The 71,699-nt window shown below is 38.9% G+C and overlaps 5 protein-coding genes and 1 long non-coding RNA gene across 7 annotated transcripts; 2 read left to right on the top strand and 4 right to left on the bottom strand.

The window, feature by feature from the left end:
- Positions 1-17,451: 17,451 nt before the first annotated feature.
- Positions 17,452-19,267, bottom strand: LOC121755866 (putative ankyrin repeat protein RF_0381). Its single transcript, XM_042151285.1, has 2 exons — positions 19,042-19,267; positions 17,452-18,296 (listed from the first exon to the last, which is right to left on the bottom strand). Exons 1-2 carry the CDS (start codon positions 19,188-19,190, stop codon positions 17,672-17,674), a joined length of 774 nt encoding a protein of 257 aa, XP_042007219.1. The 5' UTR covers positions 19,191-19,267; the 3' UTR covers positions 17,452-17,671.
- A 5,979-nt stretch (positions 19,268-25,246) lies between these two features.
- LOC121756566 (anamorsin homolog) lies at positions 25,247-28,471 on the top strand. Its single transcript, XM_042152135.1, has 8 exons — positions 25,247-25,398; positions 25,616-25,766; positions 26,249-26,409; positions 26,513-26,581; positions 26,775-26,934; positions 27,021-27,151; positions 27,777-27,851; positions 28,189-28,471. Exons 2-8 carry the CDS (start codon positions 25,625-25,627, stop codon positions 28,225-28,227), a joined length of 777 nt encoding a protein of 258 aa, XP_042008069.1. The 5' UTR covers positions 25,247-25,398; positions 25,616-25,624; the 3' UTR covers positions 28,228-28,471.
- A 2,380-nt stretch (positions 28,472-30,851) lies between these two features.
- LOC121755620 (probable polyamine transporter At1g31830) lies at positions 30,852-36,433 on the bottom strand. Of its 2 annotated transcripts, none has more exons than XM_042150938.1 (2): positions 36,263-36,433; positions 30,852-32,738 (listed from the first exon to the last, which is right to left on the bottom strand). In XM_042150938.1, exons 1-2 carry the CDS (start codon positions 36,389-36,391, stop codon positions 31,287-31,289), a joined length of 1,581 nt encoding a protein of 526 aa, XP_042006872.1. In that variant the 5' UTR covers positions 36,392-36,433; the 3' UTR covers positions 30,852-31,286. The 2 variants fall into 2 exon arrangements, with proteins under 2 accessions (XP_042006872.1, XP_042006873.1); XM_042150939.1 differs by lacking the exon at positions 36,263-36,433 and adding an exon at positions 33,077-33,256.
- A 4,272-nt stretch (positions 36,434-40,705) lies between these two features.
- Positions 40,706-42,040, bottom strand: LOC121755621. Its single transcript, XR_006040839.1, has 4 exons — positions 41,490-42,040; positions 41,284-41,346; positions 41,090-41,204; positions 40,706-40,921 (listed from the first exon to the last, which is right to left on the bottom strand). It is a non-coding gene; the product is annotated as an uncharacterized LOC121755621 (long non-coding RNA).
- An 8,372-nt stretch (positions 42,041-50,412) lies between these two features.
- LOC121754980 (acyl-CoA-binding protein) lies at positions 50,413-52,085 on the top strand. The gene is made up of 5 exons (XM_042150266.1): positions 50,413-50,499; positions 51,089-51,206; positions 51,350-51,412; positions 51,492-51,606; positions 51,775-52,085. The coding sequence occupies exons 1-4, from the start codon at positions 50,488-50,490 to the stop codon at positions 51,551-51,553; spliced, it is 255 nt and encodes an 84-aa protein (XP_042006200.1). The 5' UTR covers positions 50,413-50,487; the 3' UTR covers positions 51,554-51,606; positions 51,775-52,085.
- A 10,811-nt stretch (positions 52,086-62,896) lies between these two features.
- On the bottom strand, positions 62,897-66,001 carry LOC121754926. The gene is made up of 4 exons (XM_042150213.1): positions 65,220-66,001; positions 63,847-63,905; positions 63,554-63,746; positions 62,897-63,478 (listed from the first exon to the last, which is right to left on the bottom strand). The coding sequence occupies exons 1-4, from the start codon at positions 65,850-65,852 to the stop codon at positions 63,125-63,127; spliced, it is 1,239 nt and encodes a 412-aa protein (XP_042006147.1). The 5' UTR covers positions 65,853-66,001; the 3' UTR covers positions 62,897-63,124.
- Between the last annotated feature and the right edge of the window lie 5,698 nt (positions 66,002-71,699).

The raw sequence follows: 71,699 nt of genomic DNA, 5'->3' as shown, positions 1-71,699 counted from the left end.
TCTTGGAAAAAGATATTAATTAATTAAAGTCAAATAGCAGACTTAAATTAATTAATGGATATTTATATCTTAAACACGGAAAATAATAAATTAAAGAGGTAAAGCCCGGATTACTCGTAATTTGGGATTGGACAGGCAGTCAATATTATTTTACTGTAGTGGCTGATAATAATATTCTGTCAGACTTGTATTAAATTGGGGCTCAATTTAATTAGTAAAAGTCCAACAGGTTTGGCCCAAGTCCAACCTCCATGGATCCCTAATCTGGCCCAATATAACTCAATATAAAAGGAGATTAGAAAGGAGATTTATGAAGAATTAATCATAAATTTTCGTGCTCCCCTCTGGGAGTGGACGAAAAACCAGTTTTTGACAGAACTGGTATTCTATCTCTTTTCTAATCAAGTCCTTTCCAATTCGGACAAGCTTTGCCCACCCAAAGGTCAGATTCTGAGTTCGGGACACAGATTAGAAGATTCGTGGTTGAGTACGAAGAACATCACGTGGAGAAGGCGCAAGCAATCGTCGATTCTTTGGAGAATCAGATCGGTAATCCTAAACCGTAGAATATCATGAATTAGGATTTTAATTCCTTAAGCATGATTTTTGTGCGTTCTTGTATGCAATTCAATGTTTAACATGTGAATCAATTAATCCCATAATCGGTCAAATAGATCCATATGTATGATTTATTTGTGAATGCATGCCTTCCGCTGTGCAAGGGGCTCCAAACCCCAGCAGAAACTACTGGTTGTGCTTAGCAAGAACAAGGAAGCAATAGGATGGAGCCTTACAGATCTGGTAGGAATAAGCCCCGATGTCTGCATGCATCACATCAGGCTAGAAGAAGGAGCAAAAGCACTTCGAGACTCGCAAAGGAAGGTGAACCCTAACATGCGTGAGGAGATACTGAAGGAAATCTTGAAGCTACTATCGTTGGGAATTATTTATTCGGTGCCCGATAGCGAGTGGGTCAGCCCCGTCCACATGGTCCTAAAGAAGTCAGGGATCCAAGTTGTTCAAAATGAGAGGAATGAGCTGATACCAACAAGGCTAGTTACTGGTTGGCGGATGTGCATAGACTACCGCAAACTGAACGCCGCAACCAGGAAAGACCACTTCCCCCTACCGTTCATCGACCAGATGTTGGAGCGACTGGCTGGGAAGAAGTACTTTTATTTTTTAGATGGGTACAGCGGGTATTTTCAAATCTACATGGACCCTAAAGACCAGGACAAAACCACCTTCACCTGCCCATTTGGAACTTACGCGTACAGACGCATGCCATTCGGTCTGTGCAACGCTCCGGGTACATTTCAACGATGCATGATAAGCATATTTTCCGATTTGGTCGAGGAGTGTATAGAGATATTCATGGATGACTTCACAGTCTACGGAGACTCGTTCGACTCGTGCCTTCATCACTTGGACGTAGTTCTGAAGAGGTGTCAAGCAAAGAGCCTGGTCTTGAATTTTGAGAAGTGCCATTTCATGGTCACGGAAGGGATCGTCCTAGGCCATGTGGTGTCAGAGAGAGGTATCCAGGTGGATCAAGCCAAAGTGGACGTCATTTCCAAACTACCCTTCCCTACTGACCAGAAGGAGATAAGGGGTTTTTTGGGGCATGCAGGATTTTATCGACGATTTATTAAGGACTTCACCAAAATCGCCCAACCCCTTACCAGACTCCTTCAAAACGAAGTAGAATTCGTTTTTGATGGACAATGCAAAGCTGCACCGATCATCCAGGCTCCTGACTGGGACCATCCTTTCGAAGTGATCTGTGATGCCAGCGATTATGCAGTGGGAGCTGTTCTGGGTCAGAAGATCGAGGGAAAAAGGTATGTGATCTTCTATGCATCTAAAACATTGAATCAAGCTCAAAGGAATTATGACACCACTGAGAAGGAGATGCTAGCCGTGGTGTACTGATTCGAAAAGTTTCGGCAGTACTTGTTGGGATCCAAGGTCATCTTCTATACTGACCATGCGGCCATTAAGTACCTGATTACCAAGAAAGAGTCAAAACCCCGCTTAATCCGATGGGTACTCCTGTTACAAGAGTTCGATTGGGAGGTAGAAGAAAAGAAAGGGGTCGAGAATAAAGTCGCAGATCATTTGAGCAGGATAGTGCAAGATGGGAGCAGCGAGGAGGTACACGACCGATTTCCAGAGGAACACTTATGTGAAGTAATTTTTGCCGCTAGAAAAATTGATTGGGAAGAAGTGATGAAGCTTACAGGCCAGAATGAAACAGTAAAAGGGAAGGAAAAAGTAGGGCAGGAACCATGGTTGGCGGACCTAGCCAACTACCTAGTTTCAGGGGAGCTTCCAAAAGTACCAAACATCACCAAAGCTCAAAGAATGAAGATCAAGAGTGAAGCAAAATACTACTTTTGGGACGACCCATACCTTTGGAAGATAGGAGCAGATCAAGTGATAAGAAGATGCGTTCCTGACTGGGAGCAGAGGGACGTATTGACACATTGCCACTCCTTAGCATGTGAAGGGCACTTCGGTCCCAAGAAAACGGCGAGAAAAATTCTGGATAGCGGATTTTATTGGCCAACCCTCAACAAAGATGCCTATGAATTCTGTAGAAGTTGTGAGCGTTGTCAAGTGACCGGTGGGATATCTACACGAGATGAAATGCCACAAGTACCGGTTATTGTTTGTGAGCTGTTCGACATATGGGGGATGGACTTCATGGGTCCTTTTCCCTCGTCTTATGGAAACTTGTATATTTTAGTTGTAGTTGACTACGTCTCTAAGTGGGTAGAAGCCAAGGTCACAAGCACGTGTGAAGCGAAGGAGGTGGCCAAATTCCTCAAGAGCAATATCTTCAGTCGGTTCGGAGTACCAAGGGCCATCATATCTGATCAGGGAACCCACTTCTGTAACCGCACTATCAAAGTCTTGATGAAGAAGTACGGTGTGCACCACAGATTATCTAGGCCCTACCACCCGCAAGCGAACGGTCAAGCAGAGATCTCTAACCGAGAGATAAAGAAGATTCTGAAAAAAACCGTCAATCCTTCTAGGAAGGACTGGAGTGTGAGGTTAGAGGATGCTCTGTGGGCGTATCGGACAGCCTACAAAACTCCCATAGGAATGTCCCCATACACAATCATTTTTGGAAAGATGTGCCACTTACCAGTGGGGATCGAACATCGAGCATACTAGGCAGTACAACAAGTTAATGTGGATGCTAAAGCCTGTGAGGAGGAAAGGAAGCTGCAGCTACAGGAGTGAGAAGAGCTTAGATTGGAATCGTTTGATTCCGCCATGTGGTATAAGAAGAGAACTAAATTGTGGCACGACAAGAATCTAAGGACCAAAGACCTCCATGTTGGCTAGAAAGTACTACTCTTCCAGTCAAGATTGAAGCTAATGCCTGGGAAGCTCAAGTCGAAGTGGACAGGACCGTATGTCATAACCGCACTCCGTTCTAATGGAGCAGTGGAGATTTCACGGAGTCTTCCTAACTCTGAACCTTTTATCGTAAATGGACATAGGCTGAAAGTGTTTAGGGATAATAGTGAGGTGGGTGTAGTGGATGAGATTCCACTACAACCACATACTAAGGTTGCATACTGACCGGTAGGATAGGAATTTGGAGTTCCACTAGGCTAGTTTCTTTTTAGCGAAGTTTGCATATACTGGCCAAGTAGAATTTCAAATTACCTAAGGGAAATGTAAATATTGTAAATACGTGGTAGTTAATTAGTTAAGTCTTTGCATGCAAGTTAAAATTTAAAATCCAAAAATATTTTCGGACCTCAAATATTAATTTGGAGTACGTACTGACCACCAGAATGCCATTTTGGTGAAACTCCCAATTTTATTTAAGTGTTCTTTTTTTTACTTTATTACTAATCTGGGAAATATAGGGGGAAAATTATTAAGGGACTAAATTTGAATTGGGTTTTGGTGCAGCTTTACAGGAGGACAGTGTCTGAGAGGGCGCGTGTGCAGAGAAAGGACAGGCGACGTCCAATCAGGGGGCAGCACTCCCAACCGTCTCCCACACGAATCGGCACAAACCTGGAAACCGCTTATAGCCGGTTACAAACCCTCAACTGCGCATTCCACTCTCATAACCAAACCGTCTCTCCCCCTTCACCTCACAAATCCTCACCTGCAATTTCTCTCTTCCGAAAATTCCCACCATTCCTCCCAGAAATCAACAACCACCTTACCACTAGAAATCACCGATTCAAGCCATGGGAAAAAAGAAATGGGCAAAGAAACAAACCAGTGAGAAACCCCCTTCAATCCGTCGGGAAGAAACCCCAGAATTGCAACCGCCAACGGAAGAACGGCCGTCGAACCGTCAACCACAGGAGCCGATTCCTCAGGTTCCGGCGATGGTTTCTCTGGACATAATGGCGGAGTTCCTCAGATAGCAGGACCCGAATAGAGACTGGGCGGCTGCGTTGGCGGGTTTTAGCCAAATCGGTGGCAAATGGAGTATGACCGGAGAAACCCCGGCAGTACCTGCATCAAAACCGATTGTGCAACCCACAGTACAACCACCCACTTTCATTCCGACTTCCTCAACAACTCCACCAGAAAGGGAATCTCCCTCGAGGACCGCACCATCGGAACCCTCGAAACCCTCCCCGACTCGCCAAGAAACTGAATCAATGGATGTTGACCCCCTTTCCGCCTATTACGACTTTGACCCAGGGGAAGGTAAAGGGAAAAGGAGCGAGGAGCAGAAAAGCCATAAGGGAGGAGATGAACCAGAGAGAACGCCGGCAGCGGAGCCCATTCCTCAAGAAATGGCAAGGAAAGAGATAGATCTGAATGAAACGGCCAGAAAGCAAGGCCTCATGACTGATGAAGAATTTGAGGCTCTTTTGGATGAGGTAAACCGGATGGAAGATGGCGCTGCCATGATGGCTGAGAGTCTGGACCTCGCATCAAGGGCAGTAGGAGAGGGTGAAGAAGCCGGTGCAGAGAACGACTCAGAGGGCCTATCCAACCAGTCAGTAGACGAGGCGGAAGAAGGGCAGACCATAGAAGATGAGCCAGAGTCAGTGACTCCCCAGCCAGAAGCAGGGGAGAGTGATGCGCACATTGAGAAGGAGGAGACAGAAGCAAGAATAGAGGTACCAGGACCAGTGGCACCTCAGGTGTCAAAACCGAAACCAGTTAAAAGGAAATTGGTGTTGAAGAGCGATCCAAGGGTAGAACGGTCGAAGCCGAAGAGGGTATTGCAAAGATGCCTAGGGAAATGGGCATCTAGCAAGGCGAAGGCAAACACAGCAACAGATCCAGTGGAGAATTTTAGGTGAAGAGGACAAGACTACTCTTACAAAACCTGGGGAGGAGTCCTCACCAGCTACTAACCTGGAGGATGCTCCGAAGGAAACCGAAGTGGTCTCACCAACGCCGAGTGACCAAGGAGAGAAGACTGTTGAGATGGATGAGGGTCTGGACCTCGCATCTGAGTCAGTAGGTCATGACGAGCCAAGAGATGATAGTACCCATATCCGTGCGGAGACCTTTCCTACTGCCCATGACAAGCCTTCAACACAAGCAGAGAAGAAATCGGAAGGAGAGGAAGACAGAGATGAGGACAGATACCAAGAAGAGAGAAAAAGGAAGGGGAAAGCCCATGTTAAAAAAAGCCAAGCAGCAAGAAGCAACGCACGGTCAACACCGGTGTCGTCATCACGGAACCAGACCAGAGAGCCCTACTGCGCCGAAGGGAGCCGAGCGACAACGAATATACCGCCAGTGAAGAGTCGGGATCCGACAGCGACATCTCCCTAGAGGATGAAGAGTATGGTGAACAGCAGCTTCCTCACAACCATCGGGAGCTAATACATCCTCCGGCGAAGAGATTGAAGTACCGGCGTTGGAAGGTGGAGCTCACTGACGAGCTAATTGCGGACATGAAGCACTTCAGCACGAAAAGCTTCAGGATGCGTTTGATGACAAGGACGACAGCAGCAAGCAATTCAAGGGCAGGAAGGTACTTTATTTCCCTTCCCTTGATTAATTAAATGACCGTGAGCCTTTCTTGTTGCATTTGCGTGCTTTGGGTTTTGATTGGCTGTTAGAGAACAAGGATCTGAGTATACCTATAAGGTTGGCGAAGGAGTTTTTCACTACCTTTAGATTTAGGTCACCACGGACTTGGATGAAGAGTCCATAACCTTTAGGGTATTCGGTAGGAAAGTGAGCATGAGCTTGATTGAATGGACAGTCAGATTGGGAATGTGTAGTTTGGAGGAAGCCATATGGCCGGAGTAGAGGAACAGGGAACGGGGAATTCCCCGCAGGCACGTCGACTTTGAAGAGGCATGGGATGAATTAACTCACCCGGCTTCGGGACAGTTTTCATCTACTATATCCCGTTCCATTCACTTCAACACCCCGATCTTGCATCCGGTACAACTCTACTTGGACTTCAACTTGTTGGGGCAGTCAAATTCAGCCGTTCGGACATCGATGACAGAACTTTACCTCCTTTGGTGCGCCAAGCGCGGGAGGAAAGTACATCTGGGTTTCTGGACAGCTTATCAGTGCCATCTCATTGCCACCCATCCCGCGAGAAATCTCTCCCTCTGCCATATCTTGGGAGCATTCGTAAGGAACAACATCACTATCTCGGAGGCCGAAGGCTTATCTCCCCTAATCATGGTGGACCCTCCTCGCCCGTTTGTTACTCCCTTTTTCGTCCGCACGAACACTGTCTATATCAGGGAAGGTGCCCCGCGTTTTTACGCGATGGGTGAGGAGGCTATCCCGGCTGGAAGAGTTGCAGCAAGCCAGAGCATGCAAGCTCAAGCGCAGAGGTAGGAGAATTTGGAGAGGGCAATGGCAGAGCTAGCAGAGGAGAACCGGCAAGCCAGGGCGGAGTTGACTCGCCTGACAAATGTGATGGAAAGTATTCTGAAGGAGTTAGCGACAGGAAAGATAGTTCAAGGAGATGGTATGAGCGGCCATGGAGGCCGGAATGATGAACCGCAGGTAACCGTGAGAGAAGGAGAAAAGCCAGAAGAGGAAGGTGACAAGGAACCGGCAGAATCTGAGGAAAACCAATCCGATACCGAGAAAGAACCACTTGCACCGAGAAAGAGGAACCAGAAGAACCACCTGCACCCAGTCCTGCCCCGCGAAGGAGCAGGAGAAACATGTGACCACCCGACTGACCAGTTAGTTTTCTTTTTCTTTTCAGTTTCGTTTTTCTTATTTTATTTGTGTTCTGTTGTTTTTTAGTTAGAGTAAATTTGTGTAGTATATGTGCAAACCCCATTCATAATACTTAGCCTATTCAATAGTCTAAGTGTGAGAAGTAAAGGGTTTGTTACTTTGGTGCATATGTTTATGTTGTTTTCTTTTCGTGTACATGTTAACTCACACTTAGCCTACTGCGTAGCCTAAGTGTGAGGAGTTTATGTATATATGTGTTTGTTTTTATTTAGCTCTGTTTAGGCTTAAAACTCTCCCACTTAGCCTATTGCATAGTCTAAGTGTGAGAAGTTTTTAGCATAAGCATGTGTTGTTCATGTTTTGGTGTGTCTGTATGTCGGCCATACTAGCCATTCCAATTTTCCACTTCACAGCCGTATCTGAGGGCAGACACTTGTGAAGTGGGAGGGGGGATACATTGGCCAGTATGACATGTATATATGTGTGATCTGTGTTAACTGTACGTGTCAGTGTTTGTCTAGGTCAAGTTTTTTTTATACGTGTTGATTGGGCTTAAAACTCAACTGCCTCGAACTGGCGGTGAGGGGAATTGAGGGAGATAAGACATGCTGGACAATGGAAACCACCCCCCTTAGTATCTCCTAGTCAGTGTAGATGATGCAAGTATGAGAGAAAAACTCATCCTTAGAGCCAAACACAAAAGCCCTCTTACTAGGAGAGTTATAAGCCTAGTGGAACCACTTTCCACCAAACTAGAAAAGGAAAGAGTGGCTGCCACATGATGCCTAGGGTAAGGTGACCGCGTGTAGCAAGACCTGAAGGCAGTAGGAAACCCCCCCAAAAAAAAACAAAAAAACACCCTTAGAACCCTTTTTTTCTAGCCATATCTACACCCATATATAACTCCCTAGCCGCTGGGACTGTGTGTGTGCGAGGCATAAGGTAAGAAGGCAACTGGCCAGAAGGACATACAAGAAGAAAACCAACTGGAGAAAGAAAACAAGAGGCAAGGAGGAAAACGACTAGGAAGAATTCCAGGTCCCAAAAAAATAAGAAGGAATAAGGGTGGCGAAGCCACATAAAGAATGTTGAAGAAAATGGTCGAAAATACTTGACCACAAAAGAAATAAGAAGGAATAAGGGTAGCGAAGCCACAAGACACTACTGACCAGTTGGAGACCAATATCAGAAAATGTCCAGCCAAAGAGAAGTAACAGCCAAAGACTCAAATGCACACAGTTCTCCCACATCAAAATAAAAGCCAAAGGCTCAAATGCACACAGTTCTCCCACATCAAAATAAAGTTGTAGTTTTGAACCTTAGAGCCTTAGGAACATCCACCCCAAACGCTACAACCCAATAACCCCGTACAAGCCTTAAGCCCTTCAGGAGTTGCACGTGAAATCTGAGTCTGAAGCATCCGTGGTTCAGCATATTGAGAGAAAACAGTCCTAACATTCCCGGTGAGGAATGAGTGACTGAGCGAATTCGGTGTTTGGCCGCGAGTTTGGGTGATCTTGACTAGCAGATATACTGACTGGAATGAAAGGGGGGCGGCAGAAGTTCAAGGCTGTCTAAGGCCGGATTTCACCTGATCCCGAGGGGAGGGATGGTTGAAATATAGCCCAATCAATGTGTTTCAGTGTTTTGTGTGTTTGTGTTTATGTGTCTTTCATGTGTTTTATTTCCGTCAAGTTTAGAGTCTAGCTTAGGATAGAGTCGGTCAGGGGTATAACCAGGCTAGAAATCGACTTATTTCTTTTTGTTCATTCTTCACGCTTGAGGACAAGCATGTGGTAAGTGTGAGCAGTTTGATAAGTCGCATTATAGGCCTTGGTTACTGGTCAGTATAATGTGCGTAATTGGATTATATCTGCAAAACAGTTGCTAAAGTGTGCAGGGAAAGGGTTCTAGTCAGTATGGAAGGGTTTCGGATAACTCAGGTGAAAAGAGCGCCAGAATGGTGCAATACTGACCAGGATGTATGCCAGAAAAGGCTCGAGATGGAGAAGAAGAATTGCTGGAAATGATCAACCACAAACAAGGGCAAAAGAGTCATTTCACGAAGAGAGTCTACCTTAAAAATCAAGGGCAGGCCTCCCTATAAAAGCAAGCCACTTGGAGAGAGAAAGAATCAACACACTCCACTCTTAGTTAGAATATTTTCTCTCGGTAGATCAGTTTCCTTCAGCATTGTCCTATATTTTCTCATTCCTCGCCACAGCCATGATCACCTGAAGTTTCCAGAAGTCCGCCGGAGATTCACCTTCCACCGTTCCAGCCAGTTCATTTTGTAGGCATAGCAGTTTCCTCGCCCGGAGTGGCAAAACAATCTTTATTTGCTTTCCTAGTTAATCTTTACTTGTTTTCCTTACGTTGGATATGTTGAAATTTCAATACTTGTTAGCTTTTGAAGTACTTCATTTAGATCCAAACGTTTTATGCAATGAAGTTGTTTTTATGCATCTATTTCTGTTTGAATCTGTTTCATTCTACCTAGGTAGCTTAGATCTAGTTGTTGCGGTAATTTCTAAGGGTTGAAAGCATGATTTCATTTGGAGTTGCTCGATCTGTGAGTGTTAGTTAAGTTGTTGTTTAGATTTAATTTCTGAAGTGATTAAGTGCGAAATCTGAGTTTACACGATTCTGCCACCTTGCATGTCGTCCAGTATGTGTAGTTCTCGATTTCGCTTGTTTAATCTTTGAATTTTAGTGAGTTCATTTGTGGATCTGAATTGTGGAGTTGTTAATCTGTAATTTCATCTATAGAATCTGAGTTTGTTTGATATTGTTTATGCTTGTTGAAGAAGACAACATCCACATCCAAGTTTGGGACCACTTTTGCTTTTTAGTTGCTTTTTGTTTTATCCTTACTTTTTCTGCTCGTACCCTACAGATTTGTCAGTCCAGTTACCTAACTACCACTTATTATCTGATATTCTGTTTAGCCTTTTATAGTACATGTCTCTGAAACACTTTGTTCCCCACTCTCACGAACACAGGCACACGTCGATCATTTTCACACCTACTAGTCAATAGAGTACCACCTTAAATTCCCGCCTAGATAGGATCTCAACCCAAAGCGTGGTAGCTAACCAACCCTTCCAGAATATCACCACAATTTCCAAAGCCCATTCATCTCTGTGGGATTCGACCCTTACCACCACTATACTAATCAGTAGAAGTGGGTTGAGGAATTTCTTTGATAGCCAGGTTCAGGCTTAGCTGGGATTTCTATCCTGATCAGTACGATACATCCTTCCTTTACACGACACTTGAAAGTGAAGCTCTATCAAGCAACCAAATTACCAGCAAAGTATTCTGATTATGAGATGGCCTATTTTGCTTTATGTGTAGTTTACTCGATTGAATTTGATGGGTCGGCTACTTATGAAGAAGCAATGAAAGGAAAGTAATGGAAGCAATGGTAAGATGCCATGAAGGAATAAATGGATTCACTGTTAAAAATGGAACTTGGATCCTTGTTGATAGGAAAGAATCTCATAAACCTATGGGATACATCGGATTTTCAAGAAGAAGGTTGAGGTATCTGAAGGAAATAAAACATGATACAAAGCACGGCTTGTTACAAAGGGATATTCACAGAAAGAAGGTGTTGATTTCAATGAGATTTTATCTCATGTTGTAAAACATACTTCTATCAGAGTGTTGTTGTCTGTGGTAGCTCATAGAGACTGAGAACTTCATCAACTCGATGTAAGCACAGTTTTAATACATGGAGATATGGAGAGCTAGAGGGGACTATTTTCATGGATCAACCAACTAGTTTCATAGTTCCTGGTCAGGAGAGCAAAGTGTGCCATTTGAAGAAAAGTCTATATGGACTAAGGCAGAGTAGCTTGCAATGGGTATAAGAGGTTTGATGATCATCTTACTTCAATTGTTTACAGTACTCTGGCAATGGGTATAATAGGTTTGATGATCATCTTAGTTCAATTGGTTACAGGAAATAACCTATGGCTGTTGTGTTTACATCAAGTCAATAGAAGGAGAGACAATTGCTTATCTGGTCTTGTACGTGGATGATATGTTGGTAGCTGCAAGAAAAATAGCTGATGTGGATTATGTGGACTAAGAGCTTAAGAGGGAGTTTGATATGAAGGATCTCGGGGAGGCTAGAAGGATTCTAGGCATGGATATAAAGAGAGACAGAGCTAAGGGTGAGTTGTGGCTCAACCAGACAGATTACTTGAGCAAAGTAGTTCAAAGATTCCAGATGCAAAGTAGTTCAAAGATTCCAGATGCAAAATTCTAAGGATGTAACTTTCCCTCTAGCCTAAAACTTCAAATATCTACTCAACAAGTCCCAAATACTGATCAAGAAAGAGCTGAAATGTAGAAAATACCATATGCAAATATTATAGGAAGCATCATGTACTCTATGATTTGTACCAAACTAAACTTGGCACATGGGATCAGTGTGACTAGCAGGTATATGAAGGAGTATGGAAGGGATCATTGGGAAACCTTGAAGTGGATCATGAGATACATTAAAGGCAGCAAGTCTACTGGAATAGTTTTCAGAGGACAGAGTGGTGAAGGAGAAGAAGCACTTTTGGGCTACTGTGATTCACATTTCTCCATAAACTTGGATACAAGGAAGTTACAAACCGAGTATATTTTCACCCTCTATTGATCAACAGTTAGTTGGAAGTCTTCGCTTTAGTCAGTGGTAGCTTTGTTCACTACCGAAGCAGAATACATTGCTCTAACATAAGCGGTAAAAGAAGGGAAGAATGGAAGTGGTTGTGGAATAGATCAAAAGGTAATAAAGGTGTTGTGCGACAACAACAGTGCAATAATGTTGGCGAAGAACCAGGTTTTTCATGAAAGGAGTAAGCATATCGACATTAGACTCTACTTCATTAGAGATGAGATAGCCAATGGAGGTGTTGAGATCGAAAAAGTGGGGACGGGGGATAATGCAACTGACGCTTAACCAAAGCTTTACCAATTTCTAAGCTCAAGCATTTCTTGAAGCTGGTAAGTGTATTGTCTACTTGAGATGGTGTAAGAATGAAGGGTTGAGAGTAGATGTTTGTTGTTGTCACTGCTGAGGTGGAGACTGTAGAGTGCAGTCGCGACATCGATGAGTGTGGAGTGAGCACATGGATGGTTCATTGGTTGGTTCGCTTGCGGTGCATGTGAGTGCGTTGCATGGGATCAAAGCATGAGTGAGTAGAATTAGTTGTATCTAATTTGGTAACGTCCATGCTATATATAAAAGGGGTCGTTGCCTCATCATGTAACTAACTTAGCAACCAATATCAGAGAGAGTGAGAGATCAGAAAAAGAAGGTGAAAGTTGTGTGATTCACTATGTGTATGTGTATCAGCTCGGAGTTGTTTTCCATTTTTTCTTTGTTCCCATCTTTGTACATCCATCAAAAGAGTGATAGTAATAAACATCTCATCCCTTCCGTGGACGTAGGAAAATTTGCCGAACCACGTAAACCGCGTGTCTTTCTTGTTTCGCTCTTGTCGATCTTTGATTAAACTCAACAACTTTGATGAAATCAACATAAACTCTTTTAGTCTAGTGTTGCATGGATACCTAACAGTTGCTGATGAGCTTGGGAAAGGTTGGGTTGGATAAGAAGCAATGAAACTCCCCTATGGGAACTACATGGCAATTAAATGTTGTTGATGTGTTTTGTTTGGTTTTTGTTATTTGTGAAACCTCTGTTTTGGTTCAGTTTTTTTGTTATTTGTGGAACCTCTTTTTTATTGAATTTAGAACAAGCTCAAGAACTTATTTTTTGTTGTTACGTGTGGAATGTAATATCATATCTATGGCTAATGCCTGCAAATCTTAGTTTATATAGATTGTTGACAAGAAGTGCATGGGCTATTGTTGACAGCAAGTGCATGAGTAATTCTCTCATAAGAGATATGATAATATGATATCAAAATCTATATATAACTCTAAAGTTGTAACTTAGCAGATAGGTACTCCAATACGAAAACATGGAATCATAGTAGTAGGACTAAACACATAGATAGAAAACAAAAAACACCATGGCTGCACAACCATAATGCAGGAGGGAAATGAAAATTTGGATTAAAAATATGAAACTGTTCATATCTCAATTGCTCAATCTAAACTAAAAGATGTAGCGCGAAAAAACAGAGTTGACAAAGCTACACAAGAACAACTAATTTTAGTTCAAAACCCCCTCTTTTTTAGAATTTCTTGTTTAATACTCTCAAAATATGTAGCTTCTTGAGGGCTCATGCTAGTAATGTCCCGACCAATAATTTGCATCTTGTAACAAGCTTGGTGGAGATCAAGTTGTTGTTGTTGATGTGTTTTAACGTTCTCTCTTATCGTTTAGCTTTTTCTCAATCAAACTTTTTCTTTTCGTTCGAAAAATTCCGAAGTAAGAATCAAACTTACGCTTCCAACAACACTTTTTTCCTTTTTTTAAGCAATCCTTTCGCACCTTTCCTTCCCATGGGCCTATCGCCGTCTTCAGGATCCAAATTTGCATCGGTGGCTGATTTTTGTCTCTTGTTTGGCAAAGTTGCTTGCCATTTGAGATCGTGAATCAAAATTTCCCAAGTAAATGACTTTCCCACCTGCCTCTTGTATTCCTTGTATATATAAATTTACCCTTCCTTATTTGTTTTGTCCACTTTGATTCAGCCGTTCGATTTGACTGTACTCCGAAAATGGAAACAACACTCTTTCTTCATTAACTCACAAAACATCACTCTCTCTTCATTAACTCACTCTATTTTATCATCTCTCTTACTTTACTCTCTCTTCATTAACTCACAAAACGCCACTACATGAAATCTCGTGCCGGAAACCAAATATTTCATATTTATTGGGACGAATGGAGTATAAAATATTAAACAATATATTTACCAAATGAGATAAAGTATTAAAAAATATATAAAATATAAAATATCCCTAAACTAATCAAATATAAATGTCGGCGCTGCTCTACATGAACCCAATATATATTTGACCAAAAAATGTTGCTTGTTCTACAGAACCTCAATCCATTAAACGAAGAAGCGAAGCACTATCCCAATCTCTCAAACACAAATCTTTTTCTCCTATCTTCTTTTCTAGATTTGTACCTATGATTTTCTTTTGCCTAATATTGAAAAGGAATTGCTTGGCTTTGGGAGTGGATTAGGTAAAATTGTGAGTCTTGTTATCTTATTATTTCAAAAAAATAGGGTTGGAATTTAATGGTATGCTGTTTCTTGTTGGTGGAATTAATTTCATACCCAACAACAAATTCCAAAGAATTTAATATATGCTCAATTTTTTTTTAGAGATTTTACTGCTTCTTTATCTCTCGCCAAGCTCAAGAACTGATTTTTCTTTTTTACTTTTTCTGAGAGGTAAAGATACCTCCTTCAAATAAAAAAAATATAATACCTTCCTATTTACTTCTCCAATTAGGGCATCAGCAGTGGGGCGCCCTAAGGCGCGCCCTATGGCGCGCCACGTCATCAGTTTTATCCTCCTACCTCCCCACCTGCAGTGGGGCGCCGCGCGCCACATCATCATTTTTTTAATATTTACAAAATCCATACGAATTTTAAAAAACTTAATAAATTAAAATACGAATTTCAAAAACTTCATTTCATTTAATAAAAATTAATACATTACAATGCGAATTAAAAAAAACAAACTCAGCGACGGCGGTTACGAGCCCACACTTCTTCAATCATATCGCTCATGAGCTGCGCATGATCCTGTTGGTTGCGCATTGAGGCCTGTCTAGATAGAACATCATTGAAGCCTAACGGTAACCCTCTATCGGGTGTCTCGGTCGACGTGCCGGACGAGCTAGATGCACGGTCATCTTCATTCCAATCGGTGATGCTTCCGCCCTCATTCTCGACTATCATGTTGTGCATGATTATGCATGCATATATGACATCGGCGATGACTTCCTTGTACAAGGAACGAGCCGGCCCTTTCACAATTGCCCACCGTGATTGGAGCACACCAAATGCCCGCTCGACATCCTTCCGCGCCGACTCCTGTTTTTGCGCAAATAAAACCCTCTTCTCACCAATTGGGCAGCTGATCGTCTTTAGGAAAACTGGCCACCGTGGGTAGATGCCATCGGCCAAGTAGTACCCCATATGGTATTGGCGTCTGTTGGCAGTGAACTCGATGGCATGGCCGTTGCCGTTACATTGCTCGGTGAAGATGGTGGACGAGTTGAGGACGTTAATGTCGTTGTTCGACCCGGCTACGCCGAAGTAAGAATGCCAGATCCAGAGTCGATGGTCAGCGACGGCTTCGAGGATCATCGTCGGGTGGCTGCCCTTGTATCCACTTGTGAATTGGCCTCTCCACGCCGTCGGACAATTCTTCCACTGCCAGTGCATACAGTCGATGCTCCCGAGCATCCCAGGAAACCCGTGCGTCGTCTCGTGCATCTGCATCAGACCCTGGCAATCCGTGGCAGTCGGCTTGCGCAAATATATGTCGCCATAGGCCTCTACTATCCCCCGACAAAAGCACTTCAGACACTCGCGGCCTGTAGAATCCCCGCAGTGGAGGTACTCGTCAAAAAGGTCCGCCGTGGTGCCGTATGCCAACTGACGAATAGCAGTCGTGCACTTTTGCAATGGTGTAAGGCCGGGTTTGCCGATGCCGTCCTCCCGAAACGTGAAGTATTCATCACGTGAAGACAATGTCCGAACAATGCTGAGAAAAAGGTACCGTGACATTCTAAACCGGCGGCGGAAAACAGTCGGGCCCCATCGTGGTTGATCGGCAAAATAGTCTTCAACCAGACGTCTGTGAGCTTCCGGGTGGTCGCTTCGGACATACGTCCTATGTCGAATAGGCCTATGGACTTGCTCAGCCGCCGCTGCCGCCGCCTCCTCCTCGCGCTGCATTGCCGCATAGCATGCCGCCATGGCCTCTTCAACGGCTGCATCTAATGCTTCTGACGTCGAACTACCGGACTCAGACGAACTAGAACTATTGGTGTCGTCGCCGAGATTCATTTTGGTTGGATGTTGAGAGAGAATATGTAAAGAGATAGTCGATATGTTCGTATGTACAAATGAATGAGAAACGAGATTTAAATAGAAAATCAAAAACGCGTGCCATCGTCCGCGTAGCCTACAGTGGGGCGGACGATGGCGCGGCCGATGGCCTATCGTCCGCGGCCATCGTCCGCGTAGGCCGCAATGGGGCAGACGATGGACATCGTCCGCGCTATACTCCGCGCCCTTAGTATAGGGCGCGATGATCGTCCGCGGCCTATGTCACGCACCCGCAATGGGGCGGACGATGGCGGGCGGGGACGATGCGCGCCATCGGGCGTGCCATCGTCCGCCCCATTGCGGATGGCCTTAAAGAATATTTTTCATTAAAAAAAGGAAAAAATTGGCAGTAACATACTAGTCATGAGTGTCACTAAAGGTCCAACAATCATGAAGGTCAAATCAAGAAAATATGATTAGTTAACGGTATCACTAAGCTACTAAATCGGTGTCACATTGTAGAGCACACTAAGTTTTGGGGAAGGATCCTGTGCTGTTTTGCAAATCACAGCACAACCTGTTGTGCATAAAACGCAGGAAATATTGAATGAAACGCAGGGATTGTAACTTATAAATTTCTCTCATTTTATTCGTTTTTCCCTCTATTTATCTTTAGGCAATTAGTAATTCAAACATCATTCTACCACACGGATCGACAATGTTTTGTGGTGCCGGCTCGGTTTCACAGTTTTCCGGCGATTTTTCACAGTTTCGGTTTGAAACCGCCCTGAACCGGCGGTTCTGGCACGATTTTGGTTCTAGAATTTTAAAACCTAAACCGACTCACGGTTTCAGTTCCATATAAATCTCACGGTTCTGGTTCGAAACCTTAATCGCTGGTTACAGTTCTACGGTTAACCGTTTCAGAACTGTAAACCTTGGGCATCTCTACTTAGATAATCAAAAAAGAAATACGATTTAACCACCTTGGACCGAGGGAGTATATTGAAGCTCTTAAAACAAATTTACATAATTTGATTAGAATAAATTCAATAGCTGACATATAAATGCTTATCCACGTGAAGCTAGCCACAAATTATGGTCCATGTATTATTGGTTGTAAATTTATTACTACTAAACAAGAGACGAGAAAATGAAAAAATTGAAACACATTTTAATAGTGTCCACATTTTTTATCGGGTGGGGAAAAAATGTTTCACATCAATATTAGTATAATAATATTATGAATTGTAATGAAATTGAAAGAATATAGCCACCCTACAGTACGATTATAAAAATGGAAAAATTGTGAAATTATAAGATTTCCATCATTTCCAAATTAAGTGCTTAGAAAGGGGAGAGTATTAAACCATTGATCTTCAACAGCAACAACAATTAGAAGCATAATTTCTAAGTTCCTCACACAACTATCTATCTATAGCACTAAAATTGGATCATAAACTACCTGATGTGGAGAAACTATAAGAAAAGATTTTCCCTCACCAAAAGGTTCGTTAATCTTCTCCTTCTTCTTCTTCCTCCTCTTCCGGCATATCATCCTCTGCTAGAAGATGGCCCAGAGCTACCTTAGTCTTCTTAGTTCCCTGTCGGTTTTCCTCGTTACTATCTCCATTTTTCCTCTTCAGACTCTCATGTTTCTCTTCTTCATTACCTTCATCTCCTTGCACAGCAGCAGTCCCTCCATCAGACCTCTCCACTGCTTCTTCAACAGAAGCAGTTTTTTTTTCATCTTTTTCATTACCACTGCTGACCACTCTTTGAGAAGAAGGCTCATATTCAAGTAACAATTTGCGGATTTCTTCACTGCTTGCAAGATCAACAGCAGTTTTTCCAGCCTTGTTCTTATTATTCTTGTTTGCACCTTTCTTGAGCAAGTAATTAACGAATTCTACGTTGGAGCCCTGAGTAGCATAGTGAAGAGCGGTCATGCCCTTCCGGTTACAAGACTTGACGGATACTCCCGATGCCAGCAGAATCTTGACAACGTCGAGATGACCCTTCTGTGCGGCAAAGTGAATTGCACCCATGTCATCCATGGCAGCAGCACCCACATCGGCCTTGTTCTTACAGAGATAGTTTACAACTTCAGAATGCCCAGCCCATGCCGCTAGGTGTAGTCTAGGTTCAACGGCATTTAAGGAAACAGAAGATCAAAAGAGTGCAGCATCAACTATAAAGTACCTTGACACATACTCCATGAACTAAATGGGGACAAGATCTTATATCCTGCTGCACTATATTACTCGTGCTCTTAGAATGATGCAATATTGATTTCTTTTTAACTCTAGACGTAACATCAGAAGCATATATGTAAGTTTTGCATGATACTATCCATTTTCTATAAACTGGGAGTAGTTAGTATCCATGAACTTTTTGAAGAACCCGTGTTCACTCAAAATCGGAATTAACTGATGATCCAATGTTCTTTTCTTTATAAACCTAGAATTCCTAAACTCTCTCAAAAAAATTGGAAATGATCATTTGTGATATTGTGTGATCATTTTTTTTTTCAGAAACTGGAGTAACACATTAGATAGAGTCTCCAATCAACACAAGTATTGCAGAATGCAGTAACATGAAGATGCCTAATTCCAGATACGAGAACAAATTAAACTAGCATTCATGTTAGTTTCAGGCTTCAGCTGTCTATCTACACCAAACACAGATTTTTTTTACAATTTCATGTTCCAATTCCAGTCAATTTTCACTACCATCAAATTTAAAATGCAGTATACTACCTAAACCCTAAGGAAAACTCTTTTAAGCTCCAATGTGAAATTAAAGCTGACTAGCATTAATAATGGCGGTGAAATTGGGGGAAAACAAAATGAAGAGAAACAGGAGTGAAAATAGATGAGGATACGGCGTACGGGAGTGCCTATCGCGAGAGTTGACAGCGAGAGGATTGGTGCTGCATATCGCCTGCACCGCCTTGAGGTCGCCCGATCGCGCAGCCGCGTGCAGCTCTTCACCACCGGAACCAGCGCTCGCCGCCGAAGGCTTTTTCCCCATGATTTCCCCTTTTCAATTGGAGATTATTCAGAGGTCTGGTTTGTGTGCTCAAGTGAAATGAGGAGCGAATTTGTAGTTTGAATCGCCATTTTATTTTGTTGATTTTATTGTTATTCAACGATTGTAATTAGGCCAGCTTATTCGGCCGGTTCCGGTTCTACCCGCTCTAGTTGACCGGGTACCTAATTGCTAATTTTCATGAATCTTGGACCCGGAACCGGAATCGGAAGGTTCCGGACGATTCCGGTTTGGAACCGGCCGGTTCCAGTTCCAAATCGGAACCGATTTGTACTGTTAATTTTAATTTATATATAATAAGTAATGGTAAGTTATTTATTATTTGCCCTAATTTTAATATAACACCACCAGATTTAGCTTAGATTCAACAAAAATCACATCATCTCCACTAAGTAATAGTAGTATGGAGAAATTTGATCCTCCCGTTAACTCACGAGTTGCCTGTGATGTCAAACCAGAGATGTGATATTTACTTCGCGTGTTTCGTTGATGAGTATGATGGTAAATAATAGAAGCCATGAATGAAGTATAATATCCAAACACATAAATTAGAAAATCATATGATCAACCCAAGCTAGATTTATGTTAAGCAATATCCAAGTAGCAAAAGAATGCATTCAGTAAAACTAAAGAATTAAAACCAACCTTGACAAATATTAATAAATAATTTACCGTTAATTACTATACTTAAATTTTAGGAAAAAATTTCAGTTTTATAAAATCTAAAATTGATATATTATTCGGTTTCGGGTAGAACCGGAACCGAAACCGAAACCGGAATTTTTAAAAATATTAAAACCGGTACCGGAACCGGCTCTCTGGTTCCCGGTTCCTCAATTACCCGGTCAATTCCGATTCCGGTTCCGGTTCCAGTTCCGGTTCCGAGTACCCGAGAACCGGAGAACCGATTAAGCTGGCCTTATTGTAATACTCATTCGACTTACAAAAGTATTGCAATATTTTTTGTTGCGCAGCAAGTCGGGTACCCGTACCCGATTTTAGCCAAATTTATTGTTCCAATACCCGCCCCGCAACATATCGGAATTATCATGAACCCGAAATTGCGGGTACCCATACCCGACACGAAATCCTAACATAAAATTTGAAAATCCTAATAGCCGACAATGTTCCTTAATTTATTTTATTAATATCTATGGTAACCTTTAAATAGATTGAGAATAAAAGTGAGGGGACACTCTATAGCTAGTTCCGATGAGTTTACACTTGTATATTCTATAAAGTACTCCCTTCGTTTCTCCTTAATAGATGCTTTTCATTTCTACACTTGTTTTGAAAAAATAATACTAGTATAAATACTCTTCTCTACGTTATTATCTCCTACTTTACTTTTTCTCCACGTTAACTCTTTATTAGTATTACTTTTTTCCAAAATGAATGCGTATATGACTATTATTATTGAACTATATTTTTTTTCTCCACTTTAACTATTTGAAACGCCTCTATTATTTATTTATATCTGCTACCCGCAAAACTCTAAAACACACTACCCGATCTAGCCTCGTTTCCCATTATTGTCGGGTAGTAGGTACCCGATACCCGACGGATAGCGGGTCAAGATGGAAATTATACATTACCCGCTGTCCCTTTTATCACCCCTAAGTTAAATTAAGTAGAAAAAAAAATATAATAGAAAATAAAGTAAGCAAGAAAATAGTAATGTATTAAAAGAATACTATCTAAACTGTTTCATAAAAATAGAAACTATTTTTTATCTATTTTTAAAAAATTGAGGAAGTATCAATTACTCACTTTCGTCCGCAAATAGGAGTCCCGTTTTTCCATTTTAGTCCGTCGACGAATAAGAGTCTCGGTTCACTTTTACCAAAAATGGTTTTAGGGTCTCACATTCCACTCACATTTCATTTAAAACTGTTGGAAATCGAGATCGGAGCAAAAACGAAATGGAACAACAAGAACACGAGGATATACGTGGTTCGGCGTAAGCCTACGTCCACGGGAGAATAACGAATCGATTTACTTCAATCACGATCAAGAACTACAATCATACAACAAGATCACACACTCAAGAACAAGCTACTCCCTCTTCGCATATGAACTCATATCACACCGAAGACTATACAAGCTAGTTCCTCACAAAGATAGTGTGTATCTCTCACTCTAGCCATAGATTGTTGTTATGATCCCTCAGCTGATTTCTTTCTCTCGTTTCTTCTCAATGAGCTATTTGGATTACGACAATATTTATAGGGAGTGTAAGATAGAGTAAGATCAGTTGGTGTAACTGATCTCCAACTGCTCCATGCAACGGCTTCTTGCTCGTTGTAATTGATCCTTCTATTGCCAACCTCTAAGTGCCTCCGTTGAACTCATTGATTCATTGGAGTGTTTGTATCAGCTCAAAATACTCTTAACAATCCTCCACCTTTTGAGATGATACAACACTTCTTTCGATCATCTTGTTCTTTGTCGATCTCATGTCCGAGTAGCGCCAATCTTGACTATTCTTGTCAGCATCCTGACTCCGAGAATCATCCCCAGATCCTCCTTTATCACTTCCTTGATCAGCCACAACGCCTCCACCGGACGATCGCCTCCACCGGACGATAAAACCTCCACCTAATTTGAATCTTCCCCGATTCAGAATTGGAGTTGCTGATCCCCAGAGATATAACACATCTCTCATGAGTGATATCTGAATTTCTGCCAAGATTATGCCACCTTCATCGCTTAGGATCGCTGCTTGGACCACTAACGAGCACGACGTCATCGACGTTGCTCTTACTCATCTTCGCATCTCTCATTGAGATCTCCAACAGACCGAGCTGCTCCTTGAGTAACTCGTCTTCAGACTTTGCATCATGCAGCAGATTGATTCTGAAGTATACTTCTCTGATTCACATGCTTGCTCAGATTCCCTTGATCAATTTTAAATCGCGCACAAAAACTTCGTCGGACCAATCTGAAAGGCCTTTCATCAAACAGCTTCTGAGCATCAAATTCAACAGCCCAACCTTCGGCCTACCTCCCGAAATAACCATTCCCTGGGATATCGCGTTCGCCTCCAGCGTCCTCCCGATGTCTCCGAGGCTAGCTATCAAACACGAATACGACGCCAAATTGGGGCGATAACCCAGCGTCTCCATCTGAGAGAGCAGAGCCATGGCGTCGTCGTCACGCCTCCGTCCTACTCGAGTTCCTTTTTGACGTGCCTTGCGATTATTATCATCCAAGCAATCACATTCCTCTCCGGCATTTCTTGACGACGGCCTATGCTGCAACCGCATTTTGTAACCGTTTCCACTTGGATGCACCGTTGGAACCTCAAGAAACCCTTCATTCGTCAATTTACTTCTCTTTCAGGCATTTCGTCGAACACCATCTTTGCACCATCCAAGATATCTCACCATCGTCGTCTGCCTCTGAAGCATCATCTCATCAAGGCTCTCATGGCCTTCAATATCCATCAACATCATCATAGGCTTCGGAAATGAGTTGCATATCGCCATACTCGATCCCATTATGGATCATCAGTATGAGCAACGATCATTGAGCGAGCTACACCAACGATCACCAAGAACTTCCCTCTTTCTTGATCGATGAACCTTCGAGCTCTCTCCACAATGAATCGCCAATGCAGAAAACTTCTCAACAATATCGCTCAAAGCTGCACGAACCAAAACTGACCACACCGTCGTCCCCTTCAACTGACGTGATCAAGAACTCAATCTCCTTCTCCAAGACCGCTGCATTCGAGACGCTACTTTCAGCATCTCCCTCCGTTCTTCATCTCCGACTACTTTCAGCATCTCCCTCCGTTCTTCATCTCCGACTTCTTCCAACGATTCTCCTCCTTCCCACAGACGGCGCCAGTTGTTGGAAATCGAGATCGGAGCAAAAACGAAATGGAACAACAAGAACACGAGGATATACGTGGTTCGGCGTAAGCCTACGTCCACGGGAGAATAACGAATCGATTTACTTCAATCACGATCAAGAACTACAATCATACAACAAGATCACACACTCAAGAACAAGCTACTCCCTCTTCGCATATGAACTCATATCACACCGAAGACTATACAAGCTAGTTCCTCACAAAGATAGTGTGTATCTCTCACTCTAGCCATAGATTGTTGTTATGATCCCTCAGCTGATTTCTTTCTCTCGTTTCTTCTCAATGAGCTATTTGGATTACGACAATATTTATAGGGAGTGTAAGATAGAGTAAGATCAGTTGGTGTAACTGATCTCCAACTGCTCCATGCAACGGCTTCTTGCTCGTTGTAATTGATCCTTCTATTGCCAACCTCTAAGTGCCTCCGTTGAACTCATTGATTCATTGGAGTGTTTGTATCAGCTCAAAATACTCTTAACAAAAACTAATATATATAAGTGAGACTCATATTCCACTAACTCTTTTCCACCCACTTTTCTTAACATTTCTTAAACCCCGTGTAGCCAAGAAATGAGATTTCTAATGGCGGACAGAGGGAGTAAATGCCAAAATCATAAATGTATCACATAATTTAAAGCATTTTAAATAAAATAAAATACAAAATCACTTACTCCCTCGTCTACGAATAGGAGTCCCATTTTTTTTTGGCATGAGTTTTAAGAAATGTTCAAAAAGTTGAGTGAGAAAAAGTTAGTGGAATATGGTCCAACTTCAATATATTAGTTTTAATAGAAATTTGAGTGAAATGAGTCAGTGGAATGTGGGGCCTATATACCATTCATAGAAAAGTGAACCGATACTCCTATTTGCGGACAAACCGATAATGAAAAAATCGGATTTCTATTCACATATAGAGGGAGTATCTCGTAATGGATAAACTAACAAAAATGGAGACATGAACACAAATACACAATAGACTCGAATTTTATATCAAATAAATCCAATATGGATAAATAATCACTAGTTTTCATAGAAGAAATTTAGATAAACTATTACTAAGATCAAATTTAGTTTACTTGGGGTCGATTTGTTAATCAATTAAATATATTACTAGATTGATTTTAGTTAAATCATTAATTCGAATGACATAGTAATTAACGTTATCATATTTTTTAAAGATATTATTATTATTATTATTATTATTATTATTATTATTATTATTATTATTATTATTACTCCTTCCGTCCCACAAGAATATACAATCTTTCCTTTTTAGTCCGTCCCACAAGAATATGCACTTTCTAATTTTGAAAACTCTCTTCTCTCAAATGAAGTCTGACTCATTCTCCACTAATAATACTTTATTTACTTTTTATCTCTATCTCTTTCTTACTCTACCAATTTCATATTAAACCACTTGTCAAACCCAAAGTGTATATTCTTTGGGGATGGATGAAATATTATTTTTCTCTATTTTAAATAGTACTCCTTCCGTCTGCCATTAGGAGTCTAATTTCTTAGCGCAACGGGTTTTAAGAAATGTTAGAAAAGTAGGTAGAAAAGAGTTAGTGGAATAGGGGTCCTTATATATATTAATTTTAAATGAAATGTGAGTGGAATGAGTTAGTGGAATGTGAGACCCTATTACCATTCGTGATAAAAGTGAACCGGGACTCCTATTTACGGACGGATTAAAATGAAAAAACGGGACTCTTATTCACGGATGGAGGGAGTATTATTATTAATTTTTATACATTATTATTATTATTATTTTCTTTTTTATAGTATTATTTTTTATGTTACTTTATCTTCATTTTAACTGTTTATAAAAAAAATTATCATTTAATACACAAAACATACCTTCTATTATAAAAATAGAAACTTTTAAAATGACAGAGTTTTTATGTATAATTGATAAAGTAAAAGAGAATAAGAAAAAAATTAGTAAAGTAAGAAAGAGGAAGTGAAAAATTGATAAAGTAAAAGAAATTAATGTGTAGTATAAGATTAAAAAAATACAAAGAATTTATATTTTTAAAATAGCGGAGGTAATATTTTGTGAAGTATTGGAGTAGTTTTTAAATAGTACTAGTACTAATAACTACAGAATAAAATTCTGGAACGACGACTTTGAAATTACAAACACGATTTAATCTTGAAAAGTAAGTCGGCGGAGAGACCCTAAAACTGAAAGCTCCCAAAATATTTAAACACAGCCGGCAAAAACCATCTTTTTTCATCACCATTTGTGAAATTTCACCGATAATCCATTTCCCTGCTACCGCCGATTGCTTCTGGAGCTCGTATTTCCGGGTGCGAGCTTGCGATTCCAATTAATCCTCTGCTGCTTTGGTTTCAATTGCCACTAATTGTTTAGACTAGTTGCCTCGCGATTTCCCCCCTTTTATGTGCTGAATTTCTGTTTGATTTTGCCTATGCGTTCATGCTTTTGTGCGGCTATCATTCGCAAAACCTATTTTCGTTGTTTTCTAGCACTTGATCTGTTTACGTTCGGGTAATTTTGGTGTAGGGAACGAAAATGGGGCAGGATAAATTGTTGGTGATCACGGATCAAGTCGCTGTGTCGATTTCCGCAATCTCCGATGCTATTAAGAAGCTGAGAAAGGAAGAAGAAGTTGTAAAGGTGGATCCTTTGATCATCACTCAAGCTACCTCAGAGAGTAAGTTATTGTCGCTTATAAATTTTTCTTAGTTTAGATATAGCAGTAGTATATTGTATTGAAGAAATGTTTTATCAATTTATCATTGAATCCTCTACTGCAAAAAATTCTTAATAAAGTTGGTTTTCTTTGCATATGTATATCAGTATATGTTGTCAACTTGTAGTATAGGTCATTTATTCCTAATGTTGGAGGATAGAATACAGTTATCTGGTTGATAACATTGTGTTAATTATCGATTTTGAGTCTGTCTACCTACTCTAGTGATGACTCTAGTGCTGGTGATGTGGATTTAAAATGCTGGAGAAGAGTTCTCCAGTTAATTAGTACTTGAATAAATTCTCATCACCTGCATAAAAATCTTACTATTTCTGAAGGATATAGAAGCTTTGGTTGTTTTTTTGGAATGTGTTTCCATTTCAATGTTTTTTCACGGCAGCTCACTTTATTTATTTTTGTGTTCTTTTTATATCTGTTGGCAGGTCTGACATCACTGGAGTCGTCATCGATAAATGATGTTGTATCTCTCTGTAAAACATTGGAGTTTCCTAGTGATCAGTTGCTTGGGAATATCTCAAGAGTTTTAAAACCTGGTGGAACTGTCCTTTTTTATTTGGATTCCCAAACTGCCGTGGAACAAATGGTAGTTTGTTAGTTTATACGTTTTGTTCGTGGTGGAGATGTAGTCACCAAAAGGTTTTTCTATGTTAAGCATATTTGATAATTATACTTGGATTATCTTGCAGAAAAACTCTTCTCTGGAACGCGATTTGTTTCTTGCTGGATTCCTGGACATAGATAGGGAGTCTTTTGGGGTGTGTTTCTCCCTAAACCCTTACTTGACTTTATGTTCTCATATTTATATCTTTTTTGGAATCTGGGTTGATGTTGTTTTGTGATTTTCCCTTATGGCTTGTTCCATTTGTTTTAATTTTATTTTTTTGAGTTTAAATGTTGCTTTCTACTTGTGGATCCTCAGAATTAATTTACTGTATTTTACATGGACAGGTAAAGTGTAAGAAGCCTTCATGGAAGATTGGATCTTCATTTGCCCTAAAAAAGACTTCCCAAGTTCTACCAAAAGTTCAGATTAATGATGATGAGGATTTGATTGATGAGGATAGTCTTCTTACTGAAGAGGATTTGAAAAAACCCCAATTGCCCTCGAGTTAGTCATCATATTCATTTGTTTATTGTTCTATTCTATGCATAGTTGAATGTGACAAATGATGACAGCGTAGTGCTTCTCAATAGGTGATTGTGAAGTTGGAATCACAAGGAAAGCTTGCAAAAACTGCAGTTGTGGAAGAGCTGAAGAGGAGGAAAAAGTGAAGCTTGGGCTTACTATGGACCAGATTAACAATCCTCAATCTGCTTGTGGAAATGTATGTTGAATTACATGTGACTGCAAATCCATTGTTTTGCTGCTTCCTGATTTTTGTTGATATTAAGATTGACCGCATGAGATTTGGGCATTAAAGTAAATTGCAACCCTTTATAGCCTGGGCTAGATGCCCCCATGATTTTGAAGTTAATATCTTTGGGTAGAAGCGTAGTTGAATAAACACCATGGCATGCATATATTTGAGGCCATGTTCCAGTGAAGGTAGATAGAATGAAACAATCAAAGTTCCTGCTATTAGTGTTACGAATATTAATCTTTGAAGTTTGGATTTTTCTTAACATTATGTCCAGAATTTTTTTTTTTATTAAGTCAGATCTTTCATGCTTCCTCTGGAAAGGTTTTATAGTACTTGATTAACTTATCATACTGTGTGTGTCGTAAACTTGATAGGTAAATTATTTTCCAAGACACTGAACTAGGATTTGCCTATTCCTAATTATTGCTTTTATGTGGAGCATGTATAATATGTCGAATATCCATCGATTTTTACTATTCCTGCCGAGAGTCTTATCATAGCTAAATGTCACTTCATTCGTCTTATCTTGTTTGTTAAACTCTGCTCAGTAACATGTAATTTTACTTGACGGGCATTCCTTTTTGTACAGTGTGGTCTTGGTGATGCTTTTCGGTGTTCTACATGCCCTTACAAGGGTCTTCCAAAATTTAAGCTTGGCGAGAAGGTATGTGATGTGCAATAAAATTATGAGGACTTGGTATTTATGCATGTGGAATTGTGGACGTATGCTTGAAAACAATTTGAGATATAGTAGAGCATGATAGATCGGTTCCTTTTAAAACTTCATCTTATATTTTGGGGGGGTTTTGTGGGGTCTCAGTCTGATGGGCTAGGATCTGCAGTGAGTACTTAGTCTGAATTGGGTGACACAGTCTTGTGAAAAATTAGTCTGGTTCTTGTGTTTGGCATTCTGGTGATGTTCCACTAAACAAACTTGCCATAAATCTGTGTATGGCACATTTATTGATACCGAGTTACTGAGATATCGACCTCTTTGGTAGGTTGCGTTGTCCGGAAACTTCCTTGCTTCTGACATTTAACCATGAAGAGGCTGGAATGAGGATCCATGTTGGTATACAAGTGTTATTGGTTCATTACTAATTGGTCATGTGATTGTCTGCTGTGGGTTAGATTGAATGAACCGTGGTCCTCTTTGGGGTCGTGTTAAGAAATATTTTCTTGAATATGTGTTTTTGAGTAATAGAGTAGCTTCGAATTAGGCAGGCGCTTTGTCTTGTATGACTTTGATTTTTAATGATGTTTTTGTCATTGATTTTGATTCTATTGATGCAAATATATAGTATATGGGTAAAAAAGGAAAATAAGTCATAGTAATATGAAGATAGAATGTTAAATACTAGTAGTAGTAATATACTCTCTCCCTCCCACAAGATTATGCACTCTTTGTTTTTTAGTTCGTCCCATGATAATATGCATTTTCTAAATTTGGAAACTATTTTATCTTTAATGAGGTGAGGCTCATTCTTCACTAATAATACTTTAATTACTTTTTCTCTCTACAATTCTCTTACTTTATCAATTTTTTATTAAAACTCGTGCCGAACTTAAAGTGTATATTCTTTAAGGACGGAGAAAGTATAGATTAACCGCAGCTACCCCATATGAAATTGGAATCTCTTTCCTCCCCTCTCTTGCACTAACACAAAAAAAAGAAAGGGTAAAAGAAAAAAAGGGAGGAGAGTCCATGTTTAACAAGAGGAAAATAACCTACAAAATAATATTAAAAAGAAGTTATGTTCAAAATGTTATTCGTTTTTAGTGTTATTGGATGACATCTGATTGTTAGAGCATCCACAATCGTGCTTTTGCCAGCGGTACGGTTGTTGGCCCGGGCGGTACTATTCATGCCTGCTCTCTGGCAAGAGCACAACACCCACAACTGTGCTCTTCCGCAAGGACGAGCACAATTAATATAAAATTCAATTAAACAAAAACATTTCCATAATATTAAAATCCATTTAAAAACCACAATAAATATTACAAATTACATATAAAATTAAAAAAATACATAATTAAAATCCTAAAAATTAAAAATTACATAATTAAACTCCTTAAAATTAAAAATTACATAATTAAAATCCTAAAAATTAAAAATTACATAATTAAACTCCTAATAAGACTACGCATCCGGCGGGATCAACCCCAATTGTTTTTGGAGACCTTTTATCATGGTCTCGTGTGTTTCAAGTTGCGTGGGGGTCATAGATGACCTATCAGCCATATTGAGTTGGCTTAAGAGCATCCACAGCGAGTTGTTCGGGGGTGGAGGTGGCACATAGGGAGCGGGAGCGGCTTCGGGAGTCGAGCCGCGACGACGGTTGGCCGCCGCCTTCTTCCTTCCTTGGGGGCGGCGTTGGAAACCGCTCGGTCCGGCGTCGGGGCTACCCAAGTTAGCTCCGGCGAGTTAGCTAGCCACTTCTTCCGAGCCGGAGTCGGATAAGGCTACCGACCTTGATCGTTTGGAGGAGGCGCTAGAGGAGGATGTTATGCCTCCCTTATACTTCGGGTGCGTCCGCGTCTCCTGCCAAACGTTAAGATATTTGAACGACTTACCGTTCATGGATTGGTAGGTGCTCAGCGCGGCGGTGATGATGTCGACCTCGCTTCGGCCGCTCCCGGCATTCCGGGACTCCTGGATGAAATAGCCGTTGAACTTGCCAATTTCTTCGTTGGCTCGGCCGATGCAGTTGCGCACCATACTCTCGTTGCGCTCGATCGTTCCCGGCGGCCGGTTTGCATTGTACCGGCTAGAGACGCGCCACCAAAAGTGATAGCCGGATTGGTTCGTTCCAACCACCGCATCTTCGGAGATTTCCAAGTACGCCTTGAACAATCTTTCCATCTCCGCCGGTGAGTACGGTGTGCGGACACCGGCGCGAGATGGAGGAGTCGGCATTTGGGAAGGGGTGCGAGGCCTAGGCTCCGGTGTCCACCCGTAGCGCCCTTCGGAGGCACCTTGGTCGTCGATTGGGTATGGACGGTAGCCACCCGGAACGGCCGAATCTTGGGTTTGAGGAGGGGCCGAATATTCCGTTTCCGGACTAGGAAACGGTTGTGAACCGAACCATTCGGGGTTCCAACCGTGGGAGCCCGAAGGGTTATCGTCTTGGCCGGACATAGTGATGTTGTAGGGTATGAGAGAATGAAGATGAAAATGGATATGAGAGAATGGAGATGATAATGGATATTGGAGAATGATGATGAGAATTGTGTAGTTTGATGTGAATTTTTGGGGTGAAATTGAGGGTATTTATAGATGAAAGTGTGTATTTTTGGGGTAAAAAAATGAAAAAAATTAAAAAGGTGTAAAAAACGGTTATAAACGGATATATTTTTTTGGGGAAGTGAATTTTTTTTTATCGGTTTTTTTTAATAAAAAACCGATTTTTTTTTTAAAAAAAAATAAAAAATGTTTAAATGCAACGGCTACGCCGTTACGAATGGGAGCGCGCCACGTGTGCGTCCGCTGGCACGGACGTGCTCGATGTATCGAGCAGCGCCGTGCCAGCGGCGCGAGCGCAGCGGCTGCGGATGGCGTCCGTGCCAGCGGCGCGGACGGCGGTGGCGACGGACGCCACCGCTGCGCATGCTCTTAATATAAATACTTTTGGTTGGCACATCAGCTGTAATTAAAAAAAGAATATGATGATAATGAATGAATATTAAAATGGAGAGAGGAGGAGGGGGCTGAAACTCATTCATACAACAATCCGTTACACACACAACAGTGAGATCTGCAGCTATTTGCAACCATAATTCGTTGGAACAAACATCATTCTCTTGGTGAAGGGTAATTCACCAAGAATCCTAACCATAACCAAAGATTAGAACATATCCTTCCTTCATTAATCCAACACCTTCCCCTTCTAAAGTTAAGGATCTGCACTAGAAAACCGAGTGAGCTACGCAAAGAAAGTCACCTTCTACGTCTCATCCAGGTACCGTTGTTTAGAGCTGAGCTGAGTTGAGCTGAATGAGGCAGGAAGCAAACGGAGAAGAAGCTACAAAGGAAGACATGAGCTCTATTTACACCCCTGGCAACTCAAGTGGTCTATTGGATAAAAAGCCGGAATGAAGCTTATATCAAAGTCTCATCCTCGCGAGCAGCACCATGAATATCTGGAAGATCCGAACTTACAGAAAATCGAAGCCACCTCTTGTTTTCGCAGTGCTTCAAGCAAGGGTAGAGCGTAAGGCCGAGCATAATGGCTACGAGGCTAACAATCATCACTTTGAGGGAAGAGAGAGCCAAGACCACACAGATTAGCAAGGTTGGTGGAATGCACATCAGGATGGCCCCGGGTGTCCCCCCTGGGATCTTGTAAGGACGAGGGGCATCCGGGGCTATAATCCTGAGACGCACGAACGCCACAAACTCCAGCAACATCCCAAAGCAGTACAAGAAATTCTCAGCAGCTACTATCTCTTGGAAGCTCAACCACGAGAGTAGAAGCACCCCAGAAGCTGAGAACAGTATACCAACGAGTGGTGTTCCATGACGAGATCTCCTAGCAAAGAACTCTGGGAGCATCCCTCTTTCAGCCATGCCAAGAAGCTGAAACGAGTCGCTGCTCATCTCAGTCACAAACATCCCCATATTCGACATGGCTGCAGCGCCCTGAATCCACACTGTCAACCACACCCCTCCTAGCATCTTCGCTATCTCAGAGAAGTAACCATCGGCCCACACATCGCGTTGCAGAGGGACAGCTCCGGTGCCAATCAGCAGAGGGAAGAAATATCCAAGAACAACAAGGATTAAAGCATAAAACAGAGCTTTTGGCAGAGTTTTCTTCGGGTTATCTACTTCCCCGGCAAGAGTACTAATTGAGTCCCAATAATTCAAATTCCAAAAGAGGGTGTTGAGATACAAATTCCAGTTCACATTGTGAAGATCCATGACTAACCATCTCTCAGGCTTCAGCTCTGGGATTGAGATAAACCCCATCACCACAAAGGGGAGAATCGAGAACACCCCGAGCACCACAGCAACCCACCCCACAATGGTTAAACCCCTATAGTTCATGTAAGTCAAGGCAATCGTCAATGCCAACACCGCTACAACCCTAGGCAGACCCCCGGCTAAAGCAGGGATCCCCGACTTCAGATAATCAAGAAACAACACAGGATAAAGAGCATTGTCGATCACCCCACTCAGCCATTTCATCCACCCTTGCTGAAACCCCCAAAACGGCCCAAGAGCTGACGACACCCAAACCACATATCCACCATTTTCAGGAAACATTGTGCCCATCTCTGCAGTTATCAGGGCTTCTGGAACACTCCAAATGAATGGGAATATCAAAAACCCCGCGAGAGCGAGGAGCGGACCGGCTGCCCTCACACTATCCTCCACGCCAAACGGCCCGCCCGACACCTCATAGAAAATGAGGAAAACAAGGGGCAACAATGAGACTTTCTTGCCGTGATGCGCCCTAGGAGAAGGAGCTTCATTGATGCCAATATAATCAGCACCATTGTATTCACCCATTTCAATCGAAGCTTGCCCGCCTCCTCCCCCCTTCAATTTCTGTATTCAATTTCCAAATATCAAACTAATTGAGATCGATCGATCAATAATTTTATCAAAACAAAATAAAATATTCAAAAGGCTTAGTCAAGGCAGTAAATGAACAAATTAAATCACGATCCATAATCAATTCCACAAAATCCGCAACAGAAAAATGAGAATTGAGCCGCGCGAACACTAAACACAAAACCCTAGCACATAAAATCGGGAAATTAGGAGTGAAAATTGGGGAGATCTATAAAACGAGGTTAAATCGAATTAGCAGTATATGATAGTAGCAGAGAGGGAAATGAACATGCAGAGGTGGAAACGGAATCTGTAGCAGACGATTCACTCACTCTAAATGAAAATGAACACCTCCTAAAATGTTGCAGATTTCTGATTGAATTTGTTGTTGACGAGCATTTTTGAAGTGGAGTGCGTGTGTGTGTGTTTTCGAACATTGATTTTCAATTTCATTGCTGTTTTAACTGCCACGCACGTATTTCTGGCATGTGTTGAGCATTGCTTAATATATGTGGCCTCAATGCTTACTTTGCTAACTACTTTTTGGTGCTTACTTATTCATATCACACCAATACCAATTTAATTTCATTATGTTGGTATGATACATGTCATGTCAAACTTATTCCAACAAAATTAAATAATTTATCTTATTTATTAAGTATTATGGCAAATCTCTAGTCGATTATCAAACGAGGCCTTAGTGGATATGTCTCTTCGTAGATAAAATTAGAATGATACAAAGAAGATTATTATGACCATGCCTAAGGGTGATACACATAGATTGAGAAATAAACTATTAATGGTTAATTACTTGAAATTTTTTCTAATTAATCCCTTTGTCCTCTATTAATTAGCACCAATATCATTTTTTGTCCGTCCCCAATTAATTCACACCCTTAATTTTTACTACTTTTGGTAATAGACTCCACATTCTACTAACTCATTTCACTCATATTTTATTATAAAATTAATATATAAAAGTATGACTTACGTTCCACTAATTTTTTCCTCTATATTTCTTAAAACTTGTATCAAGTCAAATTGTGTTAACTAATGGTGGACGGAGAAAATATATAAAATGAGCATATAATAGATCAGGTCGTTGCCGGTCTTGGGCTTGGGTTTGGCTTCAGTTGGGCATGCCTGAGTTTGCAAGACGGTTCAACCCAGTTGACAATTCTAGTCTGATCGTTCATGGAGTACTAGTTTTTTGTGATACGTTGCTATTCTTATTTGATTATAATAAAAAACCATAAGTAACTTTAAAGTGCTATTAGTATTTTATCTTATTAAGCTCTTTTAAAGCCAAATTACAGAAATTTCTTCAACTCCCTCCGTCCCACGTTACTTGAGAGCCACAAGATTTAAGAAAGTTGTGTTTAGTGAGTTAAATAAAGTAAAAGAGAGAGTAAAGTAAAAGAAAAAATAAAATATGTGAGATTAGATGTTTTGTTTTTAGTCAAAAAAGAAATGAATCAAGTAACTTGGGACAACCTTTGGGACGGATGAAGTAAAAACAAAGTTTAATGTAAAAGCGGTGAAAGTATAAATGCAAGAAATGTTGAAAATCTCCAACCATTCTACGCCATATTTTATTTCAAGGGCTATTTTATTGTGTATTATTACATGGAGTATTACTTATTTTTTAGTTAGAATATTCCGAACGTGTTTCTTTTAGCCTAAGAAATGTGCAAAAAAGTGTTAATGGAACTTTAAGATAATTATAAGCACTCACACGCCTGGTCTCATTCAACCCTTCCAATAGTAATAATTAGCATAAGCGTGAGACAACATATAATTATTTTATATTCAATCATTTACAATCACTCCAGTGTCATTATTATATATGACTACATTTCATGCTATGTCCACGTGGTATTATATTATTATATTGAAACATATCCACATACTTTAAATACCTAAAAATATTAAATTAGCTCCTATAACTTATAAACTGCACACTACTTACTATAGTCATTTAAATTAGAAAGTATGCTTTTGTTTTTACATTAACCATAACGGAAATTCCCTAATAAATTTACCATTTCTGTGTGAATTTTGTCAAAAATATTTATTGCTAAGACCAAAGATCTAAAATTCAAACTTATTGTGATGCAGTCTTTTGAAAAAGAAACGACTGAGCTGAAAAATAGTAGTACTGTATTAGTATGTATCTATTTCGTGTATCGTAATTTGTAGTACTTGTTATGTATCTACTCTATGTGTTTAGTATTCATTTTATATTAAATTCAAGTTTGGTGAAACAATTAGAATATCATGTTAAATTTTGTGTAAACTACAATATTCTTAACAAGAACAATGACACAAATAAACGTGTGTAAACAAACCAAAGTTTTTATTTCAAACTAATACGACCCCATCCCTTTTATGAAAAATAAAATAAATTTTGAAATGAAAGTCGTTGATAAGTAAGAAGAATGACCCTCCTTCTTAAATGACTCTAGATATGCGATATGTTGGGGACATAATTATAAACTTGTTAAATTAAAAAGTGATGACCAACTCCCACAACTTGCAAAAGTGAAAGCTTCTAATAATAATTAATGTTGAAATTATCGTACTCGATATTTAAATATAATATATTTAAGCTATATAATGCATCCTTTCGTTTCGTGTTAGGATTATGGGAGGCATATAAGGCACATAACCTATGATAATTTCAACTATTCTAGAAACACAATATTAATTGTGTCAAAAGTGTGCAATTTAATTACTAGTTGGGACCCCTCGAATTAGTGAAACATCCGACTTTATAGATCTTCTATAATCCTATAATCCCATGCTTCGTTATGACGAATTAAACATAAATATTAGTAATATTGTTTTACATATTTATATGGCTAATATTAGATATGTAGTAATGGTTTAATAAGAACATTTAATTGTTGTGAGAGCAAATAATTTCTTTTTCAATTTTTAGATAGTGGAGATCTAATGCAGATGCATATTCTACTGGATGAATGTAAAACATCAGTTCAAATGAAACAAAAAAATTCAATTTTTGCTAATAACATATAATGAGTGTTACATGATGTATGGGTAGTGATAAAATGCAAACTTTAAATATTGTACAAGCTCCAAACTATGATTTTAAGCGTTAGAAAATGTCAACAGGTGACAAAATAATAGCAACAAATAATGTGAACATAGTGTCAACGGTTGATGCTGTGTTCGCATTTTTGTTGCTATTATTTTGTCATTTGTTGACATTTTCTAACGGTCCAGATCATAGTTTGGAGTTTGTATAATATTTAGAGTTTACATTTGATCACGTCCCTAGTATTCTTTTAGTTTTCTTTATAATGTAATACTAGTAGATTTTTTTGAACTGATTTTATGTAGTAGTAACACATAACTAACGCTTGCAAAAAAACACAAAAAAGGAAAGAAAATACATGAGATATAGTACTATATATGAACTACATATATGTAACATGACATGTATATATATATATATATATATATGAATGGACTTAAATATATCAAAAATTAATTACCTCGGCCACCAGAATCTGTGAGGTTTTAGTTTGAGCAACTGTTGCATCGCCAGTTGATTTCCGAGCCTCGGTTTCATGGCCCGAACCTAAACCCGAACTGCAGTTTTTTGGTTCTCCACTTTGTGCCATTGGGTTGGTTCGTGAAGAAAGGAGATAGTGAGAGAGAGAGAGAGAGAGGTGGTATAAGAATATGTTGAATTAAGTTATCATGCAGAGGTAAATATATATACAAAATTCCCATAATATTTTTTCGTTTTCTCATTTTTCTATATAGTCAAAGAAATGGAGTGTCTTGGTATGGGGAGAGTGGAGAGACATTGGAAGTAAAGGAGATATGATTGTAATGATTGTTGTGAATGAGAGGCTTAATTCTTTCTATTTTTTAATACTGTATTAATTAACATGCACGGCATCTCCCTCTTATTGCACATATTCATAACGAGATATTTCTAATTTTGAACACATGAAAATAATGTTTAGAAAGTTAAGTTAAGTATTGAAGAATTAAAATAGAAAAGTGAAGAAGTAATAAAGTATGAGGAAGTAATTATGTTATATTTTTGCTAAGAAGGAGAATGACCAGTTTAGACGTGGGATGTACTAAAAAGATATATAAGTCGCTTATAGTGGGACGAAAAGAGTGTTTATTTTTGGGAAAAAAGGAAACAAACTTGAAAATTAATCATATCGTGCAACTAAGCTCCTCAACCAATGTGGAAAATCTAACAGCTAATAGGACACTAAGTTTCTTTTTCCTTTTTCTTGAAAAAGGCAAGCATCATAATTTGCAGAATAGTATTATTTTAATCCAATAAGGTTAATTATGCCTTCATAATCACATAAGTTCTTCCATCAAAATCCACCATTAACCATAAAAATGACTATCACTTTTTATAAAATACTTTCTCAGTTATATAGGTTTCAAAAAGTTGGTGTCATACGTTACTAATAGTATTAATCTGGATGAAAGGTTAAAATCTTATCGAATCTCTATATTCTCTTCTCTTATACTCCACTTTTCAAAAGGTGATCAATGGCCCATATTTATTATGAGCTTGCCAGATCTTACGATGTATTATAGTTTAATTTTGATGGACGATTTTTGAAGGTGCATCAAATTTTGTATCCCCAAATTTCAGCATCTGTGTTAAGGGAAAAGCATAAAACAAACATGATTCTTAATAAAAAAGAATTCACTTTGATTAAACTGTAATTCATCTAAATATTTAATGGGTTGACCTAACATTTCTTCTACAAATTATGTCAAACAATACATAAAACAATATTGATTTTTTTTAAAAAGTAAAACGTAAATTAATGATTTTTTTTTCTAAAAACCCTTTGAAGCAAAATGGACAATTGTATTTATAAATAAGTAGTACAGGGCCCATAACACCCTTGTATTTTGTAACCGAAAGTAGAAAGAAATGATATGAACAATGGTGCTTGAATATACAAAAGAGAAAAAAAAAGTGGGTGGAATTGTTGATTAAAAGTATGCTAGTAATGAAACCAATTGTTCCTTTAAAGAAGATAAATATTGCAGGAAAGAAAGAAAAATGCTACAAAGTGAGCACGCGTGTGTTGAAATTTAATTATAGTGATGAGCCAAAAAAAAAGGGAAATGAAAAAATGACACCATAATTACTATTAGCTCCACAATTTCAAAAAATGAATTTGACAATTGAGATCAGTAACTAGCGCACTAGCCCATGTCGCTTTTATTTTTTGTAACATAGTAGTATCATATAGTAATATGTTTTCGTTAGAAATTATAACAAAAAATATTACTCCATAACTAAATAGTATTGTTATTCCTTACACACTTCATACTACCTTTCCCTTACATACCAAAAAATAATTACTTTTTGTTATTTTAATTTGTTGCACAAAATCAATGCACTTTTTAATTTTAAAAATATTTTTATCACACATTAGAGCACTCGCAATGGTTGGCCAATGGAGAGGCCCTCCCGATCGGCCCCATCGGCCAACCATTGCAGGAAGAGGGCCGATCAACCGCCCCCTCCCAAGGGCTGATACATCGGCCTTAGCCGATGAAGAAAGGTGATGATCAGCCATCCATTGTGGAGGATGGGCCAATCATCGGTCTATACTTTTTTTTTTGTGTTTATTCCATTTTTCTACTATAAAACCACATCCCATTATTTACATTTCCCACACCAACATCTTATCTTCTCTCATTTTATTTCAATACACTTTCTCTCTCTAGTACAATATTAATGTCTTCCAGCGACGTCCCCTTTGAACACATTGCAGGACCAAGCCACGGTATCGCTAACGAGTCCCACCGTTAGGGTGTCCCTCACGGATGACGCTCAGCGTCGTCGGGCATTTGTTGATATGCGCCAAAAAGAAGCCCACAATCGTCTACAACACGATATGGTTGAAGAAATTTGGGCACAGGAGCATATGCACGATGCTTTATTTTAGTTTTATGTAAAATTGCATCTCGTTGTATTCTTTTTTCCAATATTGTAATACAATGGATATTTGCTAATTAATATTTTTTGCATTTAAATCTATTAAATTTGATAACATATTAAATATAGAAGTGCTAAAAAATTTTAAAAAATAGTAATGATGTGGAAATGAAATGGAATGGAAGGGCCCTTCCATTGCAGGGAGATACGCCCTTAGGTCAAATGCTGATGTGGAATGGGAAGGCCCTTCCATTGTGAGTGCTCTTAGAGGATTAGCAATAGAAGGGCCCTCCCATACGGCCCTCCCATTCCACATCAGCATTTAACTAAAGGGTCTATCTCCCTGCAACGGAAGGGCCCTCCTAGAGCTCCCATTCTATTTCATTTTCACGTCATCACTATTTTATTTTAATTTTTTTGCACTGCTATATTTAATATGTTATCAAATTAAATAAATTTAAATAAAAATAAATAAATAATACATAAAAAAAATTTAATTGATCCAAAAAATGTGTCAACTTATTAATTAATTAGTTGAAAACCTAAATTAAATTGATCCCAAAATTTAGAAATACTAAAATTCTAATTTTGTTTATTTAATAAATTTATTGGCCACTAATAAGCCCAATAGAATTAATAAAAGAAGTTTAAATACAAATTAGGGTATTTTTCCATTTTCTTCCCTCACAAGCGGCCTCTTTCTTCGTCTAGGTTTCTTCTTCCTCTATCTCTCTTTCTTTTTCAGCAAAATTTTTAAAAAAAACAATGGTCGACGATCGGCCCATCTCCGCAATGGGTAAACGTCATCGGCCAATATCCATCGGCCATATGGAGGGAGGCGTTGATCGGCCCTTCCCCTGCAATGGTTGGCCGATGGGGCCGATCGGGAAGGTCTCTCCATCGGCCAACAATTGCTAATGCTCTTATAATTATAAGGTGGGATACACTATTGACTAATAATGATTCATTTATTTATATTTTATTCAATTTATAATATAGTTCATGTCAGTCTCAAAATATCTATTTTAAGAAGATGGAGAAAATTATATCTACATTTATAATACTACTCATCCGTCTCAACTAAGTTGAGTCGTATTCCTTTTTGGGATGTTCCAACTAAGTTGAGTCATTTCTTTTTTTGACTAAAAACAAAACATCCAATTACTCTTACTTTTTTCCATCACCTCTTTAATATCTTTATATATTTCTTACTTTATTCATCTCTCCTATTTTTTTAAACATAATTTCTTAATCCTTGTGTTTAAAAGTTTTGTATAACTTAGTTGAAACAAAAGAAATATTATATTTTGAGGTGCATGTCAATTCCTTATAAGGTGTAGTAAAAGTTAGTCGTTGATGTTTAGCTGAAATGGTATCACTAAAAAACTCTTACGAGGGAGTTCACTACCTTTTACTTCGTTACATTAAGCCATCCATAGCCATATCACTAAAAGTCTAAAATCATCCATTCACTACAGTTTTTATGTGTTTCATTCTGATTTAAGAAACAAAATCTACAACAATTCATTCTGTTAATTATTCACGGATCATATCATTTATTTTATTCATTTCTTAAATATTTTTTTAAATTTAATTAAAAATACTAGATACATTAAAAAAATAAAATATTCACATATAAATTAAATTTAATTATAATTTTAAATTAACATTCAAGTTAAATTCATACATTAAATTTTTATACTAATGAAATTCATTTGACAACAAAAGCATAAAAGCTATTAGAAAAAGAAAATCATAAAAGAGATAATTAAAGAGAGAACTGATTTTTAGTCACTTGACATTGCATTAATAATATCGACGGTCCCTATTCTTTAGAAATATCGGCAAACGTTTCTAGACTTGATACAATATCGCTGGAAGGACTTCTGCACTTTTTAAGACTTTTTTTAGAATGAAATGAGCGCTCGGTTCAGTTCAACCTAGGCCCATAGCTTATCTATTTTTTAACATTACCCCTTCAAAGAATGAAGGCCACAGAGTTCATATGTATTGATAATCTCCCCATCCCTTCCAAACCTCATTGGCCTAACATCAGTTATTAATTAACTAATACTACTAATTAAAAGCAATAAAATTAGTAACTGCAAAAACTGTTGTTGTTCAGCCTTCCTTCTTCCATCTTGATTTATTCTCTCATGTTCTTTCCCATCCCCACCTTTACTACTCTTTTATTTTGATAGATCATGGGTAGCCTCTGTAATCAAAGACACAATGTGATGTGTATCAGAGTGTCATATTTACAATCTAATATCAAGATTAAGCAACATCCCTATCAGAACACAGTCTGAATAACAGAACTTCATTATATTCAAGCATATATATGCAGTATGGTAGAGCAATTGACCATAACTTCATAACTTACATTACGAGCAACTCATAGACGATGAAAGCTTGTAATCAGCACGAGGCTGCAGCTTATTCCAGTAACTGCTTCACCTTGGTGATGTAATCACTCATTGCTTGCTCCTTAGTTTTTCCTGCCAACATCAATTGTGTTATCGTTTAATTTGATCGATCAAGAACAGATTCTACGCTGTGAGTGCCAATTGAATGTACCTTCTACGGCCTTCCACGCATCCCACTTCGCCCTGTCCCTCATGTTAAACATACCGGGACGACCTGCATTGAGCTACAAACTTAATCTAATCTCAATCAAAGTAATCAACAAAAATCTGCACTGACTATTTCCATACAAATGCACACAAGGTAAACTCAACATGATACAATTAGATAGAACTGTGATGTGAAAACTGAAAACTAACTCGTGTTGACATTCCCAACTGTAGCTTGCTTGTAGAGTCCATATAGAATGAGCCTGTTTTCATTTGAAGTGCTTTCAGGCAAGGTCTTTGCTTTCTCTGCATACTCCTCAAATTCTTCCTACATCGAAATTTTACTTTGAAATGTAAGCAACCTGATGTTTGGCCTAATGAAATCCGAACTGACCGAAGCAATTCAAGCAATGAATTAAAATCCTAACAAAATTGAACTTTGTGGTGAGAACTAACCGAAGCAATGAATTGAAATCCTAAGAAAATTGACCTCAGCACTAACCAAAGTGATCAATTGAAATGCAAATTCTACTATAACAATGTCTATTCAAGCATATTTCACATAAACTCAATTTCATATGCAGTAAGATAATTATAATGAAAATGATGAAGAAATCAAGCATGGCTAATTTTGAAACCTAAATCCCAAGCGAATGATTAAATCCATCGGATAAACCTAATTTAATCGATCAAATAGCAATCCATCCAGATTTAATTCTTATCCAAAAACAGATTTCAAATTCATCAACCACTATATATACCGCAATCCAGATCAATCCAACGCAGAAACATGTTATAGCAAAACAAATCAACTGGAGAAACAATAAACACGAATGCGCGGGAAATGAAAAACAACAAATTGTTCAAAATGAAATAAAAACGATGATATACTGGAGTGGTTTGTGAGAGAAAAGTACCTTCAAACTGTTACGATCCGAGCTCGTAGCTTCCCTATATTGATCGCAACTTCGCAACAATCAATTAACCGAACGATCAATTGCACCAACTAATCGATCGAGCTAAGACGAACGAAGAGGAATCTTATTGATTGATGAATACCACGAATACAACTCAAAGGAATCGGATAGGAACATTGGTAAGCTGTAGATCCACGATCTAAGCTAACATGAACAAACTCACACAATTTCAACGATAAGACAAAAGAAAGAGTAGCTACGCTTATTTATACTCTGAGTCTTAGCTCATGCTAGCTCACGCTTCTCTTCCATCTTCCTTCTTAATATCTTCCACGTAGGATCCTTCCTATTGGCTGCTAACACGTCATTGCCTTCTCCTCATTGGTCAAGACTTCTAACTAATGCCACGTCACCGCGATCTCAATATATGTCGCATGCATGTACTCGTACGTTGCATGCATGTATGTTGATCATGGTTTATAGTTATGCATGCAACAATACTCCACTCTTAAGGTTCCTTTTCCACAAGGAACCATGGAATTCGGCTTTATCCTTTTCCACAAGGAACCATGGAATTCGGGCTTTAACGTCGGCCGGCGATCTTCCTTCTACAATTTGTGATCGTAACAATCCCTTCCCCTTAAGATTCCTTGTCCACAAGGAATCATGGAGCCAAGCTTCTCGTGCTTTACCTTCCCAAACCTTCAATTTTACACTTGGCTTAGGAATCTCCGAACCAAGCCCTCATGTTTCATCTTTACAGTTGGCTGGGGAAACCAAATCGACACCAGCCAATCAATGTCACTAAGCTGAGACGTCTTCTTCATCACACTGCTGCTGCCACTGCTCTTCCCAACAGCCACGGTCTCCTGACTATCAGCCTCGAGAATGGGAATGGATTTTCCTTGTAAGATATTAGCTTTCCTAGTTGCAGCAGACAACCTTGCAAGATCAGTCCCAACCCTCTCTGAACTTGCAAGATCAGTCCCATTCCTTTCTGAAAACGACACAATTTCGAAGTGCTTCTTCCACGGAGAAACGTCATTGATATCTCCATCAACAATGTCAAACCATGTTCGCTCTAATGTTGCGGCCCTTTCATCCATTTCCACGTACTTCCCATTGATCCCTTGACACGAAAAGAGAACTCCTGCTTCCTTGAATTTCTTTGATATTGGAAAAATCATGGAATTTAAATCTTCCTCAATCACTTCACTAGGATGTGCCATGAGCTTCATCTTCACCATAGGTTTAGGACCCCAAATGAACATCCACAAGGACACACAATAATAGACTGAGATTGGTGAAGTCACATCCAGCTTCCCCACTAATGCATTTGGTCGAGCAGTTGGTAAGGATTCAGAATTCTTAAGCTGTTTTGAATCTGAAAATTCAAGCTCGGCATCCGAATTTTCCACGGCCAGATAGCTCGTTGATTTCTGATAGGAACTCAGCTTGTATGATTGCAATTCAGTGATATTCACCCTTTCTTCCTTCAGATTCCCCAAAGAATCTGCTTGTCTACATACATCCTCAGCATCAATCATTATCACGTCTACTCCAGCTTCAATGCATCTCTCAGCCCTCCTAATCAATAGATTCACATCCTTAACAAGCTCATATGTTCGCTGCACAGGGACTGTGTAAGATCCATGTGCTCTATCACCACATATAGGTATATCTGACTTGTTAAACTTCACAGCAAGCAGAGGCTTAGCTCTGAGACTCCCAGTTTTGACAAGCCTCACATATCTCAGAAGAATCTCTTCAGGAATTCCGAGTGAGCCAGCATCAATCTCAATAATGTCAAATCCCCATTCTTTGCATTCCTCAATAGTACTTGATATAGGTTGTGTCTTTTCTTCCTCGTGTGATTCGTGGCTGCCCCACTCCTCGTATCCCAGAGGATAACTGTTATCTCCAAACACCTTACCTCCAAAATCTGACCGGGAAAACACTCCATCGAATAGACCTGGTAAATACAGCAGTTCACTACTTCTCTGATCCAGTTGCCTTCCCACCACTGTGAACCCATTTTCCCACTTAGTTCCCAACTGCCCTCTATCATTGCAGATGCTAAATTTCCCACACTCGACAAAACCCTTACTACGATCAACAAATCCTTCGTGGAGCTCATCATCACATCGAGCCACGAACTTTAGCTTCACCGTAGGTCTCGGAAACCAATTGAGCAACCACGGTAATGACAAGCTATAATATAGCTCATTCACTTGCTCCAATTCCCTCCCCTTCTTCACCTCCATTGATTTCCCCATAGGCATGAATATCTCCACTCCCTTCAATACTGCAACATGCACTTCTTCCTTGCCCAACTTTCCCTCATGGTGATCATTCAACGACTCAGTTCCCTCCATCACCAAGTTCAATTCACCCTCTACCACATCTGTTTGCCATTCAGACAACTGCTGCTCACAGACTGCAGGCTCCGGTTCCAGCTCCTCTGTTTTCTGCACTGGAGACTGATTACACTCCCATTGTTCAAAATCGGTGTTGCAGTAGCTGCTGGAGTTCGCATCCATTGTCTCCATTAGATCTTCATCAGCAATTGCTCGATCAACATCAATTGCAACATCTAGATCAATCCCCTCATCTGCATATGTTTCATCTTCCATTTCACTATCCAATTCCAATTCAGTTTTAAGAGCTGGATTTCGAATACTATCCTTCGTAGAATAATCTACTTCATCCTCATATCGCTTTTTACGATCACACCATAAAACACTTATTGTAAGCTCTTGAAGCTTAGAGAGAGCATAACCTTCATCTAATGTTCTTGGTTCAAACATACAAACCGGTACTCGTATTTGATCTACTAACCCCGACAAAAATATACTCAATGCTTGATTCTCTTCTATACCAGCCCTAGAATTTAGCTCATCAAAAGCTTCAATATAACTTCGAATATGTGATACCTGTTTTAGACTCCGCAATTGAAAGATCAGATCATCTTCTTCCATTTCAGCACCTCGCGTCCCGGTGCCGATGTCCGGAGATCGATTGCTACCAGAGACGACACCACACGGAGACGAACTCCTCTTTCGATTATTAGAGTAATCACCACAAGACGAACTCCAATCGATCCACACCTCCATGATTGATGCAACTTAAACTAAATGTTGTGGAAGAACTGAAATCGCAAGCTCAATCCAGCTTCACTCTCTTCTCCGGCGCCGTCAATTGCATCACCGACGCCATAGTCGGAGGAACGTTAGCTCTGGATACCACTTGTTACGATCCGAGCTCGTAGCTTCCCTATATTGATCGCAACTTCGCAACAATCAATTAACCGAACGATCAATTGCACCAACTAATCGATCGAGCTAAGACGAACGAAGAGGAATCTTATTGATTGATGAATACCACGAATACAACTCAAAGGAATCGGATAGGAACATTGGTAAGCTGTAGATCCACGATCTAAGCTAACATGAACAAACTCACACAATTTCAACGATAAGACAAAAGAAAGAGTAGCTACGCTTATTTATACTCTGAGTCTTAGCTCATGCTAGCTCACGCTTCTCTTCCATCTTCCTTCTTAATATCTTCCACGTAGGATCCTTCCTATTGGCTGCTAACACGTCATTGCCTTCTCCTCATTGGTCAAGACTTCTAACTAATGCCACGTCACCGCGATCTCAATATATGTCGCATGCATGTACTCGTACGTTGCATGCATGTATGTTGATCATGGTTTATAGTTATGCATGCAACAATACTCCCCTCTTAAGGTTCCTTTTCCACAAGGAACCATGGAATTCGGCTTTATCCTTTTCCACAAGGAACCATGGAATTCGGGCTTTAACGTCGGCCGGCGATCTTCCTTCTACAATTTGTGATCGTAACAATCCCTTCCCCTTAAGATTCCTTGTCCACAAGGAATCATGGAGCCAAGCTTCTCGTGCTTTACCTTCCCAAACCTTCCATTTTACACTTGGCTTAGGAATCTCCGAACCAAGCCTCTCATGTTTCATCTTTACAGTTGGCTGGGGAAACCAAATCGACACCAGCCAATCAATGTCACTAAGCTGATACTCCTTCTTCTTGATGATTAAATAATTAAAAATTGTTTAAGTTGGTCAAAATTGTGATTAAAATCGTTGACCGTTAAATATTAACGGAATTGTTGACGGAGGACCAATTGTGATCCAATTTGAAATGTCCAGGACCAAAAAATTCAAAAGATAATGTTTATGACCAAAATGATAAAATGGACATATGTTCAGCAGGACCAATTTTGGCATTTACTCTATTATAATCTATCAATATCTAAAGGGACAGTTTTTGGGAGTCTATGTGGCACACATTTGAGCGGGAAAACTATTTATTGGGGAAAAAAAAGGCAAATATTATTGGATAAAAATTGGCCCAATGAGATGCAGAAAAAAATGGCTTCTGTGAGAAGTTTAAGACATTTATAAACTTAACCATTCACTAACCCTGGCCCTCATTCTCTCTCTCTCAACTGGTTTTCTCCAAAGACTGTGTTTATTCATTCATGTGAACTAATGTAAACTATTTTTTTGATTGCAGCTTATCTCATGGGAGTGAGTCAGCCCGGAATCCGTCGATCACTCCGGCGATAGACAAAGGTAGTATTTTTCAATCTACCTATTTCTGAAAATTTGAACACCAAAATATCAAGTTTATTTTACAAATTCTGTAAAACATGAATATAATTAAGAGAAAGATTTCTCACCGTGAACAACGACAACGCCGGCATGAAGGAACAGAGAGTGACGGCAGCAAGCCCAGCCACCGAATGCAGTAGCTGTCGGGGGCCGCAGAGGCAACAACTGGGGTGGGGGGTGAAACCGAGAGAGTTATGACACAATGGCGAGAAGAAGAAAAGTAGACGAAGGAGAAAAAGAAAAGCAGCGGAAAACGGTAGGCGGCTGACCGAGGTTGGTGCGAAGCAAGCAGGCGTGAAGTACGGCGGATGAACCGGCGATGCAGGGCGGTGGAGCGACGAGGCGGGTGGAAGGAGCGGCTGCGCGTCGGGGCGGGTGGAAGGAGCGGCGGTAGTAGCATATTCAATTGGGAAGAGAGAGAGAGGGGGTAATGGAGGCGCCTCTTGTGTGTGAAGAAGTATTAGGGTTAGATTAAATATTAATTTATGTAGTTAAATATTTGGGCTTTTTTTCAGGCCTTTTTATGTATTTTCTACAATAAATAATAATAGTGATATAATAATTTTATACTAATTGATATTCTCTTTTTTAGTGAAGGGGGGTTTAATTTGGTTGTTGGGACTTGGGACGATTAATTTATTTTATATCTGTCAAATTTTTAATAAATTAAGCAATATCCATGGCCAAAAATAATTGTTAATAAAATATACTCCATGCAATAATAATTTGTTTTTTACTGAATAATATAATAAACTTAGTTAATTTCTCAATTAATATTACACACTAATATTAATTTTATGATAATAAATTTAATATTAAACTAAAGTACATAAATTAATTTTAATTATTCTTGAGTTTAACTGAATATTAAAATAATACTCCTACTATTTTTATATGAAGTTGTAGTATGTCATTGAAGTGTTTTTGCTCTATATGTATTATATATTTTAAAGTGTTTAGTTAATATTTATTTAAAAATGTATAGTTAATTAATTAAAATATTTTTTGAATTATCTAATATGAGTATATTGTTATTGTACGTTTCTTATTCCAATTTCTACTCTTTGATCTTTACTCACACATATTTTCTTTATTTGTATATTTATTCTAATTAACTTATATTCTTTGATCCTTAGTTACACATATTTTTTTTGTCATTAATTTTATTGTTTTTACTCCACTTGGATCATAAATTAAAATTGTATATAGATAATACATCCATTAAGGAGTAGTACATTTTTTTTTAAATCTTCACATTGCTTTGAGTTCTTATTTTCTATATTTTTAGTATATTTTGTATTCATTATTTGGGCTTTAGTTTAGCCTTTTTAGGTATAAAGTGGGTTTAGTGGGTTGGATCTAATGGAGGATTTTAGATTTAAATAATTTGTAATTGTAAATTTTTATTTGAATAGAGTTTTAGTTTGGGTGTTGGGTTCTATTATTATGTATTTTAAATTTTTTATGTATTTGGCTTTGTAAATATATATTTTTTAAATTAAATTCTTTTTCATTAACTTTGATTTAATTTATTAGATTATATAATATTTTTAAGAATCTTACTTATATGTTTTTTAATACTTCTAATTTATTGAAATAAACATATATATAATATAATGTATATAGTATTATGTATTAAAATAATAATGATGAGGAAAATCGAAATCCTTTATTTCAATACTTATTTCCATATTACTAATCAAACTAAATGACAACACAAATATATAATCCTTTGTCTCATCCTATATTTACTTAATTGGAAATTTTAATATATTTTAGATAGTCGTATATATTTTCATAATATATTTTAATTAGTTTCCAATTAATTAAACAATACTATAAAGTTTATCGAATAAATTACGAAATTATATGAAATTATAAATATTTAAAATTAATCCAAAAAGTTTGTATGAGTAGGAGTTCAATTAATGTTAAATAAAACTCCATTTGTAATTTAGACTAAAGATAATACTAAAATGAGATTTTACAAATATGTAAGAATAAAAATTAAACACAAAAAGTTGAATTTTTATTCTTACAAATTTGTAAGAATAAAAATTAAACACAAAGTTTGTATGAGTTCTTATAATATAAAGTGTAGTATAAATTTTAAGTGATGAACTGTTATCACTTATTTTAAGTGATAATTAACTTTTTATATGTATACATGGTGGAAATAAAAAATTATTTTTTTCGTGTGCAAAATTTGCATTTAATCTTTGGTCATGCATATCAAGTTATTCCATGGTCTGAAATTAAACATAAGAAAATAAGTAGTCAGCTAAGATGTAGTAATTAATTAAGAAAATATTTTAAAAAATCAACTTTTTGTGTTTAATTTTTATTCTTACAAATTTGTAAAATCTCATTTTAGTATTATCTTTAGTCTAAATTACAAATGGAGTTTTATTAAACATTAATTGAACTCCTACTTTAGATGTAGTTTGATGAAGTTAATTAGTTTATAATCTTTTTGGATAAATATGATGTTCGTGTTTATTTGATTGAGCTCTGATAGTATATCCAAGTTTGATACAATCTCTAATTATTTTGCTGAATAATTTGAAGTCGTTTCGTATTCCTAATCATGCATAGCTTTTGAAGGTTGGTTTTCATGTTTTGTTGATAAGGAACATTGATCATTCTAATGAGTTGTGTAATGGAACTTTGTTGATAATCACACGTTTTGGTAATCATGTTTTCGAGGCGAAAGTTTTGATTGGTCATAACGTTGGTGAAAAAGTTTTGATTCTTATAATTTCTTTAACTTCTGACTACTGTCAATTCCCTTTGACTATTGTCTCAGGGGTGATTTAATTTGAAATATTTTAGTACGCAACTGTTGTGATTAAAGACATTAAGGTTACTATTGTTAATATTTTAATTATAATATCCGTGTTCCAAATTATTCATCATTTTGTATTACCATTTGCATTATGGGTATATAAAGAGGATAATATGGAAGCGATTGATAATTTTTTTTATGTCAACGTATAGATAGAAATATTTAAGTGTGCAAATGTGATTATAAGAATTTTGTTTAATGCTACATAAGATTACGTAAATATATATTTCCACATGCATAGAATTTATTTTTTGAATACATATGTTTTGTTGATTAAAATTAATGAACTATATTTATTTAAATTATATGATTTTTTCGTCTCATATCCTCATTTGCACATATATTTTCTTTTATTTATATATCTTATTCTAACTAACCCACTATTTATCATTAATCGTGTATCTCATGTTTGTCATTTGTTTTATTTTATTTTACTCCACTCATATCATAAATTAATATTGCATAAAATCGTTTGCCAAACATAAATATTACATTTCTCTTGTTGTTACTATTTATAATATTTTTAATCCTTTATAATGTTATGAATACTTATTATAAATAACACATTTTTTTAATCATAAATATTATTAATTCTCTTTATCCACTTTTTTTTTTATTTTTCTTATCTTAAAATTTAACTTCATTATTTAAAAATCTTATGCCCCGTGCATAGCACGGGTGATAACACTAGTTTTCATTAAAATAGATAAGTATGAACTCTCCCTTCTACGCACTACTCGGCATCAGAATTCAGATCGTAACTCACCTCCATCTCGATTATCCTTATCGAAAACATGGGTTTGAAGGTACTTTTCTCTCACAAACCACTCCAGTATATCATCGTTTTTATTTCATTTTGAACAATTTGTTGTTTTTCATTTCCCGCGCATTCGTGTTTATTGTTTCTCCAGTTGATTTGTTTTGCTATAACATGTTTCTGCGTTGGATTGATCTGGATTGCGGTATATATAGTGGTTGATGAATTTGAAATCTGTTTTTGGATAAGAATTAAATCTGGATGGATTGCTATTTGATCGATTAAATTAGGTTTATCCGATGGATTTAATCATTCGCTTGGGATTTAGGTTTCAAAATTAGCCATGCTTGATTTCTTCATCATTTTCATTATAATTATCTTACTGCATATGAAATTGAGTTTATGTGAAATATGCTTGAATAGACATTGTTATAGTAGAATTTGCATTTCAATTGATCACTTTGGTTAGTGCTGAGGTCAATTTTCTTAGGATTTCAATTCATTGCTTCGGTTAGTTCTCACCACAAAGTTCAATTTTGTTAGGATTTTAATTCATTGCTTGAATTGCTTCGGTCAGTTCGGATTTCATTAGGCCAAGCATCAGGTTGCTTACATTTCAAAGTAAAATTTCGATGTAGGAAGAATTTGAGGAGTATGCAGAGAAAGCAAAGACCTTGCCTGAAAGCACTTCAAATGAAAACAGGCTCATTCTATATGGACTCTACAAGCAAGCTACAGTTGGGAATGTCAACACGAGTTAGTTTTCAGTTTTCACATCACAGTTCTATCTAATTGTATCATGTTGAGTTTACCTTGTGTGCATTTGTATGGAAATAGTCAGTGCAGATTTTTGTTGATTACTTTGATTGAGATTAGATTAAGTTTGTAGCTCAATGCAGGTCGTCCCGGTATGTTTAACATGAGGGACAGGGCGAAGTGGGATGCGTGGAAGGCCGTAGAAGGTACATTCAATTGGCACTCACAGCGTAGAATCTGTTCTTGATCGATCAAATTAAACGATAACACAATTGATGTTGGCAGGAAAAACTAAGGAGCAAGCAATGAGTGATTACATCACCAAGGTGAAGCAGTTACTGGAATAAGCTGCAGCCTCGTGCTGATTACAAGCTTTCATCGTCTATGAGTTGCTCGTAATGTAAGTTATGAAGTTATGGTCAATTGCTCTACCATACTGCATATATATGCTTGAATATAATGAAGTTCTGTTATTCAGACTGTGTTCTGATAGGGATGTTGCTTAATCTTGATATTAGATTGTAAATATGACACTCTGATACACATCACATTGTGTCTTTGATTACAGAGGCTACCCATGATCTATCAAAATAAAAGAGTAGTAAAGGTGGGGATGGGAAAGAACATGAGAGAATAAATCAAGATGGAAGAAGGAAGGCTGAACAACAACAGTTTTTGCAGTTACTAATTTTATTGCTTTTAATTAGTAGTATTAGTTAATTAATAACTGATGTTAGGCCAATGAGGTTTGGAAGGGATGGGGAGATTATCAATACATATGAACTCTGTGGCCTTCTTTGAAGGGGTAATGTTCATTTAGTCCAAGGGGGCTAACAATTACTCATCACCTTTTCATCTCTAAACACACTCTTCTACCTATGTTTCCAATTTTATGTTCTTAGGCTTAAAAATGGTTGCATTTTACAAAGGATTGAATTAGAATTAGAAGGCTTTGCCTCTCAATTGAAAAGGTTAAAAATTCATTTAGAGTTGATAACGATAAATTCTAAAATATTAATCAAGTGAAATTAATGATTGAAGTCAATATTGACTATTAACCAAGTGAATAAAGATGGATTTAATTTTGGATTGGTTTATTAGGGATTAAATCACCACAGCCATTTTCACCCAACATTTTTCCATCTCGACAATCGGTCAGCTGCGAGTCGTCCTTGTTGCAACAACCCCATCACCTCAATTAATAGCAACATAAGAGCACCCACAACTGTGTTCTAGCCAACGAGCACGGTTGTGGGCCCGACGCCACTATTCCGGCCTGTTCTTAAGCAAGAGCACAACACTCACAGATGTGCTCTTCTGCAAGGACGAGCACAATTCATTTTAAATAAAAATATTTCCATAACATTAAAATTCATTAAAAAATTGAAATAATATTACAAATTACAAATAAAATAAAAAAAACATAATTAAAATTCTAAAAAATAAAAATTACATAATTAAAATTCTAAAAATTTAAAATTACATAATTAAAGCTAACAATATCCCCGTGGAAGACTACTCATCCGGCGGCACTACCCCCAATTGTTTTTGGAGGCCCAATATCATGGCTTCGTGCGATCGAAGTTGCGAGAGGGTCATAGTTGACCTATCGGCCATATTGAGTTGGGACAAAAGAGTCCACAACAAGTTGGTGGAGGGTGGAGGTGGCGCATAGAGAACGGGAAAGGGAGCGGGGTCGGGAGCATCGTCGGATGGAGTCGCGGCGCGACGGCGGTTGGCCGCCGCCTTCTTCCTTCCTTGCGGTTGGCGTTGGGAACCGCTCGGGCCGGCGTCGGGGCAACCCAAGTTAGCTCCGGCGAGTTGGCTAACCACGTCTTCGGAGCCGGAGTCGGATAGGGATACCAACCTTGACCGTTTGGAGGAGCCGCTAGAGGAGGATGTTACGCCTCCCCTATACTTCGGATGCGACCGCGTGTCATGCCAAATGTTGAGGTACTTGAACGCCTTGTAGTTCATGGATTGGTAGGTCGATATGGCGGAACTGATGATGTCGACCTAGCTCCAGCCGCTCCCAACCGACCGCTCTTCCTGGAGGTAATACCCCAGGAACTTGTTAATTTCGTCGTTGGCTCGGTAGATGGCGTTGACCACCATATTCTCGTTGCGCTCGATTGTTTCCTCCGGCTGATTTTCATTGTACCGGCGACAGATGCGCCACCAAAAGTGATCGCCGGATTGGTTCGTGCCAACCTCCGGATCTTCGGAGATTGACAAATACGCCTTGAACAATTTCTCCATCTCCGTCGGCGAGTACGGTGTGCGGACACCACGAGTAGGAGGAGTCGGAGTTTGGGCGGGGGCGGTCGACCTCGCTCTAGGCTCGGGTGTCCACCCGTATCGCCCTTCGGGGGCATCTTGGTCGTCGATTGGGTATGGCCGGTAGCCACCCAGAATGCCCGAACTTTGGGTTTGAGGAGGGGCCGAATATTCTGTTTCCGGACTAGGAAACGATTGTGAACCGAACCACTCGAGGTTCCAACCGTGGGAGTCTGGGGGGTTATTGCCGTGGTCGGACATTGTTATGTTGTATGTGTGGAAGAAAGATTGAGAATGGAGACGAGAATGGAAATGAGAGAATATAGTGTGAATTTTTGGGTGTGAAAATGTTGGTATTTATAGATGAAAATGTGTATTTTTGGGGAAAAAATAAAAAAGAATAATAAAAAGTGGTAGAAAACGGTAAAAAACAGATACTATTTTTTTTGGGAAGTGGAAAATATTTTTTTATTTTTAATCGTTTTTTTTTTATTAAAAACCGATTTTTTTTTAAAAAAAAATAAATAAATTCAAAGGCAACGGCCATGCCGTTGCCCAATCGCAGCACGCCACGTTACCTGCTCGCTGGCACGGACGTGCTCAGTGCATCGAGCAGCGTCGTGCCAGCGGCGCGAGCGCAGCGGCGGACGACGTCTTCCGTGCCGCTGGCACGGACGGACGGACGCCGTCCGTCCACCGCTGTGCATGCTCTAAAGCCCTATTTTTTTAAAAAAAAATTGTAAGTGTAGTCGATAGTCGATAGACTGATACATATTAGGTGCTACTAGGTAGACTGAATGAGCTAGCCGATTCTTAATTTATTACTCCATCAGTCTCAATCAAATATCTACTTTTCACTTTTTAGTTTGTCTCGCTCAAGATATTCAATTTCTATATTTAGAAATAAATCTCTCTATTCTCTCGTTTCGTTAAAATATTCAACTAAATTTTTCTCTCAATTTATTTAACCTAACAACTTCCCCTAAAATCTCGTGTCACTGAATATGGACATCTTGAGTAGGGGAGTATATAAAAATAGACTAGTATTTTAGGTCATCCATCAAAATTAAACCATTTTCTAAATATGGAAAGTTTTAACAATTAAATATTATTACTAGTATGTAGGGATGTCAATCGGGCCAGCCCACCGGGTTTCGTGCCAACCCTATTCGGGTTGCGGGTCAATCGGGCTGTTATTTTTTCGGGTTATAAAAGTTCAACCCTAACCCTAAAAGCTCGGGTTTCGGGCTAGCCCATCGGGTTAATCGGGTTGCTATCGATAAAATTAACATGCGATCAATCCAATAAATAATGGTGAAAATTAGTTATATTTATCAAATGTAAAATATTTAATTATTATAAATTTGAGATATATGCTTAAACTCAAACATAAACATGATCAAATACTAATATTTGAGATTTATGCAAAATAAAACATAAACAAGAAATTTTAAAGCATGTTTAGAAATTTAAATATATTTTTAGTGAAATTGAAGTTTCTAATTCATTTATCTATTATTATATTAATAAAATATATAATTTATATATTTAATATATAAAATGGAAAGTTATTTTTTCAGTAATCTATATTATAAAATAATCAATGAAGTGTCGAATTAGAGTAAAACAAATAGAACAATATAAATTTTATCGGGTTTCTGGGCCAGCCCATCGGGTTTTCGGGTCTGGCCCTAACGGGTTGCGGGTTAATCGGGTGCGGGCTAATCGAGCTGTAATTTTATCGGGCTAGAAATTTTCAGCCCTAACCCTATAAATTTGGCAGGCTATTCGGGCCTGCCCACGGGTTGCGGGCTAAATTGACATCCCTACTAGTATGGATCCCACAATCTACTAACACTATTTCTCACTTACCTTTTTCCCCTTTCTTATTTTACCTTGCACATTAAAACTCGTGTCACACACAACTGTCTATTTTTGGTGGACGGAGTTAGTATTATTTTTTAATTTAATTATCATTAGAATTAGTTATAATAGTACTCCCTCTGTCCAGCTTAAGATGACACATTTTCATTTTTAGTTTGTCTCAATTAAGATGACACATTTCATTTTTTGAAAACTTTCTCTCTCCAATTAATTCACACAACTATTTTTTCTCACGCCTATTAAAATATTCATCGTTCGTTCTCACTCCAATTAAACACTTTAACCAATAACTCATAAAATCTCATGCCGATCAATAAATGTGTAATCTTAGCCGTGACGAAGGGAGTAGTACTTTATTTTTCACAAAATTAGTTTTAGTTTGATTCTTGTTCATCAACCAATATTAGAGACATTAAAGATAACTAAGACTATTTTTTTTGTCTCCACTACCTCAGTCTTTTAACTATAAAAAGCTATTTCAGTTTTAGATCCCTTAAAAATATAAACTTTTAAAATTTTCTATTTTAAAAATTGAATCTCACGCTCCAATAACAACTTCCAAAACTTCCTTTGGAGTGGAAGGTGTATAAATAAATCTGGACATGATTTGCCAACGTGGGGCCCACAATAATGCAGAGACAGCAAAGTAACACATGCTTTCAAGTTTCACGATTTCAGTCTGTTTTCCACATAATTCATTTTTTTGGTTAAAAAATAGTACTCCGTATGGCTTATCAATTGCATGAGTTGGCAAAAATGCCTCACTGAAGAGTGTTATTGAGAGCATTTCCAATGGCGGACGTCCGGTCGGACGTCGCGACGGGCGACCGGGACGTCCGCCATTGTGGCGTTTAGGGTCGGATACGGACGTCCCGTGAGGACGTCGGGTGTCCTCGGACGTCCCGGCGACGGGCGGGCGGACGTCCGCCATTGTGGCGTCCAGTCGGACGTCCGAGTCGGACGTCCGGTTTTTAATTTTTTTTTTTAAAACTCTATATATACGGCTCGTTCAATTTTATTTCATTCGCACCACTTGTGTTAACAAGTTTCTCTCTCTACATCTCTAATTTCAAGTATATTTAGAATGTCTAGTGAAAGTGATAGCGAGAATGAGTTGGAGGTCGCTGTTGAAGGTGCGATAGAGAGGCTGCTACAACAGAGGTTGCAGCGGCGGCAGCTGGCGGCGGTACCTCGGCCGATCCATCGTCGAACTCAAGTACCCCGTGACCACATTGCTGCACATATTCGGTTGTATGTGGACTACTTCGCTCCGCAACCGCGTTTTGGGGAAGCCTTATTCCGGCGACGCTTTAGGATGCATCGTCCGCTGTTTCTGCACATCGTGGGTGCTTTAGAGAGAAGATACCTGTATTTTAGGATCAGAGAGGATGCAGCTGGCAAACCCGGACTCACGCCCTTGCAGAAGTGCACTGTCGCAATCAGACAACTAGCGTATGGAGGCGCGACCGACATGTTCGACGAGTACCTCCACATTGGCGAGACGACAGCCGTCGAGTGTCTGCAGAATTTTTGCGCGGGCGTGAGAGCGATATTCGGGGAGCGGTATCTTCGGAGTCCGAGCCCCGAAGACTGCCAGATGCTGATAGATATGCATGGGTCGGTGCACGGGTTCCCTGGGATGTTGGGCAGCATAGATTGTATGCATTGGGAGTGGAAGAACTGCCCCGCCGCCTGGAAGGGGATGTACACTACCGGCTTCAAAGCCAAGCATCCCACGATGATCCTTGAAGCTGTAGCTGACTACCGGCTGTGGATATGGCATGCTTATTTTGGAGTCGTCGGGTCCAACAACGACATCAACGTTCTCCAGTCGTCGCCCCTGTTCAACGCTCAGTGCAATGGCGTTGGTCCCGCCATCAGTTTCGTCACCAACGGCAACCAGCATAATATGGGGTACTATTTGGCGGATGGAATATACCCAAACTGGCCTGTCGTTGTGAAGTCAATCAAGCATCCGCTCGGACAAAAGAAGACATACTTTGCGAGCCGTCAGGAAGCAGCGCGCAAGGATGTGGAGCGGGCATTTGGTGTGCTCCAGAGTCGGTGGGCGGTTGTGAAGGGTCCTGCACGGCAGTGGTATATTCCCAACATCGGCGATATCATGTACGCATGTATCATAATGCACAACATGATTGTCGAAAATGAAGCTGCGGAACTGACTCAGTGGACCAATGAAGATGATACGGGTGCAGGTCCAAGTCACGGCGTGGCCACCGCGAATGTGAATATGGGGGTACCTCATGGAGAGGTCGCGCGGCTGCGTGCATTTGCCGACATGCGGCAAACAGATGCCCATGTTCGACTTCAGCAGGATATCATCGAAGAGGTTTGGACTCGGAGGGGTTGACGTGATAATGTATGAAGTTTTTTTTATTAGTATGTATTTTTTTTTTCGAATCATGTATGTTTTTTCCGATGAAGTTGTTAATTTTTCCCGTTCGTATTCTCGGTCAAATTTTATTTCCGTAAATGTAAATTGTTTTATTTGTGAATATATGATTTTTTTTTATTGCGGGATGTCCTAGTGGGAAGGGCGGACATAGGAGGGGATGTCCTAGTGACGTGGCAGTGGGATGGGAAGTCCTAGTGACGTGGCAGGAGGTGTTTTTGGGATGTCCTAGTGGATGTCCTAGTGGGATGTCCGCCCACTGGAGATGCTCTGAGAGGAATATTTTTGTACTCAGCTCCGTCCCATTAAAGATGACGCACTTTCTTTTCTGGTTTATCTTATTCAAGATGACTCATTACTATAAATGAAAATACTTTTATCTCTATTTTATTCCCTCTCTCTTACTTTACTCTCTCCACTTAACACACAAAATTAAATCGCATAAAACTCCGTGCCACCCAAGGAATGGGTCATCTTCCTTGGAACGGAGAGAGTACAATTATAAAAAATGCAGAGTGATATTGGTAAAGCGTCGCAGATGACAAAATCCATCTTCTTCACACGCTGGTTCTGATTCAAAGTCACCACAATCAACTTCACAAAAGGCAAATAACATACCCAAATTATACTCCCCCGTCCCATAAAAATATGTGCAATTTTCATTTTCGCCCTTCTACAAAATATGTGTATTCTATTTTTTGAAAGTTATATCAATTTGATATTATAGGTTCCACTATCCACTAACATTACTTTAATTATCATTCTCATCCTCTCATTTACTTTAGGATAATGCTATGCAGTCATATTATGGTCAGCCATAAACTGGTTTAATAAAGAAAAAAACCGGTTTTTTTATAAATTCCGGTTCAATGCTATTTACTTTTACTTTTATACCCCTGTATTATTCTCCCGCCTGGCCGCTTCTTTTATCACTTCCCTTCCCTTCCCTTCACTTCTCTCCCTACAATTCCTTTCATTCTCTCTCATCCCTTCCCTCCCTTCAATTCCCTCCCTCGCATTCCTTCCATCTCAACTCTTCTTTTTTACTTTTTGATTTTTTTTGTTTTGTCTCAAAATTTTAAATAAATTTTGTAAAAGTTTATGTGAAATTATCAAGTGTTTTACATTTATTTTCAGATTATATAAAAAAAACTGGATAGATTTATTTAGGATAAGAAGTAGGGAATGTTTATGTGTTTTAATAAATGCCTAAATGAGTTCATAATTATTTTTTTTGGTTTCATTTCTCCTTGTGGACAGCTTATAGTAGTATCGTCTTCCGTGGATATTGGATTCAAAGCTGCATATATGCTTTTGAACAAACAAACAAAAAAATTTATTGACCTCTTAGGGCATAATTTAAAGAAAAACAAATGCTCAAGCTTATAATTTAGTACTAACTTAATCCAAAAATCAATTAGAATGAATTTATTTTCAGCACATTGAGTATAAGATAAATTGAATCAAATATCAAAATATTCCCAATTGATCAATTGGATATAAAATGCAATTAAAATCTCATATTTAATTTAGGATCAAAGATCAATTAAAATGAGTGTATCAAATTAATCTAATATTTGATTGAGTTAAAGAGTAGATAAACTGAAAATTCAATTGCTTTAAATCTAAAATTTGGTTCAATTAACCTTAACGTTCAATTGATTGATTTTATTTTATCAAACTAAATATCCAATTGATACAATTGGATATAAAAAAAAAACTTGAATAGTTGAATCAAATCTAAATGCCCATTTAATTTAATGTTTTACTTATTCAGTTAAATCTAATACGGACTAAATTTAATTGTTTAATTGAATAGTCAACTTAACTTTCATCCAACTATTTTGATTAGTAAGGAAATTTCTAATGTAATTGGTGGTTGACTAAATAAGAATATGAATGTTGTTAGTTTAATTATAAGAAAATATATAGATCAATTATTAAATAAGAATTTGAATGTGATTAAGTTCTCTTTCATTACAAAACTAATAGATTAACCTTTGAATTATTTTCATCTAACTATTAGTAAAAAATTTATAATGAAATTAAAGTCTGATTAAGTTACAATATAAATGTGCTTAAATTCTAATATCATAGGATGGTCAGATTAATTTTGATCGTTTTCATCCATCTATTTAAATTGTTATAGAAATTCTAATGATATTAGTGCTTTGTTAAATAATATTTTTAACGCGATTAAGATCTAATATCACAAAATAAATATATAGACCAGTTAGCAAATTATTCTCATCCAACTATTTTATTTTAAAAATAATTATAATAACATTAGTGTGTGATTAAATAATTATTTTATGTGATTAAGATATAAATAGAACAGTTAATGAATTATTAAAAGAAATTATAATATAATTAATATCTGATTAAGTTGATATTTTAATATGATTAAAACTGTATGAATATACATATAAGAAGGTGTAAATTAAAACTTTCCTCCAACGCCGTCAAATGACGACACTTGGAATCCCCTGGGGCCGGCGGAGGGAGATAATTAAAAGAATAGGCAGTTTCCGATTAAGCTCCTCTCTATTGTTGGGAAACACACAATTTTTAATTACTTCAATCGACGGCGCTTGATGTTCGATTATTGGCTGAGTAGTGTCGCGGCGGCGCACACAGAGGCTGAAGCTATGGTACGATGATGGACATTTTCAATTATCACTATTAAACTCTCTCTTACTTTACTCATTTTTCTCCAAGACAGTATTACTTTATTCATACTTTTTTTTTTCTCTCATCTATTTAGGAATTGTGCGTCCAAATTCATGTTATTTATAAATAAAACTATTTTTATAGGGATGAAGTAGAATTAGGTCATCCACAATAATGTCTCTTATCATCTTATCTTTTAACTATTTATTGGCCTCATATTGTTAGAGAGAAAGAGACGGGCCAAAAGAGTTTCTAAAATTAAAAAGTTCATATTCTTGTAGGACGGACATAAAAGGAAAGAGTACATATTCTTATGAGACGGAGGGAGTATTTATTATGAAACTTAATAAAATTATTTTTTTCATTTAACTAAAATTCAAGATTTATTAAAAAGAAAATATTCACAGTTAAGAGTATCTGTAATAATATCTCGCCACCGTCTCAACAAGACAGAGTCGACAGCGAAGCACTGTTATGGATGCTCTTAATTGATCTTCCGCTCTACTCTCTCTGTCTGCGAATAAAAGTCTTGTTTTTTCATTTTAGTCCGTCCGCGAATAAAAGTCTCGATTCATTTTTACTATAAATGGTAACATGGTCTCATATTCCACTATCTCATTCAACTCACATTCAATTTAAAACTAATATATACATGCAAGATCCATATTTCATTTACTTTTTCCTATTCACTTTTCTTAACATTTTATAAAATTGATTGCAGCCAGAAAATAGAAAATAGAACTTGTAAAGGCGAATGGAGGGATTATTACCCAAGAATCAATCCCTTCACTAAGAGTGTCCACAATGGGGGAGCCGCGGCCCGCGGCTCGGTGCGCGGCCCCCCATTGCAGAGAGCCGAGAGTCGGGGCGCAGGGCCGGGAGCCGAGGGTGAGCCGCGGCGGCGGCCTTCACGCGGCTGAGCCGTGGGAGCCGCGGCCCTCCACTGCAGCGGGCCGCGTTTCGCGGCTGGGCCGCGGAAAATAATTTTTTTTTTTTTAAGTTTCGAAAATTACTTTATAAATATACACTCTCATTTCCATTTTTCCAACACCATTTTACTCCAATCTTTCCTTCCAATTTCAATACAACCTTGGAACTATGGATTCCGACGATGAACAATTCCAACAAGCGGTAGATCTGGAGTTCCAAAACCTTGTTGCAGCGGTGCAACGTGAAGCCGACGAGGCGGAAGATGCGGCGGAGGCCGCGGCTGAGGCGGCGGTGGCGGCGGCGGCAGTCCCTCGGCCATTCTATCATCGACGATTTTTCGATGGTGATCATATAGGGGCTGACCGCCGGTTGATGGAGGACTACTTCAACGAGAACGCCCGTTATCCGGCAGAAATTTTCTGCAGAGCGGTGGACACCGAAAGATGGTGGTAGTTCGAGCTCAGGTACTGCCATGGAGCCCCTGCAGATGGGTGTACCACGTAGTAATGAATACTTGATCCAGCGGTACACCGACATGCGGAGCCAAATATCGCATTCATCACTGCAGGCTGATATGATTGAAGAGGTCTGGAACCGTAGAAGTAGCGCCGCAGAGTGATTTTAAACTAGATCACTTTCGTTGTATAATTTTCCTATTTCAATATAATACAACGAAATTATTGTTACATTTTTTTTAGGTTGTGAATTTTTTTTGTTTACAATCCAAATTATTTTATTTTAATTAAATTTATAAATATCATAAATTTAAAGACTAATAAAATTTATTAGACATAAATTAAAAAATATTATTACAAAAGCAAACAAATTAATTTTATTTTTTTGGAGAGGGCCACATTTCGTGGCCCTATTGTTTTTATACATTTCGTGGCTTTACCATTGTGAAGGCCACAAGAGAGCCACGAATGATGGCCGGGCCACATTTGGTGGCCTTTGAAGGCCACCATTATGGACACTCTAATCATACTATCTATACAAAAGAAAACCTTCTAGAGCACATCTGGAAACCATAACTATCAATGACAGATGATAAAAATCTACCCACATCCCCAAATCTCGATATTTGCAAATCTGCTCAACATTAAAAGTTTGTTCCTGTCCTATCCTCAAAATTTTAATCTTTTTGGAAAACAGAGAATCAAAACAAGAATTAAAAGAAATTAAGAAAGATTTGTAAAAAAAATTATTATTATTATAAACGCTGCAAACTCAAGACCCGTCCATTTGCAAAGTTTTTTTTATTGCCCAAAACTAACAAATAAATATCTACCAATTTATTGCAAAATTTTACTATGTGATTTTCCTAGATTATCCAATAAAGTTAGGACCACTTACTTTTATTTCACCATCACAACATGGGCACAAGGACCACAAAACCTAACTTCACTTTCACATGGAAAAAAACAATGAAAAGATTCCAAAGCAATTAGAAACACACACACACCATGATGCCTAAATTTTGTCATTTGATCCTCTTTTATATATCCTGACAGGATTCCTGTTTGCCTTTTATAAAAGAGAATTACCATTCCCATATTTGTAAAATTACAATCTTAATTTCCAAAAGCCTATTATCATCTTAGCTGCTGAAATTGATCAATTTACAGTTCAACACTACAAGAAACTAGTAAACACAGGGAAAGGGAAACTGTACATTTTCTTGATCACCAAATGCTGCTACAAACTCAAATCAAATTAGATTACTTGCACTGTTTATTTACTACTACTCCTACTGGTGAGCGAAAGGGTACCTCGAGACGTAGTATTCTCTTGCACGAGAGGCCCCGTCTCTAGACAGCAGCCCTTCGAGATCTCCTATGATTCTTGCCAGCCATATCTCAAGATTCCTTTGTATCTCTTTGAAGTTGTTTCTGATCGAGTCAAGCGATCGCCTCGTGGATAGGTTAGCCGCCCCATCGACCTCCTCTCTGTAGCTCTTTCCTCTCTCGGCTTGCAGTGCTGTGAGTTTCTGGCTGGTCTCAGAGGCTCGTTGCTGCAGACGAAATGCTTCTAGCAAGAACTCTGTTTGCCTTTGTATGCGAAACTCTGAGCTCAGAGTGGATTCACATGGATCACTAGCTTGCTTTCAGATAAAAGGGATCTCATTTCAGAAACTCAATCAAATTCGATAAAGTTTGGGGAAAAGTCGAATGATTACCATTCTCCTGCAGAGGTCATCGATCTTTCCTGCTAATGCTTGGTACCTCTTGGCCTGCTTCCGCATCTGTGATGGCACTTTCGACAGATCCGACCTACAAACTCTTTCCAAATTCAGGAGTTCTTGCTCGAGCAGCTTTAATTTCGACGAGACTCCACTAGAATCGCCATCTACCTTCCAAGGGGACTCCCGTCTGCACAAGAAATAGTTTGCCAGTGGCATTAGATACACCATTTTTTGGGAGTCAGAATCTTTGAAAAGGGAGTATCAAATAGATGGTGTCGATTTTTTACCGAGAAACGAAATGCTTCACATGGTAAACTGACTCGACGGGCTCGTACTGCTGCATATCCTGCACAGTTTCCATCAAGAATCAGCATCCGGTAAGAAGCAAATAAACACAGGGTTTCTTATCTCATTTCATCAGCAAATATTCGGAGTGTATGCATGAAATAGCGCACGGTGATGAAATTGTTATCCACGAAAAATTCAGCATGACATAACCTGTTTAGAGACCACTCTTTCTCATCACAGACAAAGGCAGATTAAAGATGTCTACATTGAATAACGAAAACGAGTAAACAAAGCTGTGAACATGAAGAAACAGGGTAAAGAAGATCGTCCATCAACAGAAACTGACAACTCTTCTTCAGAGGTAAGAACACATGGTGCCATTAGATGTTAATTACCTTTCGAGCACATTATATTCTAATTCAAGAGCTAAGTAGCAAAAACCAACATGTCAAGCAACCATCAAACTTGTTGTCATACTTTTTTCACAAGAACTCTGAAGATAAACATCAAGGGCTCCACAAACATGAAATAGTTGGTCAAAAACATGCAAAATATCGATTAGAGTGAGCGTCTCGACCTAAAAACCGTGGTCCAAACTTTTTCACAAGGTCAGATATGGAAGCTTGAAGTTCAGCATCCAAAGGAAAAACATACTCTTTAATAAACTAATCTGAAGAAGTTATCAAGGAAAAGAGTTATGGTGAGGACAGATATACAAGACAAACAAGACAGAACTGAACAAATTCTAATTATAAAACTGTGTCTAAGATAATAACACCAAAATTTTTGAATTCGAATTCAACCGCTAACAATGGTGTGGCACTGGAAATATAAGCTTTGCGGTGTCCAAGATTCGAGCTTTATCTCGAAATTCATGGACTAAGGAAATATACAAATGTAAATGTACAGATGCATGAGTTAGAATTCCAAAATCTGGGATAAAATACGAAAACATCATTATCAAACAAATTGGTTCTAGCAGTCAGTATAGATAAAACAAAATTAGCATGTGTTGGTAAACCTTGGTTCAAACAATGAAGCTCATCTTGAATAAACCTCAATCTTTATCAGACTTCAAATAATTATGACTAAAAACAACATAAAATCATCAAACTTCAACTCCTAAAATGGTAATTTCTGAACACACAAAACATTCTTCAAAAAAACACTCTCACTTTAGAAATTAAAATTCAAAGATTTTGAAGGCAAATAAACCATCAAATCTTCCATTTATAAAATCCTGGTTTCTGAACTGAAATCTTGCTGCCCTTTTCCATAAAAAAAACAACATAAAAACTCCCCTCAAAACACATACAATTACATAAGAATCTCAAAATTTAAAGAAAAAAGACAACAAATTCAAAACTCAGACCTGCCATAAGCTAGCTTTATCAGACCAAAACTTGGAAGCAGCAGCAGGATTCAAGAAATCTGAGGCAAAGGCAGTATTAAAGCAGTCATCATCAACCCCCTCCGAAACCCCAGCTTTGGCACCACCAAAGCCCAAGCCCAAATCACCATAGCACTCCCCACCGCTCTCACAATTGCTCCTGCTCATGAAGCTCAGCATCTCCTCTCTCTCACTGACCTCCCTCTTCAAATCCTCAATGCTGGCCTTGAAATCGGCCTCCACTCCTTCAAAGTCCTCGACTTTACTCTTCAAGAAAGCGATCTCCTCGCTGCAATCGTCGATCTGCTGCAGCAGCCGCTTCTCCTCCTGCTGCCAAGCGTGCCTGTGGCTGGCGAAAATCTCCACGACTCTGGCGTTGGCCTTGGAGTCCTCTTTCCTCCTTGAGTGGAGCTGCTTCAGCTGCTCCTCCGCTTGCTTTAGCTTAAAGGTGAGAACTTTATTCTGGGTTTGGTAATTGGAGAGTAATTGGATTGAGTTCTTGGGCAAGAACCCCAGGAAGATTGTGAAGCTCAGGCCCAGATAGGTGGAGAGGAGATGGAGGCTTTCTTGGTGTTGGGTTTCTTGGATTTTTGGTTCTTCTTCTTGGGTAGCCATTGCTCCAAATTTGTTGTTTTTCTTTGGAAACAATTTTTTTTCTACAAATTTTGTTTCTTCCTTTGTCTTGGTTGGGATGAGGGGTGTGTCCGTGTGTGGATTTATGGTGTTTGTGGGTAGTTGGGTTTTTTTGTTCACTGGAGTGGCTTGGTTGGAGTGTGTGTACTGTGTATGTTTTGATGTTTACTTCCTTCATCCCACCTTAATTGATCAACTTTTCATTTTGGGTTATCTCATCTCAAGTGATGGATTTTTTTTAGCTAAAACAAAACATTAATTATCTCTTACTTTATTCTCTCTTTTTTATTTTATTCTTTCTTTACCCCTCTTACTTTTTCCTCTCTCATACTTTACTCTATCCACTTTAATTCAATACATATCATTTTCTTAATTCTCGTATCGAAAAGAAATCTATCACATCTTCGGATTGAGGGAGTACTTTTTGGCCTTTTCTTGAGTTTATACACAGTTTTTTAAATTTATTTTTCTCTCATTTGAGTTCCAATGGGACCGAGGGAGTACTTTTTGGCCTTTCTTGAGTTTAGAGCATCTCCAATAGCGGCGAGCGCACCGGCTAACCGATTCTTGGTGCTCGCCGGTCCGCTCACCGAACCATTGCAGCCGGCGAGTGCCAAATTGGTGAGAAAAACGACGAGCGCACGCCGATTCCTGAGCGCTAGGCGATGCGCTCGCTGATCTCCTGGCCGCCATTGCAGGCTCCAGATCGCCGAGCGGGATTTTTTTTATTATTTATTTAATTTTCGAAATACTATATATACGCGATTTGGACATCATTTTCATTTGCACCACTTGTTTTAACGAGTACTCTCTCTATCTTAATTTCTGTACAAGAGCAACAACGTGAAATGGAGCACAACAACGAGCCTACTCCAGGGACGAGCGGATCTCAAACTCCGACGGTACCCGCGGGAGGTGGATGGGGTCCGATGCCCGTGTACTACTACCTTTGGCAGCAGATGATGCCCGGGGTGGCATCCGGGGGTGGTATGCAAGGATGGCAGGGGATGCCGAGGGGTTCGGCGATGCAGGGCGGGCCGGCGGTTCCGGGCAGGCAGGGGGGACCGGGGATGCAAGCCCCTATGCCAATGATGCCGGGGTGGACACCCGGGATGCAGATGACGCTAGGGTACCCGGGGATGCAGGGGACGCCGGGGGGACAACGTCTATCGCCCCAGTCTTGATTTTGCTACTGCTGCTTCGCACACATCGACCCCAGCGGAGACGCAGTTCACTGGGTTTGAGACCTTCTCCTTAGAGGAGTTGGGACTAGATCTCGGGGATGCCGACACTCCCGTTCAAACGGGGGGAGTAGGGCGGGGTCGGGGGGTGAAGGGGCTGGCAGCGGAAGCGTGCGGACAAAACGGATCACATGAATTTGATCTATTTAGCAGATTATTTAGACAAAATCTATTCGCGTAATTATCACATGTACCATGCTCATAACTTGAATTAAAACATGCTTTAGCACATAAAATTCCTAAAACATGCTTACTACGGAATTAGCCAATTTACCTCGTTGATTCAATCAAGAATCGATGATGGCTTGCTCTGTCTCCACGTGAAGATCTTCAATACAAGACCTCGGATCTTCTGACTGGTGTCCCGGACTATAAGCTGATATTTGTGTGGGCGAATCTCACCAACGTACTAGGACTCGAATAATGGAAGACAGAACTCAGCTCACGGAGGGAGCACAATTTTCGAAAACTCTCTCAAGAGGGGGGGATGAAAATTTTACAAATTAATTATTGTGTTTTCTGTCTCCTTTATTCTCCTATTTATTTAAGTCACATATTGGGCCCAGTCAGGGATCTAAGGAAGAATCTGGAACAGGCCTCACCCAATTAGCTTTTTACTAATTAAATTGAACCCACAATTTAATATAAGCTTATATTGGAATATTACGAGCAGCCACTACAGAAGTAATATTGCACTGCCTTCCAAATCCGATATTACAAGTATTCCGGGTTTCCTTTAATTGTATTTGATTTATTTCCCGCGCTTAAGATGAAAACATCCATTAATTTATTAATGTCTGCTATAGACTTAATTAATTAACATATTTCGAATTCCAAGAGTGGACTTAGCAAGAAACTCTAATTATTATTCATAGAGTAATCAAACTCCAACTAGCTAGGTTCTGAATAATAAAACCTCGTTTCGAGCTCCTCTTGTGGATGTTATCAAACGAGACTCTCCTCGCGCACGTTTCAACATAATAGCAATCCTAGCACCTCTAGATAATGATCACCACTACCCAATATACCTGGATCGTTGGGTTACGAAAAACCCGCACCTTTGGTAAGTCAAAGTAGTGGATACTCAATATCGTATGCTCAATGCTAACGTACATTGATTAAGAAATTAATTCTCAAGACCTCGTCTTTCAGTAGATAGCATAAAGACTCATCTTGCTGTTAGATCCATTCAGTGCTATACCACACCAACGTCATCTTATTTCAATAAGGTTTAGAAATAATCGGGCTGACATTGCAACCTTTCGCGATAGGTAGTCTAGGCCTATCTAGGTTGTGAAATTCTTATTTTTCTTTGTTTAGAACTGACCGTGTTACCTTAAATTGGACGACGCCCACAACCGGTCTACTAAAACAAAGACTTAGACTTTGTTACGTTTGCTCATACATTTAAATATGCAATAAACAACCATTAAATGTAAAACATAACAACATTATGACAAAAATAATCTATTGCATTTATTGGAAAATAACCATTAGAGTTTTACAGTATCCAATCACTCGAAAGGTGATTTCTAGTATACAAAACCCTAACAAGGGGCGCCCAAGAAGAAGAAGGGGAAGAGGGTGGTCGGCGAGTCGTCGCAGCCAGCTGGTGACGACGGCTCGGCACGGAGGAAGTGGACGGACACGGAGAACGTCGTGCTGTCTAAGGCGTGTGTGAGTGTTTGTGATGATCCACTCGCCTCGAATAATCAGAGGATCGTCAACTTGTGGGCTAAGATAGCAGCAACCTACAAGGCATTTTGCCCGGAGAGGAGGCCACGCAGCGGGGAGGAGTGCCGGAAGGGGTGGGACCGAATCCGGCAAGTGGTCTCCCAATTTTCGGGCTTGTACACCAACGCCCTCCGAATGCAGTCCAGTGGCCAAACTGACGAGGACTGCAGGAGGATGGCGGAGAAAGAGTTCCCCGTGCCTGGGCTTTACAAGGAGTTCACCTACTGGAATTGCTACCTGGTGCTAATGGACTCCGAGAAGTTTCGGGCAGGAGTCGATGCTGGCTGGCCGGAAGCAGCGCCTGAACTATACCGGTGATTACGCTGGCGGCAGCAGCGGCGGTTCCCACGACCTCCCCGAAGATGCTCAGGAGACCCCGTCCCCTCCCGCGTTTACTCGCCGCACTCGCCCGGTTGGTCAAAGGCGGTCGCAACGGGCTCGCCAGAGGTCCGAGGAGGTCCAGTCGCCATCCCCCACTGTTGGCAGCCCGACAGCCGACCTCGTCTTCTTGGCGCGTCAACAAACGCGGGCTCAGATGTACAAGGTCATATCTGACTGGAAGAATGCCACTGACCCTGAGGAGAAGAGTTTTTTTCACGCACTGCTCGTGAGTATGCGAGCCGATTTGACTGCCGCTGCGGCACAGGTGGGGGGCTCAGACACGGGCTCAGATGCCGCAGATTTGGGGGTCCCGGATAGCGGCGACAACGACGGCGAGGCGTGAGGCGGAGGCGGGGGGGGCTCGTGCGTGGAGTATGAGTTTTTTTTTAAAATTAATGTAATTTTTTTTGTTAATATACTTTTTTTTAATTAATGTACTTTTTAAAATTTTAATATTATTATTGAATTTTCCCGTATATGTGTCGTAAATTTAATTCCGTATTTTGTGTGATTGTTAATTATTTGTTTTTAATAATTTTGTTTATTGTGACTGGGCTATGTCTGGGCCATTGCTTGTCCAGTTACTTGTCCTGATGATGTGGCAGGAGGAGTTTTAGTATTGATGATGTGGCAGGAGAAGTTTGTAGCTGGGATATGGCCGAGCTATTCTTATTGGAGATGCTCTTATACACAGTTTTTAAAATTTATTTTTCTCTCATTTGTGTTCCAATGAACGGTGGTACTATTTCCTATTCTAGTGTAACTCGCCTTTTTGGTCTCTTTATTTTCAGGAATCCTTAGTTGACACTGGAATAATTATTGTATGCGAATAATTTTGTATTTATTGTTTTGGAAAGTCGTAAAATTGAAAAATTTTAAAGTGAGACAAACGTTATACTCTCAATATCTTAACTAGAGATGTCAAATGGGCCTGACCGACTCAGGCCTGGCCCACCAATGAAATGGAGTGGGCTTGAGCTGAGCTTAGTAGGTTAAACGGGCTCCAATTGGGCCTTTTTACAGACCCAGGCCCAGGACTGGCCCGAGCCCAGAACCAGCTCATGCCCGCCAACATCTTAATTTATACTCCATTTGTTTCATAATAATGGAAGCGTTTCTTTTCGGCACAGAGATTGAGAAAATTGTGTTAGGTGAGTTAAGTAAAGGGAAAATAAAGTAGAAAAAGGTAGAGAGATGAAGAGAGAATAAAGTAAGAGAGAGTAAAGTAGGTGTGGAGAAATGTGTTGACTTTTACTAAAAAAAGAAATTACTCTATTACTATGGAACGTACCAACATGCCAAAATGATTCTATTACTATGGAACGGAGGGAGTACTATATATTCTTAATTCTTTGAATATATTTATTTTTTCATGATTATATAGATTAAGTGTTAACTACTTTTTCCTTTTGAAAATAGGGTATCTTAGAATTAATTACTTTGATTTGCATAATTGTAGATATTAGTTCCATATAATATATAAAGTGATTGATTAGATATAAATATATGTATGTAATAATATATATATATATATATATATATATATATATATATATATATATATATATATATATATATTATGCCTTTTGATCTTACGTGTATATGTATATAGGGTAAGAAGATTAGATATTATCTCTACATATTCATATCTTTTGTATTAATTATTACTCCATTGCATTTTAGTATTTTGTATTTGTATATTTTAAAGATAATCATAGATTTATTAATAATATTATGCAAAAACAATCAATTATTTCAATTACTTAACCTAAATCAACACTTATAACAAATTTGATTTCCAATTACATTTGATTTACATAATTGTAGATATTAATCCTTAGTTGATTTGCATAATAATAGATAGTAGTTATAATTGATTTATTACTATTTCAAATAGTTCCATAATAGTAGCATATCATAACTCCTAAGTCCTACTTTTGTGGGAATAGTTGGATTATAGTTGATTGGTTCCATAATTATATTACTCCGGCCCACTTGCTAGCTTGGCCTCGGCCCGGGCTGGGCTCATTGTTTATACCAAAACCGAGGCATGGCCCGGCCCACTTGACACCTCTAGTCTTAACTAAGTTGAATGGTATTCTTTTTTGCACCCAATAAAGTTAAGTTATTTTTTTTTAAAAAACATAGCATCTACACACTCTTACTTTATTCATTCACTTACTTTACTTTTCCGTGTATCTTTCTTATTTTATTCAGTTCTCATACTTTTCAACATAATTTCTTAATCTCAGTGCTCAAAATTTTTTGATCCAATTTAATTGGGACGGAGAAACGAATGCAAGATACACTAAGAGCATCCGCAATAGAGCCGGAGTTTTGGTCGGTTGCATGCAGATGCAGTGGAATTTCAGGCGCTATTGCAGGTTGTTAGAGTTTAGTATACTGAAAGCATCTTTCGAATGCTTGTATATATAATAACTATTTTATCCATTTGTTACCATTTTATGAGAAA

Source organism: Salvia splendens, chromosome 11 (assembly GCF_004379255.2).
Source record: "Salvia splendens isolate huo1 chromosome 11, SspV2, whole genome shotgun sequence".
In the NCBI taxonomy this organism is placed as follows: domain Eukaryota; kingdom Viridiplantae; phylum Streptophyta; class Magnoliopsida; order Lamiales; family Lamiaceae; genus Salvia; species Salvia splendens.
Note: the sequence above shows the minus strand (reverse complement) of the source record. Positions and strands in the feature narration are given on the sequence as shown.

Excerpts from the sequence above, each read along its gene's own strand:
- LOC121755866 (XM_042151285.1), bottom strand. The coding sequence starts at position 19,190 with ATGGGGAAAAAGCCTTCGGCGGCGAGCGCTGGTTCCGGTGGTGAAGAG. Across the intron at positions 18,297-19,041 it reads GATAGGCACTCCCGTACGCC|ACTACACCTAGCGGCATGGG; the intron begins GTATCCTCATCT and ends CGTTGAACCTAG.
- LOC121756566 (XM_042152135.1), top strand. The coding sequence starts at position 25,625 with ATGGGGCAGGATAAATTGTTGGTGATCACGGATCAAGTCGCTGTGTCG. Across the intron at positions 26,935-27,020 it reads AAAACCCCAATTGCCCTCGA|GTGATTGTGAAGTTGGAATC; the intron begins GTTAGTCATCAT and ends GCTTCTCAATAG. Across the intron at positions 27,152-27,776 it reads CTCAATCTGCTTGTGGAAAT|TGTGGTCTTGGTGATGCTTT; the intron begins GTATGTTGAATT and ends CTTTTTGTACAG.
- LOC121755620 (XM_042150938.1), bottom strand. The coding sequence starts at position 36,391 with ATGGCACAAAGTGGAGAACCAAAAAACTGCAGTTCGGGTTTAGGTTCG. Across the intron at positions 32,739-36,262 it reads CACAGATTCTGGTGGCCGAG|AAATTGAAGGGGGGAGGAGG; the intron begins GTAATTAATTTT and ends AATTGAATACAG.
- LOC121754980 (XM_042150266.1), top strand. Across the intron at positions 51,207-51,349 it reads AGTTGGGAATGTCAACACGA|GTCGTCCCGGTATGTTTAAC; the intron begins GTTAGTTTTCAG and ends AGCTCAATGCAG. Across the intron at positions 51,413-51,491 it reads TGCGTGGAAGGCCGTAGAAG|GAAAAACTAAGGAGCAAGCA; the intron begins GTACATTCAATT and ends TGATGTTGGCAG.
- LOC121754926 (XM_042150213.1), bottom strand. The coding sequence starts at position 65,852 with ATGGCTACCCAAGAAGAAGAACCAAAAATCCAAGAAACCCAACACCAA. Across the intron at positions 63,906-65,219 it reads ATAAAGCTAGCTTATGGCAG|GATATGCAGCAGTACGAGCC; the intron begins GTCTGAGTTTTG and ends GAAACTGTGCAG. Across the intron at positions 63,479-63,553 it reads ATGACCTCTGCAGGAGAATG|CAAGCTAGTGATCCATGTGA; the intron begins GTAATCATTCGA and ends TTTATCTGAAAG.